The 68,567-nt window shown below is 35.5% G+C and overlaps 10 protein-coding genes and 1 long non-coding RNA gene across 16 annotated transcripts; 7 read left to right on the plus strand and 4 right to left on the minus strand.

The window, feature by feature from the left end:
- Nucleotides 1–4,450: 4,450 nt before the first annotated feature.
- On the minus strand, nt 4,451–8,123 carry LOC104771123 (sugar transport protein 13). Its single transcript, XM_010495595.3, has 4 exons — nt 7,630–8,123; nt 6,552–6,999; nt 5,586–5,877; nt 4,451–5,378 (listed from the first exon to the last, which is right to left on the minus strand). Exons 1-4 carry the CDS (start codon nt 7,760–7,762, stop codon nt 4,674–4,676), a joined length of 1,578 nt encoding a protein of 525 aa, XP_010493897.1. The 5' UTR covers nt 7,763–8,123; the 3' UTR covers nt 4,451–4,673.
- Nucleotides 8,124–9,780: 1,657 nt separating this feature from the next.
- Nucleotides 9,781–13,669, minus strand: LOC104771124 (T-complex protein 1 subunit gamma). The gene is made up of 13 exons (XM_010495596.3): nt 13,469–13,669; nt 13,307–13,368; nt 13,138–13,210; nt 12,786–12,853; nt 12,609–12,678; nt 12,421–12,489; nt 12,267–12,338; nt 12,077–12,150; nt 11,060–11,722; nt 10,857–10,982; nt 10,611–10,715; nt 10,433–10,507; nt 9,781–10,335 (listed from the first exon to the last, which is right to left on the minus strand). Exons 1-13 carry the CDS (start codon nt 13,491–13,493, stop codon nt 10,150–10,152), a joined length of 1,668 nt encoding a protein of 555 aa, XP_010493898.1. The 5' UTR covers nt 13,494–13,669; the 3' UTR covers nt 9,781–10,149.
- Nucleotides 13,670–14,105: 436 nt separating this feature from the next.
- LOC104771126 (phosphoglucan, water dikinase, chloroplastic) lies at nt 14,106–20,397 on the plus strand. Its single transcript, XM_087505463.1, has 19 exons — nt 14,106–14,746; nt 14,844–15,453; nt 15,560–15,646; nt 15,742–15,873; nt 15,974–16,099; nt 16,186–16,364; nt 16,450–16,534; nt 16,819–16,968; nt 17,042–17,094; nt 17,200–17,408; nt 17,518–17,636; nt 17,799–17,869; nt 18,025–18,142; nt 18,304–18,390; nt 18,476–18,562; nt 18,655–18,731; nt 18,844–19,042; nt 19,119–19,230; nt 19,325–20,397. The coding sequence occupies exons 1-19, from the start codon at nt 14,568–14,570 to the stop codon at nt 20,227–20,229; spliced, it is 3,585 nt and encodes a 1,194-aa protein (XP_087361589.1). The 5' UTR covers nt 14,106–14,567; the 3' UTR covers nt 20,230–20,397.
- A 1,050-nt stretch (nt 20,398–21,447) lies between these two features.
- On the plus strand, nt 21,448–22,755 carry LOC104771127 (two-component response regulator 24). Its single transcript, XM_010495600.2, has 2 exons — nt 21,448–21,741; nt 22,482–22,755. Exons 1-2 carry the CDS (start codon nt 21,517–21,519, stop codon nt 22,662–22,664), a joined length of 408 nt encoding a protein of 135 aa, XP_010493902.1. The 5' UTR covers nt 21,448–21,516; the 3' UTR covers nt 22,665–22,755.
- A 2,129-nt stretch (nt 22,756–24,884) lies between these two features.
- Nucleotides 24,885–28,238, minus strand: LOC104771128 (uncharacterized). The gene is made up of 2 exons (XR_764725.3): nt 26,465–28,238; nt 24,885–26,321 (listed from the first exon to the last, which is right to left on the minus strand). It is a non-coding gene; the product is annotated as an uncharacterized LOC104771128 (long non-coding RNA).
- Nucleotides 28,239–33,353: 5,115 nt separating this feature from the next.
- Nucleotides 33,354–36,418, plus strand: LOC104771129 (UMP-CMP kinase 3). Of its 4 annotated transcripts, none has more exons than XM_010495602.3 (9): nt 33,354–33,575; nt 34,329–34,426; nt 34,600–34,717; nt 34,888–35,044; nt 35,147–35,227; nt 35,320–35,427; nt 35,522–35,593; nt 35,875–35,932; nt 36,157–36,418. In XM_010495602.3, exons 2-8 carry the CDS (start codon nt 34,357–34,359, stop codon nt 35,884–35,886), a joined length of 618 nt encoding a protein of 205 aa, XP_010493904.1. In that variant the 5' UTR covers nt 33,354–33,575; nt 34,329–34,356; the 3' UTR covers nt 35,887–35,932; nt 36,157–36,418. The 4 variants fall into 4 exon arrangements, with proteins under 4 accessions (XP_010493904.1, XP_010493903.1, XP_087361352.1 ...); XM_087505226.1 differs by lacking the exon at nt 33,354–33,575 and adding an exon at nt 33,601–33,791; XM_010495601.3 differs by lacking the exons at nt 35,875–35,932; nt 36,157–36,418 and having other exon boundaries at nt 33,415–33,575; nt 35,522–35,779.
- A 3,203-nt stretch (nt 36,419–39,621) lies between these two features.
- On the plus strand, nt 39,622–40,049 carry LOC104772626 (uncharacterized). The gene has a single exon (XM_010497217.2). It carries the CDS (start codon nt 39,740–39,742, stop codon nt 39,992–39,994), a length of 255 nt encoding a protein of 84 aa, XP_010495519.1. The 5' UTR covers nt 39,622–39,739; the 3' UTR covers nt 39,995–40,049.
- A 3,596-nt stretch (nt 40,050–43,645) lies between these two features.
- On the plus strand, nt 43,646–44,114 carry LOC104771130 (uncharacterized). Its single transcript, XM_010495603.2, has one exon. The coding sequence runs from the start codon at nt 43,731–43,733 to the stop codon at nt 43,977–43,979; it is 249 nt and encodes an 82-aa protein (XP_010493905.2). The 5' UTR covers nt 43,646–43,730; the 3' UTR covers nt 43,980–44,114.
- Nucleotides 44,115–45,990: 1,876 nt separating this feature from the next.
- Nucleotides 45,991–46,467, plus strand: LOC104771131 (uncharacterized). Its single transcript, XM_010495605.2, has one exon. The coding sequence runs from the start codon at nt 46,081–46,083 to the stop codon at nt 46,327–46,329; it is 249 nt and encodes an 82-aa protein (XP_010493907.1). The 5' UTR covers nt 45,991–46,080; the 3' UTR covers nt 46,330–46,467.
- A 158-nt stretch (nt 46,468–46,625) lies between these two features.
- On the minus strand, nt 46,626–50,671 carry LOC104771132 (DEAD-box ATP-dependent RNA helicase 3, chloroplastic). 3 transcript variants are annotated; one of them, XM_087505464.1, is made up of 10 exons: nt 50,097–50,671; nt 49,653–49,789; nt 49,141–49,555; nt 48,937–49,035; nt 48,616–48,840; nt 48,156–48,533; nt 47,813–47,956; nt 47,632–47,727; nt 47,231–47,517; nt 46,626–47,150 (listed from the first exon to the last, which is right to left on the minus strand). In XM_087505464.1, the coding sequence occupies exons 1-10, from the start codon at nt 50,481–50,483 to the stop codon at nt 47,072–47,074; spliced, it is 2,247 nt and encodes a 748-aa protein (XP_087361590.1). In that variant the 5' UTR covers nt 50,484–50,671; the 3' UTR covers nt 46,626–47,071. The 3 variants fall into 3 exon arrangements, with proteins under 3 accessions (XP_087361590.1, XP_087361591.1, XP_087361592.1); XM_087505465.1 differs by having other exon boundaries at nt 46,626–47,147; nt 50,097–50,651; XM_087505466.1 differs by having other exon boundaries at nt 50,123–50,605.
- A 2,647-nt stretch (nt 50,672–53,318) lies between these two features.
- Nucleotides 53,319–54,518, plus strand: LOC104772627 (aspartate--tRNA ligase 2, cytoplasmic-like). Its single transcript, XM_087503531.1, has 5 exons — nt 53,319–53,710; nt 53,847–53,957; nt 54,045–54,098; nt 54,195–54,274; nt 54,388–54,518. Exons 2-5 carry the CDS (start codon nt 53,850–53,852, stop codon nt 54,497–54,499), a joined length of 354 nt encoding a protein of 117 aa, XP_087359657.1. The 5' UTR covers nt 53,319–53,710; nt 53,847–53,849; the 3' UTR covers nt 54,500–54,518.
- The last annotated feature ends 14,049 nt before the right edge of the window (nt 54,519–68,567 follow it).

Genomic DNA, 68,567 nt, shown 5'->3' on the forward strand with positions numbered 1-68,567 from the left:
TCTCTCTTCCTGATATTTTTCTTCCTTTTTTTTTTGTTTCAGACACTGTTTAATGTAACAAAGTAAAGTGTGAATTAATTAATACACATGCAACAGGTTCAAAAACAACACCAAAGTATCAACTCGTGTTAGGAAAATCATTGAAGGGAATTTCAAAGGAGCTTGGTATAGCTGGAGAAAAGTGCCGCAATACTATAGAGATGCTTGGTTTTCAACATTTAAGGTTTGATTTAGTTATGTATAAACTATTTTCAGAAATAAGTTTATATTCAATACATGTCTAATAATATATATATACATAGACAAGGTTTCAGTGGGATCCCACGATTGAGCATCTAGTTAAAGCCAACTTTGATGCACTTGCTGCTACTCGTCTCAAAGGAATGGTTAGTCTTGCAAAGTCTAAGGGAAAACAACCTGAGTGGATTCTGTTCAGTGGGATCCCACGATTGAGCATCTAGTTAAAGCCAACTTTGATGCACTTGCTGCTACTCGTTTCAAAGGAATGGTTAGTCTTGCAAAGTCCAAGGGAAAACAACCTGAGTGGATTCTGTCTACCCATTGGGAAAAAATGGTAGATTACTGGAAGACTCCAAAAGCCAAAGAAAAAAGCGAGAAAGCTCGTTCTTCACGATTATTTAGTCGTGATGGTTTAGGTCCACATTGTCACAGAGCGGGATCACGTTCTTATGCAAAAGTGAAAGATGTTTTGGTAATGTTTATATTTTTGGTAACGAATATGTTTACTTTTGTTTAAAATATTGATAAATTTTTAACTTTCTTTTGTGTTTTGTTCACAGGAAGCAAATAATGAAGACTCTTCCTTCATTTCTGTGATGAGAAAGACGCACCAAAAATCTGATGGGTCCTATGTTGATGAGAGAGCGCGACTAATTGCTGAAGCATATGATGAACATCTTCTAGAACGCTTGGCACAAATGGAGTCCTCTAATGGAGAGGTTTTGACAATGGATTCTCTGACCATCGAGGAGAAAAATGACATCTATGTTAAGGTAGCTTTCTACATAATATATATCTTTTGGTAGCTAGCTAATATATATAGTTACTGTTTTTTATAACTTCTATTATGTTTTATTTGATATGCTTGTATGACTTTTGATTGTTGGCATATGATGATGCGTGTGTTTATAAAAACCTACTATTATCACAATCTAGTATCTTATTTACAGAATGTATTTTTCCTTTCACTTGAATCTTTTTTTGTTTTCTTGGAGCTTTGAGAAAGTTTTGTGTGTGAATGATTTCTTATTAGCATACTTTGTGTTTTCTTTTGTAGATTGCTGGTATATCGAAACAAGGTCGTGTATTTGGACTTGGATCACTCCAAAGTGGGGTTTCTATGTCTTTGGATGGTTCAGCTGTGCCCCCTCAAGCTACTGAAGAAGTAGGAACATTAACGCTAAGAGTTCAAGAGCTGGAAATGGAATTGCAAAAGAGTCGTGAAGATAATGTGGTTATTCATAAACGACTCGATTCTGTGGAGAAACTGATTCAATCTTTTGCAGGTCCCAATGGATCAAATGCAGCAGCTCCATCTACTCCACAAACTTCCATGGGTGTTGGTTCGTTTCCTCATGCTACGTAGTTTGGTTTTACTTATGTTTGCTAATGCTACTTTGCTTATTTGCTTCCGTTTATGTTGTTAAGTTTTTGCTTCAGTTTATGTTGTTAAGTTTATTTGCTTCTGTTAATGTTTGTTTCTTTTTTATAACAATTTCATTTTGGATGTTTATTTGGTAATTTAATCATTTCTACTATTTATCAAATTATTTTAGTGGTTATTATATATATTAAATATTTATGCCAGTTTTAGTGGATAAATATATGATGAAAATATAATAAGAATAGAGACAAATTTTAGACACAAAATATGACGTTATAGCTTACAAACTTCGAGCAATATAATAGTCACACAATGTTTTGTTTTGGAGAAGATGTTTACAGTCAATAATTGTGACGATTAAGTAACAGTTTTTTAGTCATTGTTTATGGCGTTTTAATGACTATAGTTACATTGTAAAAAGTGACATATTTGAGACGTTATGATAGTTACAAAATATGACAGTGTTGAGACTATATTTTTAGTCGGTAAGTGTGACGATTAACCAACGATTTTGTAGTCATCACTTATGACTATTTAGTGACAACAGTGTTGTCGTAATGTGTGACATAATTGAGACGTTATGATAGTTAATAAATATGACGATTTTGAGACCCATTTTTTAGTCGGTAATTATAACGTTTTTGTTACTCTTACTTTTTGTCACTTATTGTTACAATATAGTTACTAGATATATTCGTCACAATGTTGTGACGCATCTGTTACAAAAAATAATTTGTGACGACTTTATTGCAACCGTTTAAAATTTGTCACAAAATCGTCACAAAATTTTTATTGTTACGAATTTGTTATTATTGAGATGAAATAGTTGGTATCAATAAGACCATTTTTTTGTAGTGAGAAGGTCACTCGAGAGAGGAGTCTCGGAAAAAATATATATATATATATATATATATATATATATATATATATATATATTAAAGATTGCTTAGTTTCCTTGTTTATTTTATTAGTGTTCGAATTATGATTTCACTTTCTAATAATTACTTGAAAAATTGGAAGACTATAAAAGAATTTAGAGAATTTGTTAGAATTTATATTTATAAAATTTAAGAAATAATAATGGAGAGAAGAAATGTTTTTTTTTTTTTTTAACGCAAGCTTCTCTTTTGTTGGTCTTACGTCGACCTTAAAATCAACCTAAACCTATATCCAATTACTATATATGGAACTATTGAAACCCATATAGGTATTGACATTATACTCATAAACTAGATTAAGATCCGTGATTGAGCACGGATTGAAATTTATTTTATTTTATTATATTTTTTATATAAAATATAGGTTCTGATTGGGAGAGACTTTTAAGACTTTAAAATTAATTTAAAGTTTTAAAAGCCAAAATTTTACCAATCATGCTTTTATTGCTTTATTATTTTTAAAAGTCTTAAAAGTCTAACTGCCCACTTTTTTAGTTTGTACGTACAAAATTTTTAAGTCACAAATGTGAAACTTTTTTGGCGGTAAAAAATAAATAATAATAAAACTGTAGTTATTTTTCTCTTTCTTATTATCCATGATGATTAAAACATTCATTTTCAATCTATGTATAATTTATCACAAATATATTATAGTTCATTAAAAATAGATTTTTTGTTTCTGTTATTTTGAGATCCATTTTTCATAATTATTTTTGCATCAAAAACTATTATAACACATAATCAATTATGTCATATCTTTATATTTTTTAATTTGTTGAAAATATTTATCTATTCATTTTTTATGAGTTTTTGTATTTTAATTTTAAAATTTTTATTTTTTAAATAAAATTCATTATGTTGCCACATAAATTTATTCATAATTTATATTTATGAAAAACATACAATAAAAACAACAGCCATTAAAGTTTTAACAGTTAAAGTTTCTACAGCAAAAATCTCTACAGTAAAGTCTCTACAATAAAGTCTTTACAGTCAAAGCATCTACAGCCACAAGTAACAGCCGTTACCAATCATGGCCATAATTTATGTTATTGTTTTTAAAATTTTTTTTGGATAAAACATTAATAAATCATATGCTAAATATGAAGGCTTAAAAAAACACATATATTGTAAGTGTTATATTGTTAATGATTCTAGATAAGTACCCGTGCTATAATACTAGTTAAATTTTATTTCATAGTCTATCTTGTAACCAACTACATAACTTGTAACCAATCAATATATCAATTTCGTAATCTATCTTTGGTTAACGTTGTGCTCTATCGATAAAATACGTGGAAAATAAATTTGTAATATTGTGTTTAAAGATTTTTGGAAACAACGTGATATATGACTACAATCTTCCAAAAATACAGTTTGGAATATCCATGATTTTATTTGTTACCATTAATATATCAATTATCAATTTGGTATATCCCTAGTATTTAGGTGTATATTAATATTAATATATGGATTAATCTATAACCTATCTATAACCTATTTGTAACCATTTATTAAAAATATAAAATCTACAAAAAATATGTTGTGTACTTCCCTTTTATTAAAAAGTAATTTAGAAATAATGGTATACTCAACAAAGCCAAAACAAGACAAATAATCTAGAAAAACCATTATCTCAAACTTTAAGTTGGAAAACTAATTTAAAGTTCTGAATAATAATATACGTACGGGACAAGTACAATAAAAATGTAGTGCAGTTATAATAGTAACGAAAATGTACTGTTGGAATCGCACCGTACCTTACGGTTCTGTTTCATACGAAATCAAACCTATTTGTCGTGCGGTAACGAAATGGCTAATGTGTTGACTACTATGCATAATAGTCCAATAAAACATCTGTTTGTGTAATATGAACAAGAGATCGAACTTGGACTATTAAATATACGTCTTCATTATCTCATAAAAAGAACAGAACACATGTCAGAAATGGTATACTCAACAAAGCCAAAACAAGACTTTACCTATTCACAAACATAGTTCAAAGTAACGAAATTTAGTACATTGTCTTTTCCTTTTCTCTATTTGGTGCGTTTACCAACCTCTTATGCACTCTCTTCTGCTTCTACTTTGGTTATGACTCTTAAACCAATTTAGAGCCGTGTTGAAGGATCAAAGCCGTTAGATTTACCATTATTCTTCTCACCACTCACAAACATTTGATCCTTCTCATCATCCATGAACCTAGCCCAAAACCAATGCTTCTTCCACACTCTCTCAGTCATCTCCTCGATCGGCACATTCTTAGTCTCAGGAAGTAGAAACATCACAAACACAGACATAATCAGAACCCACGCCGAAAAGAAGATGAATATCCCAAACTTGAAATGGCAAAGCATCGAGAGAAAAGCTTGAGCGATGATGAACGTGAAGAGCAAGTTGACGCAGACCGTCACACTTTGTCCCGCGGAACGTGTCTCTAGAGGGAATGTCTCACTCGGGATTAACCACCCGAGCGGTCCCCAAGACCACGCGAAAGCAGCCACGTAAGTGCAGATCATTACCACCACTAAAATTGCAAATCCTTTGGAGAGATTTGTAGAGTGGTCTGTGACTTTGATGCCGAGGATGATGGCGATAACGACTTGAGAGAAGAACATTTGAACTCCAGCTTCAAGAAGTAGAACCCGGCGACCGACTTTGTCAACGGAGTAGATTGAGACTAACGTGGAGAGGACGTTGACAGCTCCGGTAACCACAGCAGAGTAAAGAGAAGCGTCACTGCCAAACCCTAATGTGTTGAACAGAACAGGTGCGTAGAACATAATCGCGTTGATTCCAGTACATTGTTGAAATATCTGCAAATATTAGAAAAAAAAAAAAATAAACATCAAATGCAAATTCTACTTTTAAAACTTTTAAAATTGAACACAATGGAATCGAAATTATTGAAACTTGACAAACAATTTAGGGTTTCTTGATCCTAAATTAAGAGCTCTGACAAAATCACATCATTTTAAAGTCTCCAAATCGGATTTAACATGTAGAGAAGTGTTACTACTAACCTGTAAAGCGACGGCGATAATGAGCTGAGGACGATTTCTACATTGAAGAAGGTTTCTAAAAGGGTGTTTAACTTCTTTAGCAAGTCGACTAGCTTCAAGTAGATCAGCAAACTCTGGTTCGACATTGTCAGTACCTCGAATACGACGAAGTACAGCTTTACCTTCATCGAGACGACCTCTTTCTACTAAACTGTTCGGTGTCTCCGTCACCATCAAAGCTCCGACCGTTAGAAGAAGCGCGGGAATACCAGCCAAACCTAAGGATAACCTCCATCCCCATCCTCCTTTAATCCTGCAAACATTTCAAAATTCATTTAGCAATCTCATTTTTAACTCCATTACGGGCCTATGTGCCTATATGTAAGCCCATTAGCTACGTGACAGATCACCGTAAGCATTATAGTCAACGTGGAGAAAAAACAATTGTTAACGACGACTACGTTCAGTGTATAAGACGTAGGCATGTCATGTGGATAGAATTTGCTGAAATCACGGAAGACTTTTTTGATCTACTTATTATAAAAATAAAAAATTTGTCGAAATTTATAAAGTTAAAAGTGCTTTTTTTAATGATAATATTATGAAAAGGGTCTGAAATTTTGAAAAGGTTATAAATAAATTTAAACAAACACGGGAGACAGCCAAAAAGTTTGACAAAAAAAGATCAGTAAATTTGGATAACTTTAGAAAGTACATGAAACGAAATCTTCTTTTTTTTTTCTTTAACAACAAATTAAGGTTTGTGTGAAGTGAAAGAGACAAGTCATGTGGATATTTTTTCAATAGTGTCATGTTAAAGCAAAATTTCTAAAATTATGACCACCATATATTAATTTGGAATTTGGATTATGTATTTTTCGTTTGAAAAAATCTCAAACCCTAAGTTTAGTTTCCACTTTCCACACATTTTTTTTTTTCATATTATCAAATAAAAATGGAAAAAAGTATTAAGGAAGAGATATTTACTTGGCGGTTCCATAGTTGACAAGACTGGCAAAGAGAATACCAATAGTGACATTAAGCTGAAAGAGAATATTAAGACCACCACGGATCCTAGTAGGTGCAATCTCTGACAAGAACAAAGGGACGGCTTGATTAGCGAACCCAACTCCACAACCAAGCAATATCCGGCCTGCGATAAGCATGGCTAGGTCTTGAGCCCCGGCGTTGAGAGCCACACCGATGATGAAGAAAACACCGGCTATGAGCATAGTTAGCCTTCGTCCGAGCGTTCTCGTCGTGTATGAAGCGAAGAACGTAGCGGTTAGACCGGCTAAGTATAGAGATGATGTGAAAAGTTGTAGCCCTTGGTTGTCGTATTTGCAGTAGTTGTTTTGGTCGGCTCCAGCTTCTACTCGCCTGTGAACCACTGGAAAGAACTTTTTGAGAAAGTCTGGCATCGATGTCACTCCACCTGCATAGTCATATTGACGATGTAAAACCATTTAATTTTTTACCGCTTAAGCTAATTTTGAACTTAGAAGATACTCATAATATCAGAGTGCCCAAAATATTGTTTATTAATGTTGATGTGTCATAACCCATGTTCAAATCCAACATTGAGCATATGTGTTGTGTATGTGACAAAATAAAAAGGAATCAATTATGCCAAAGCAAAGAGAAAAACTAAAACCTATGACACTAATTTTGTCAATATACTAGTCAAACAAGGACGGTCTAGCTAGCTAGCTAGATCTTTAGTTGCCAAACTTTTGTTAGCTAAGATTTTAGATTATTTTCTTACTTCTGCTAATTAATTAACATTGAGCTAGTTAGTAAATTTTCATATTGATAAAGTTTTTTTCTTTCTAGTAGTCCTCCATATGTTAGGTGAAATGGTTCTACCAAAGAAGTTATTGGTGGTAGCTGAAAACACAAGCAAGTACTATTTAAAAATCATTACTTGAGAAAACTTGCACTAACAAAAACTTATGCATCCTTGAAATTTAAATCTTGTTCTACTTTTTGTATAATAGAAGATAAAAGGATTGTATTATACATATAGACAGAGAACTAATTAAGAGATGTTAATATATATTCTTACCGGAGACACCGACGTCGTAACCAAACATGAGGCCACCGGTAGCAGCCATGATGCAAGAGATGATGACTATAGGAGTTATCTTTGCCTCAAACTCCACTCCGTTCGCCGAAGTCGCAATTCCTCCTCCGGCCATCCTGAGGATCTCTTCAGAAAGCTAAAATCTAAAAGTTATTTTCTCTTAAAGAGTTAAAAAAGAAACACTTAGTTAATGAGACCATTGTGGTGTTACTTCATTATATAGAGAAGATGAGGCAATGAAGCACAAATAAAATTGTCTGAAGCCAATGAGATGCTTACACGTTTCTATTTATGTTCACATGCTTCTGAGTCATCAAGTCATTGGTCAACAAACGTTTCTTCTATCTCCTTCTGCTTTATGTGGCGTCTCCTTAGTCCTTAGTTGAATATACAATTTGCCTATCATCATAAGTCATAAGTCATAACGCTTCTCTTTCTTGTTATAATATTATCCTCGAATTTTATATTTTTTTGTTATGTTAAATTATAAGATTCTCCTCTCTTATTAGAGTGATTGTTACATTTCTTATATCACTGTCAATATGTTGTGAAAATCTTGCTACCGGCCTAAGCAAATATCTCGTATATACACCTTTTAGAATATGAACGATTCTGGCCGTTACCCTCGTGTGTTCATACAAATTAGCCGACGTCATGTAACGTGTATATCATCTTACTAATTGTATCCATTGCATTGTTTAAATTTTATGGACGTTATATGTATATATGGTGTGAAAGGGACCATATAATCGGATTCAGCATTCTATTTCAGAAAATTATCGAGATGAAAAGATATATTGTAAGAAGTAGACCGACACTACTCCAACCCACCAACCTCCCTAGTTAAGAATATGGATCCAAATCTTATAAAATATATATAATTTGTAACCATATTTGCTCACCACTACTCTATGCAATTATTGTTTACTCTTTCGAATGAGATTATTGGGACAAGATTTCTACAACTAGTCTAAGCCAAATTGTTTCTATTATTAATTTGTGTTGTGTTTACCCATGGCCATGGGTTTCTCATTTGCTGTCACGTTATTTGTGTATATCTACCAACTTGTCACTTTTTGCATAGTTCTTCATGGGTCCATATCTTTAAAAGCCAATAACTATACATGTTTTGGGTTTCTGATAAGACTAATAACCAAATATGCACAGCTATATGCAGCAACAACAACAACAACAACAACAACAACAAAAATCTAACCTTTAATTTAAATAATTCATATTGGTTTTCCCTTTTTTTTTAAGTATGATTATTTTATTTCCTTTGTGACATTTGGTAATTGGAGTTTTAAACTGATATCAGTATTAAAGTACAGCAACACATGCATGCAAATTCAAAATTGAATATTAGTTGTGTGTATAAATTTTATTGCTGAAATATCAAACCACGGAAACCATGGGTTTAATTAATTACGTAAACTATATCCACATGACATATATACAGGTGAAATTAATTACGTAACAAAAATCATATTTGGACCGAAAAGTGTGTGTGTGCGTTTACTTTTCAAACATCATTATCTTCTAAGAAGAGTTTGTAAGAGAGTTGGAGTCAACTATTCAAATTTGACAAACATCAAATGAAATAAACAACAAGTAATAAAACGTGACGATGAACAAATTAGGAAAAGAAAATTACGAAATGTTTTGCTTGTAAAGTGATCTCAGTACAGTGGCAAAAGGTAAATCCATTTGTAGAAAGCACCATCACACCCGAGATCAAGTATCGACTTCTACGAATGTAGGAATTTGGCTAATGAGCCGACCAATTGTGTGGCCCAATGATTACAAAAAAAAATGTCAAAAAATGAAGAAAAAACTGCTGCATAGCATACGTACATAGCTTCAAAGACAAAACGACATCAAAATTTAACTTTTGATTTTTTTGTAGACTCACAGAAACCCAAATTATCTGAACCAAAATCGTATAAACCGATCTCTACACGTAATTTGTTAAACTGAACAAACTAAAAGTGAATTTAAATCTGACAAAACAGAACTTAAGAACAGAAGTCTTCGTATGTATCTTTCCTTATTAACTGGTCTAGTCATAGCTCGAACCGAATCTCTCTATCAAATTTAACTGGTCCGTACGTAATACGCATGAAATGCAGTTAATGGTGTCCAAACAAAAACACATTTGACAATAGCGGTCAACTAAAACAATCCCGTCGAAGTATTTTTTAGATATTCCAACAAAAAACGACACAAACTAAACAAAAGTCTTAACTCCCAGAAATTTCATAAAGACAATAACAACTAGCCGCACTCTAAAAAAAACCCAACAAAGTGACTACGAAAATTCAAAAAAGCTAAGCATTCAGAAGATGACAAAAAGAAAAGAAAAAAACCCTCCACCATCAAAATCTTATCTCACCTAAGATATGGTAGCCAAAAAGTCGAGATTGAAGCCAGGAACCCGATGAAATAGTTAAAACAAGTGAGAACAAAGATTTGGGTTATTATGACTGAAGTGTTTCTCTTCTCTTAGTCGGGAAGAATTTGCTCGTTGTCTGCATCTCCTTCTGTCTCAATGGTAGGCTTTGAAGGTCCAGATCCAGTAGCTTGCTTCTTCTTGATACCACTCACTATATCATCGATCCTCAGAAGCATACACGCAGCTTCTATCGCCGTCTTGAATGTTTGCGCCTTCACATTGTATGAATCCCATATCTGTCAAAGTTTTTAAAAGGTTAGAATCACACTCTTGAGTTACATTAGTTTCTGTTAGTGAGAATCACACCAACGGTAATGGGGTTTAACACCCTACCTTGCACTCTTTCATATCAGCTATTAAACCAGAGTTCCCATCAATACCGGTCCACGCGTTTTCCCCATTTGCGTGCTGCACCAAAACCGACAATTGAAGCATTGAGAAAAGAGTCGGTATATATACTAAAAGAAATGGGAAAGAGAAAGCAGTCGGGGTTGGTAGTCCAGGACATTACCTTCCCTTGTAATGCAGTCATAGTACGGATCACGTTAACCCCACAGTTTTGAGCCAGGGTTCGTGGAATAGCCTCGAAAGCAATGGCAGCTGCTTCATATGGCCACTGTTTATATAAGATTCAGAAAAAAAAAAATAAGTGTGGGAAAAGCATACTTGGCTTCAAAGCTCGATATAGCTTTGCAACAAAAAAAAAAACACACACAATTTTCAGCACGGAAACAAAATGTAATAGAAGCAAGCCAACCTTCTCTATGCCTTCGATTGTTGCACTCTTCTGTTTTAATGTGGCAGAGACGGTTAATTCTGTGGCTCCTCCACCAGGAACGAGCTTTGGGTTTTTGATAATGTTTCTTGCAACAGACATGGCATCCTGTAGTAACAATGTGTCAGGCATAAAAGGTAATGATTGATTAAGACATACGGGTTTGTGAATAAACACCAACGAACCTGTAAATTTCTTTCCACTTCATTGATGAAATCTTTACTTGGTCCCCTTAAGAGTACAGTACACGCTTTGGGTTCTTTGCATTCAACAATGAAAGAAAAGAAATCATCTCCTATTTTCTTGACCTCAAACAAGCCAGCCCCTGTACCAATATCAGACTCCTGCAGTTCGTCGGGTCTGTTCACAATTACTGCTCCACAAGCCTTGGCGATTCTGTTATTGTCAGTTTTTCTCAACCTTCGGATTGCACTAACCCCAGCTTTACTGAAATAGTGACAGGCCAAGTCACTAAGACCCTTCTCTGTGATAACTAAATCAGGTTTGAACTTTAGTATCTGCACGCAAATGTTCTCGATGTATTCCTCTTCCAGCTTCAACAACACTTCCCAGTCTTCTTCTCTGACCAACTCAGCATTGGTTTGATTTTCACCTTTCTTGTACTCAAGGGGGCAGTCGAGAAGAATGATACGTGGGTTAACTATCTTTCTTTTCATTTTACCAGGAGCAACAACATCTTTGTTAAACATAACTCCTTTAAGAACCTCAGAGTCCTCAAACTGACCACCAGGAACCTTCTCAATTTTGATGTACTTTTTAATATCTACCTCCCTCAAACCTTGCCCAAGATCAACACCAACAGTAGTGGTGGCATCAATGGCCAAATCCTAAAAGAACACATAAAGTCATATTAAAACATGGGAGTATGGTATAGTTCTAGAGAAAACTATGTCAAGATGAATACTGAATGTCCAACAATATGTAAGACGTAAATGGTATTTGATGTAAAACTTCATCCTATAAATATTTTAACAAACAGGCGCCATAAGATGACTGGCTAAAGTAAGCAGTCATCAATTTAAAAAATTTCATCTATGGACAAGATTACAGATTACATTCCAAAAGTCACATTTAGATGTATCTATGCCTACTTTCCTAGACGTGTCCAATAAATAGTAAGGAGTATAAAAACCTCAGCAGGTAATGCAAAAGTCAGAGGCTACAGTAATTAAGCTACTTACAGCAATTAGATCTCCAAATTGGCTAGTGAACTTTGTCCCTATGCAGCTCTTGACTAATCCTAGCACTGAAGAACCTGCAAGTCGCACATTCTTCCATCAGTACAAAATTAAATGAAAAGCCAACATAAGAAAACCAAAGTAGCTGGAACTTGACGCCAAATGAACAAACACAAGGTAGAAATGGACTCACGGTCATTGATATCAATTGACATAGCAATTTTGTCAAGAACAGCAATAGAATCTTCGAGAGCCTTAATGTAAGCTGCAGAGAAGAATGCATTCACTAAGATGACAACGAGTTGAGTAACATAACAGCAACAAGCAAACTCATAGTGCTAGCATACCTCGGCATATGACTGTGGGATGGTAATTCTTTTCAATAAATGCTTCTGCAACGTGAAGCATTTCTCCAGCTGTTGAAGGGAAAAAAAAAACACAGAAATGCGGACTTTAAGAACCCATGCTTATGAACAGATCTTCATCCCTGATTTTCTTAATGCCACAATCAAAAAAAAAACACTGCAGCACCTACCTAGAACGATAACTGATGTTGTCCCATCACCAACTTCTTCATCTTGTGTACGGCTCAACTCAATCATTGACTAGAATCACCAGAGTAAATAAAGATGGATGAGTAAACAACTTTTACAGGAAAATAACAAGAAGAGTAGATAGAGAGAGAGAGAGAGAGGCCAGAAGTAAAAGAAACCTTAGCTGCAGGATGAGCAACATCTAGCTCACGAAGAATAGCATTTCCATCATTGGTAACAACAATCCCTGTCAAGATTTAAGAAGAAACAATAACGCCAAGGTTCAGAAAAAAATAAAACCCCCAACTCAAACAGAACTAACAGCACTATTTTTTTTAGGGTTTATATAAATCTAACACAAAAAGTGTACAATAACAACTTCAAATAATAAAAACTACATGAGAACAATAGTCCCAGAGCTAAAAACACTTAAACCTAATATGTTCCTTAGTGAGAGATCTACAACAAATACAGAGAATAGAAAAACCCTAAAAATGAGAATAAAAAATACAAGGTTAAAAAAAAAACTACCTCCACCAGCATCAAGAAGCATCTTCAACATAGAACGAGGACCCAGCGTCGTACGAATGATATCAGCCACAGCCTGTTAACAACAAAACTACAATGATCGGAACCAGAGACACAGTAGCGAGAGAAGGCAAGCATCACCAAGCTATATAGAAAGGGGGGATAAAATTACCTTGGAAGCTTGGATATTACCATGATGAACCTTTCTTCCAGATTCACGCTTTAACGAATCGCCTGAACCATTTTAAGGAGTTAAATCTCGTTACCAAAACTTAAACATCGAGTAAGAGGAAATGAGATCTGGAGGAAGAAAGAGAAATAGAGAGATGCTTACTGAGTACGAGGACCGGTGCTTGCATATTTGCGATCTGAGGTTTTCAGAGTGAAGAGAAGCTTAAAGAGAGAGAGAGAGAGAGAGAGAGAGAGAGAGAGAAAGAGACGGCGAGTGAGTTGCGATTTCAAAGAGCGGCAACTGGGGAAGAAGACTACTCTGATTCCTTCTTTCTCTCCTTCTCTGTTTTCTTTTTCCTTTTCCTTATTAGGTTGAAAAGCCCAATATTTAAAGCCCATTCATATATCTGTTGAAGCCCATAAGCCTTTTTCTTTTTTCATTTGATTTGATCATCAAAACTTTTAATCACACACACTTACCTGTGAGTAGTAATGACTGATGATGCAAGAAAAAATGAAGCGAAATTGAGATAAAACGTTATTTAAAGGTTTAGTGTGATTTACTTTTTTATTACTATTGGTTATGGTTTTTTTCGAATATGACAAAGACATGTTTTTAAATTTCATAGTGTTAGTTTGGTTGTGCATTTTTTCCTAGTACTACTTTGGTATCACTGAGTTTGACTCATGTATGAGATCCGACATTAACATTAACCATAGATAGTTAATCAAAATGTATGGAAACCCCCTACACGCATCAATTTGATCTCATTTATGATAGCGATATTGTTAGTTAGTATGAAGCGTAAGTTCGAACCATTTCCGATAAGATTGTCAATCTTATGCTTCCTTTCTAACTTCAAGAGAAAAATAAATGCTCTAATCTAGTAGTACTAAAATTTTCTAATTAGAGAACGTATCGTATTCCTAGGACAATTTATTTTATGGTGATCTATCTTTACGTACTTTTTACGGAAAGAATGGTTTAAGACTCACGAGTCGAGAGAGTTTTGTTCTTTCCCTTTCTTTTTTATTCATTGGTTAAATAAATAAAAATATTACGTATATTTTTCTCATAGAAGATATTTTTTATATTTTGTACATGTGTCTGTTTGGCAATTTCTTCGATACGAAAAAAGCGAAAACTCTCTATAATTGATTTGATTTTTTTTTTGGTTAATAATGGCTTTTGAATCCTTTGATATACTTTGAAGACTGAACACAAAAACCAAAAATCTCTTATCACCACCACACCACCTTCAATGGAGAGCATTGGAAGCCACCATTGTTGCAGCTCTCCGTTCACCTTCATCACTAGAAACTCATCAACACTTCCAAAACTCGTTAACTTCACTCGCAGAGTTCATCTCACCCACCAATCTCACCGACTCAGAAACTCCTCTTCTCGTCTCACTTGCACTGCTTCTTCTTCCTCCACCATGTATCACTCCTTCTTTCACTTTTTTTTTTTTTTTTTGTTTTATAATCGAAATTGGATGATTTAAGTTTTTAAAAATCGGATTTTGATTTGAACCCAGAGAGGAACAACGGAAGAAGAAAGATGGGTCTGGAACGAAGGTGAAGTTGAATGTGAGGTTAGATCATCAAGTTAACTTTGGTGAACATGTGGCTATGTTTGGATCAGCTAAAGAGATTGGTTCATGGAAAAAGAAATCGCCTTTGAATTGGACTGACAAGGGATGGGTTTGTCAGCTTGAGCTTGACGGTGGTCAAGTTTTAGAGTATAAGTTCGTCATTGTTAAGAATGATGGGTCACTCTCTTGGGAATCTGGTGATAACCGTGTCCTTAAGCTTCCAAATTCTGGGAATTTCTCAGTTGTTTGTCATTGGGATGCTACAAGAGAAACCCTTGATTTGCCTCAGGAGGTTGGTAATGATGGTGGTGGTGGTGGGGACGAGAGGGATAATCATGAGGTTAGTGATGAGAGAGTAGTGGGAAGTGAAAATGGTGCGCAGCTTCAGAAAAGTACATTGGGTGGGCAGTGGCAAGGTAAAGATGCGTCCTTTATGCGTTCTAATGACCATGGTAACAGAGAGGTTGGAAGGAATTGGGATACTACTGGTCTTGAAGGCACAGCTCTTAAGATGGTTGAAGGTGATCGTAACTCTAGGAATTGGTGGAGAAAGGTATCAATTTTTTTGGACTTTTGGTTTCCTCTTAATTGTCTACCTTTGAAGCTGGCAAAGAATGAAACATATCTTATTGTGAAATGTGTTTATGTGTGTGTTCAAGCTTGAAATGGTACGCGAGGTTATAGTTGGGAGTGTTGAGAGGGAGGAACGATTGAAGGCGCTCATATACTCTGCAATTTATTTGAAGGTTCCTCTCTTTTCTTTTTATAGCCTAAGTTATCTTCTCTTATGTGTTTGGGATTTACCTTTTTAGTTTGTTTGTTTGTCTGGCTTGTTATGCAGTGGATAAACACAGGTCAGATTCCTTGCTTTGAAGATGGAGGGCATCACCGTCCAAACCGGCATGCCGAGATTTCCAGGCTTATATTCCGGGAGTTGGAGCACATTTGCAGTAAGAAAGATGCTACGGCTGAGGTGACACATTTATTTGCTTTCACAGCCTCCCCTCTCAAAAGTTTTGTAGCTGGTGTGTCCATAGTAGTTTCTCTAAGTTGGATATGATTTTATATGGTAGGAAGTGCTTGTTGCTCGAAAAATCCATCCGTGTTTGCCTTCTTTCAAAGCAGAGTTTACTGCAGCTGTCCCTCTAACTCGAATTAGGGACATAGCCCATCGCAATGATATTCCTCATGATCTCAAGGTAATAATAATACACTTTCTAGTTTTTTTCTTTTCTCATTAGATCAGCTACTGTCAAAGTATTCATATAACCCATCTTTGTTCCAGCAAGAAATCAAGCATACCATACAAAATAAGCTTCACCGGAATGCGGGTCCAGAAGATCTAATTGCAACAGAGGCGATGCTTCAAAGAATTACCGAGACCCCAGGAAAATACAGTGGAGATTTTGTTGAGCAATTCAAAATATTCCATAATGAGCTTAAGGATTTCTTTAATGCTGGAAGGTACTATATTTCTGAAACCAAACCTATTCTTTCATTTGACTATGATGGTACTGTATAGTTCAATAGCTCTTGTATCTTGTTGCAGCCTCACTGAACAACTTGATTCTATGAAAATTTCTATGGATGATAGAGGTCTTTCTGCTCTCAATTTGTTTTTTGAATGTAAAAAGGTAAGCTCACACATGTCTCTTTTCTTGATTTGGTGCAAAATTTTGGGTTTTCTTGCATGATTTTCTGAAGTGGTATGCCCTAGACACAACAAATGTTAAATTAATAATTATTATCCAGCGTAAGGATGTAGTTTGTAATTGATAATCACCCCGTCCTTGGTTGCATGTTGTTATGTGTCCATAACAATCAAATCATTTGATAAATTGTGCATGTTATACACATTCATTGTAAACTTTGTTACTGTGATCTCTTCATAGTCTGACTGCGAAATTCATATTTTCAGCGCCTTGACACATCAGGAGAATCAAACAATGTTTTAGAGTTGATTAAAACCATGCATTCTCTGGCTTCTCTAAGAGAATCAATTATAAAGGAACTTAATAGCGGTTTGCGTAATGATGCTCCTGATACTGCCATTGCAATGCGCCAAAAGGTGAACTGTTTTAAACAACCCAGCAGAATCATGTTGCAATTAATTTACTTATATAGTTTGCTCGTGTCATTAGTGGCGCCTTTGTGAGATCGGCCTCGAAGACTACTTTTTTGTTCTACTAAGCAGGTGTGCATAAGATTCTGATTGCTTTTTATAGCTTAATTTCGTTCGGAAGTTATTAAAAATCCTGCTTTGATTCTCCGTCGTATGTGTCTTCAATGATTTGAGTAGATTCCTCAATGCGCTTGAAACTATGGGAGGAGCTGATCAACTGGCAAAAGATGTGGCATCAAGAAAGGTTGCCTCGTGGAATGATCCACTAGATGCTTTGGTGTTGGGTGTTCACCAAGTAGGTCTCTCTGGTTGGAAGCAAGAAGAATGTTTAGCCATTGGAAATGAACTCCTTGCTTGGCGAGAGAGAGACCTACTTGAAAAAGAAGGTATTCCTTCTCTGACTTTATGTCAACTCGTTCTGTCTCGTTCTGTTTTACCTTGACGTGTGAGGCTAGTATTATAAGCTGAAATGCTGTTTATTTTTTTTCCACGAAGGGGGAGAGGATGGAAAAACCATTTGGGCCATGAGGCTGAAAGCAACACTTGATCGAGCACGCAGATTAACAGCAGAATATTCTGATTTACTTCTTCAAATATTTCCTCCTAATGTAGAGGTACACATCGTTCCATGCCTTACATTTTGAAGTTAGTGATGCAACTTCTATTATAGTTCAAATTCGTTTGGCCACATTCGTTTCTTTCACCAGGAAAAGGATATGCGAGACTAAATTATCACTCCTCTGCTAATCTAATTAAATCGTTCTTTATCATTTCAGATTTTAGGAAGAGCTCTAGGAATTCCAGAGAATAGTGTCAAGACCTATACAGAAGCCGAGATTCGTGCTGGGTAAGTTAGGCTTTTACTTCCTAGTACTTAGTTTAAGCTGTACAAGCAATCTGATGAAAACATTTGAGATTGTTTTCAGAATCTTTTCTTGCTTATTTTACTCATAGTCCTCTCTCTGTAATTTACTCTGACCGTACATGTGTTGTGCTTCACAGCATAATTTTTCAGATCTCAAAGCTCTGCACTGTTCTTCTAAAAGCTGTAAGAAACTCACTTGGTTCTGAGGGCTGGGACGTCGTTGTACCTGGATCAACTTCTGGGACATTAGTTCAGGTGCGTGGAGAACGCAAATTACTACTCTGTGATATATTTTCGTTTGCTATTATTGCATCATTTACTTGGCTGAGAATTTTCAACTTTGCTATGCCTTACGCTTTGTAACTTTGATGAGAATTCGTATTTGTAAATATTTTTTCTGGCTCTTATGACTGCAGGTCGAAAGCATTGTTCCAGGATCATTGCCAGCAACTTCTGGTGGTCCTATTATTCTCTTGGTCAACAAAGCTGATGGCGATGAAGAGGTTTTTGACATACACTCTTCCTTACCATGTTTCATATTTCATAACATCATGTACTAAAGATTACTTATATAACTTGCTTTGACAGGTAAGTGCTGCTAATGGGAACATAGCCGGAGTCATGCTCCTGCAGGAACTGCCTCACTTGTCTCACCTTGGCGTTAGAGCGCGGCAGGCACTAACCTTTTTACCCCCATTTTTCCTCCCTGAATATCTACTAAAGAAGTGCATTGTTGAAAACTCCTCATTTCGCATAATTTTTCGCAGGAGAAAATTGTCTTCGTGACATGTGACGACGATGACAAGGTCGCTGATATACGACGACTTGTGGGAAAATTCGTGAGGTACCCTTTTTCCGATGTTATCATCATCATCACATATTAATATTCAATCTCCCGTTAAGCAAGAAAACTCATGTCTCTTCTTTATTGTTTTTTTCAAATATAAAACTTACAGGTTGGAAGCATCTCCAAGCCATGTGAACCTGATACTTTCAACTGAGGATAGGAGTCGCATTTCCAAATCCAGTGCGAACAAAAAAACGGATAAGAATAGCTTATCTAAGAAAAAGACGGATAAGAAAAGCTTATCTACTGATGATAAAGAGTCAGCACCTGTTTCCTCATCTTCCGATAGCCTCCTTTACTCATCCAAGGTGAAATATTGATATCTCTGTGAGTCCGTGCACTTGACATTCAGATTGCTTACTGATAGAAAACTTTCATCCATAGGATATCCCTAGTGGAGGAATCATAGCACTTGCTGATGCAGATGTACCAACCTCTGGTTCAAAATCTGCTGCATGTGGTCTTCTTGCATCTTTAGCAGAAGCCTCTACTAGTGGTAAGGTTTTATTAATGTGTAAGGGGACGAAATTGCTGGAACCAAATCATATGTCTTTCTAAACTACTTTGTTTGGTTTCTTATGAATGAGCAGTGCACAGCGAACATGGAGTTCCAGCATCATTTAAGGTTCCAACTGGAGTTGTCATACCTTTTGGATCTATGGAATTAGCTTTAAAGCAAAGTAATTCGGAAGAAAAGTTTGGGTCTTTGTTAGAAAAGTTAGAAACCGCCAGACCTGAGGGCGGTGAGCTTGACACCATATGCGATCAGATCCATGAAGTGATGAAGTCATTGCAAGTGCCTAAAGAAACAATCAACAGCATAAGCAAAGCGTTTCCCAAAGACGCTCGTCTCATTGTTCGTTCAAGCGCTAACGTCGAGGACTTAGCTGGAATGTCAGCTGCAGGACTCTATGAATCAATCCCCAACGTGAGTCCCTCAGATCCTTTGGTGTTTTCAGGTTCGGTTTGCCAAGTTTGGGCTTCTCTCTACACAAGAAGAGCTGTTCTAAGCCGTAGAGCTGCTGGTGTCACTCAAAAAGAAGCTTCAATGGCGGTTCTTGTTCAAGAAATGCTTTCGCCGGACCTATCTTTTGTTTTGCACACGGTCAGTCCAGCTGATCCAGACAGTAACCTTGTAGAAGCCGAGATTGCTCCTGGTTTAGGTGAGACTTTAGCTTCAGGGACAAGAGGAACACCATGGAGAGTCGCTTCGGGTAAACTCGATGGGATTGTGCAAACCTTAGCTTTCGCAAACTTCAGCGAAGAGCTTATTGTGTCAGGAACAGGTCCTGCTGATGGTAAGTACGCTCGCTTGACCGTCGACTATAGCAAGAAACGGTTAACCGTTGACTCAGTGTTTAGACAGCAACTTGGTCAGCGACTTGGTTCGGTTGGTTTCTTCTTGGAAAGAAACTTTGGCTGTGCACAAGACGTTGAAGGTTGTTTGGTTGGTGAAGATGTTTACATTGTTCAGTCAAGGCCACAACCTCTGTAGAGTCTTTTATCTTTCTATAAAGCTAATAAAACAAAAAAAATGTCAGAAATGTAAGATCTGCATTTGCTTCATTATCAGATGTGAAGGTATGTTTAATAATGATATAATTTTTTTTATGGCTTTTTTGTCAAGCTAATAATGATATACTCCCTCTGTTGTTTTCATAAATAGTGTGTTTTCGAGATTTTGTTTGTTTCATAATATAAAATGTTTTCAACTTTTTAGGCAACTTTTATATTAATTTTATATTTTTTATGCAGTCTTGTTTATCATTTTGGTTAAAAAATTTTAAAATAGACAATTCTTTTTTTTTTTGTCAAACAAAGTAGACAATTCTTATTATGTGTTTTTAAGTGAAACATCTTATATTTTGAGAGTATGATTTTAGTAAAGTTTTTTTTGGTAATTATCAATTCTAATGAATCGTTTGGTTTGAAGATTAACCGAATGATGTGAATAGATTATGGTTTGGTTCGGTTTTAATGCACATCTCTGGATCAGTTTTAATTAAAATAAAATTTCAAACCAAATATAATAGGTAATCTTCTTTATAATATATACTTAGAGATATCTTTGGACAAAAATAATATGTACAAGATTTTTTGTCATATCACAGTGTCACTTTTGGTTTACAAAATAAATTTCAAATCTGATGGGATCCGGTGCATTAGTGATGGTATGATCGCATCCATGAATTTCAAATCTTAGACGTAAATATTGATAAATCTTAGAATATTCAAAAACAAAAGATGACAGAATTTTCTTTTCTCCTAATAGTAAATTACAGTTGATTCAACAAATCAACTGACAAAACTGAATTACATAATGTAATATTTCTTGCTAAATATAATCAGTTTTATAGTAATAAATGATAAATATGATTATTTGCTTTATTCATGTCTTGTTTCTCACATCGTGTTTTTTGGCTAATTAATATCTCAAGAATACGACATTGATTGAACTAAATCTTAAACCCTCAATCTCAAAGCTAATCTCGTGAAAATATAAAACCCTCTAAAGTAAGCAACGGCTAAGATTCATTACTGAAAATAGAAAAGTAAATAAAACCACTAGATCTCCTACGAATCCAAAAACACAATCTAACTGATACTGTTTTTATGTTCCATAAAATTGTTGATTCTTTGCCAATGTTCTTTTCTCCATTATATATTAGATTGTATATATATATGAGTTTTCACCAAACATAAAATTCTACTAGAAATTTTCATATTTTTTGTTTTGCACAAAGAAACGAGAAGAAGAAGAATTAAAAAAAAAATAAAAAGGATGACGAGAGAAGAGCTTCCAAATTTGGCAGAGTCGAAGTTAACAGCTTTGGTCGTAGATGACAATTTCGTAAACCAAAGCATACATCAAAAACTTTTGGCTCGTTTAGGGATTCAAAACGATGTCGTTTGTAACGGGAAAGAAGCTGTTGACGCTCATTGTTCCGGTAGAAACTATGATCTTATTCTTATGGATATGGACATGCCCATCATGAATGGTATTCAGGTAACTACTTATTTGTGATTCTTTACTCTTTAAACTTGATACTATTAAAGTTTAAGAAACGATTTGGACTCTAATATATGGTTATATTAACTCTGTTAGCTATAAGAAAAAAAATCATCAAGAGAGCAATATTTTTTCTTTTGATATGTTACAACATTAATAAGAAATATTAGATCATTAACTTAGGTTAATTTGTTTTTTCATCTTATTTTTTATTTGAGAATTCTTCCATCTTAAACTTTTTGTAGTTTTGTTGGTCATGAGCAAATTTTTGTTTAAGGTATATTAGATTTGTCAGAATATTTTGTTTAGAGGTTGTAGACCATAATTTCTATGTATATTTTTTTGTCAAAAATGAAATATGCTAAAAACCGGGTAGGAATATTATTTTGTAGAACCTATAAAACATACATGAAAAAATTATATATGGTCCGTCTAACCGATGAAGTTGGGTTTAATGCTTCTCTTATTATTTAAAGAGTATTACGAGAACCAAAGATCAAGCAAGATCCAGAGATCTAGCAAGATCAAACGGAAAATCACATCTTGACCGTTCGATCTTGCTCGATCAATTTTTTTATTTTTCTAATAAATAGGCATGATATAGAAGAAAAAAATAGTTTCTAAAAAATAAGATATTGATGAGTAGTTTCATGCTACCATTATTTTTAAGGAATTATATACAAAAAAAGTTGATTGGATTCTTTTCTTTTTTTTGTTGATTGAATATTGATATATAGGCGACAAAGAGACTAAGGGAGATGGGGATAGAGAGCAAGATAGCAGGAGTAACGACTAGAGCTAACGAAGGAGAGAAGAAAGAGTTTATGGAAGCTGGCCTTAATGACTTTCAAGAGAAACCTCTTACTATCTCTAAGCTTCTCTCTATTCTTCATAAACTTGATTTTTATGTCCAAACCTAACTAATCTCCATATTAATTCTCAATTGTAGTAGTATTACTTTTAAAAATATTAATCACTACTCTTATTCTATAACATTATTAATTTCTTGTATTTTAATACCTCAAAAAAAACACCTCAAATCTATATACTTATTTAAGCAATCCTTTAAACAAATAACCCTATTCCATGTAAAATATTAAACAAAATGCCACTGTATTTTAATACAAAATATAATAACAGAATTTTAATATTAATTTGTTGTAACCTGAAAATGATTATCCAAAAAATAGTAATTATTAATTTATTAGATTACAAGAAATAATTTATAAAATAATTTCGAAATTATTTAATAAAATAATAATAAAATTATTTCGAAATTATGTAATAAAGTAATAAAAAATATTATTTTGAAATTATGTAATAAAATAATTAAACAGATTCTATTTATTGTTTCAGAAATCTTAGGAAACAATAACAAACTATTTAGAAAATTATTAAACTTAAATTTATTTATAAAACTAAGATTAAATATTTACATATCTAAATCATTTAATAATAACAAATATATATTAAAAATAGGATACAACATTGTTTATATTTTTAAAATATATTTATATACTTATTTAAGCTATGTTGTTAAAAATTTAACCAGTTCTGATGTGACATATTACGAAAATGTTATTATATTTTAATTATTCTAATAACTAAAAAAAGAAAAATTTAGATTTGTTTACAAAATAATAAAACTCTATTTATTGTTTCATAAATCTTAGAAAATAATAACAAACTATTTAATTGGCTAAAACTTAATTGTTTATACACAATATTCACTATATAAAGAATATTAAGTGTATAATATTGATAATGTTAAATCATGGCAGTATGTAAAAATAGTTTTATACACTTAGTATAAAATAAATAATAATATCAATATCCACATGTTATTTGTTTAAAGGGTTGCTTAAATAAGTATATAGATTAAAAAATAACTATATTTTTATACACTTAGTATTAACAAATAACAATATCAATATCCACAGGTTATTTGTTTAAAGGGTTGCTTAAATAAGTATATAAATTAAAAAATAACTATATTTTTATAAGAATAAAAAACAAAACCTGATAAATATCTAAAAAAAATTTTGGGATTTATTTTAAATATATATATATATATATATATACTTATAAAAATATAGTTATTTTTTAATCTATATACTTATTTAATATTATACATATTCACTATATAAACAATATTAAGTGTATAATATTGATAATATACATAACCTAATTGTAATTTTCACCTATAAAATTAATATACAACATGTTATACCAGTAACTTCAATTTGTAAATTTGGTATATTAAGATCTCTAAACACGATCACATCAATTTGTAATACCAAATCACTGGTCAAGACATGTTTTGTTGGATTTTTTTAGCTTTACCGAATGTATAATTAACGAATTTGATATTGCACCAAACCAAAATAGTAGTACCAACTATGGGTCAAAATCAGAGTATGACCTTAAGTAAATTAAATATATGATTTTATAAAATGTATAGAATTAATAAATTTTCTACTATTATTTTGTAACAAACAAATCTAAATTTACATAAATATTTCCTCACGCTGGTAATATTATTCTACAAAATATTAACGTGTATTTATGAGTCGGGTAATAAAACGAGTAATGAGACGGGTAACGAAACGGTCAAAAATTAAATTAATATCCGATACTCGATCATTATTCATGGATAATATAATTATTATACCCTTCACTCGACCCTAAAGATGCGGGTACCTTTTTCGGGACGGATACAAACGAAAAAACGGGTTCAATACGGGTATCGGTAGTAATTTCCAGGCCTACCTATTAGTAGTTTAATATGAATCAAAATTCACTATATAGTACTATATTATATAACATGTAAATGAATAATACAACATAAACATAATATTAACAAATAACAAAATAAAAAAAAATTCCCGCGCTATCAGCGCGGGTTATTATCTAGTTAATAGTAATGCCAATACCAATTCGATTATTAATACTACTAATTGTTAGTATGATTCAGAATTAGGTCAGGTTCATAAAAGTATAGATTACTCCATTAGCCAATCGAATGCTTTGTATCGAAACGTAAAACGCTTCATGCGATTGGGAAATCAGCGATATGTGTCTCGCACTGTCACGTGAATAAAGCAAAGGTTTGGTTAAATCTGAAGCATCATCTTAGCTTATTAAAAACAGAAACGAATTCATCAAATATATTAATATCGTTGAGTCATTCATTATTGCTATTACACGCAAGGCCCATGTGTTAGAATTATTGGCGTTTAGGCCTAGATCTGACATTATATGTTTTAAGGATTTTTCTTGACATGACTCTACATGATGGTGTCCGCTAGGAGGGGAGATATACCCACATTAATGTAGTAGCTCTATGGTATGTTGCTTCTTGTTGCTTGGCAATTAATACTGCCTTGCTGAATTCTCGACTTCCATTGCCACTTTCAAAGAACCTCTATTCTCAGATCATGCATCTTGCTGTATTAGATTCCAAGATAAAAGACCGAGGATAATCAGGCCCTTCAGGTTTAACCACCACTTATTGCAACATGATAATTTCCTTCAGATCGTGCGAGAGTGTTGGAATTCTACCCCAGTGGCAGGTTCTCTAATGTACCAGATAACCCAAAAGATTAAAAAACTCAAAGGTAAGCTTAGAGAGCTCAATAGAGAAGCTTACTCAGGGATAGAAAACAGAGTGAGAGGTGCTTTTGCGGATCTCAAGGCAGCACAAGCTACGTTGTTTACCTCCCCCTCTTCAGAGACGGCAGCTGAAGAACGTCAGGCATATCTTACATGGCAGAAACTGTCTGCAGCCGAAGCAACATTCCTGCATCAAAAATCTGGTCTCAAGTAGATCTCTGATGGTGACGAGAATACAAGTTTTTTCCACAAAAATGTGGTCATAAAAAACGCCTTCAATGGAATCAAGAGACTGCGTCTTGGAGATGGAACAGTCATTACAGAAAAAACTGCTATCAAGGAAGCTTGCGTCGAATACTATGAGTCCCTCTTTGGTTCCTCGCGTAGTACCCCTTGCCTCAAGGCTTGTATCCAGTCCATTCACCCCTTTAGGTGCTCAGAGGCTCAGCGAACAAGCTTAAACAGAGGATTCACCGCCCAAGAAATCAAGGCTGAATTCTTTGCCCTCCCACGAGATAAAGTTCCTGGACCTGATGGATATACGGGTGAGTTCTTTAGGCATAGTTGGGATATCATTGGCTCAGAAGTAACTCTTGCAGTTCAGAGCTTCTTTATTCACGGCAAGATGGAACCTAGTTGGAATTCCACAACTGTTTCAATGATCCCCAAGACTACAACTGCTGAAACAGTCACTGAATACCGGCCCATCTCTTGTTTGAATGCTATCTATAAGATTATTTCAAAGCTCCTGGCTAGACGACTTCAGAACCTGTTACCAGAGATGATTCAAGAGAACTAGACCGCCTTCATAAAGGACCATCAAATAGTGGAAAATGTCCTCCTTGCATCCGAGTTAGTGCAAGGGTACAACAACTCTGGGATCTCTAAAAGAGGAATGCTCAAAATTGACCTCCAGAAAGCTTTTGATTCAATTGAATGGAGCTTCATCCTAGACATCTTGGTTGCTACAAATTTCCCAAGCAAGTATATTCAATGGATCAGTCAGTGTATAAAAACCTCTCGGTTTTCTATATCTGTCAATGGAGAGTTATGTGGCTATTTTAAAGGTAAAAAGGGTCTAAGATAAGGAGATCCGCTCTCCCCTTACCTTTTTGTGATTGGGATGGATATATTCTCCAGGCTTCTCGACTTGAGATACCAAGCTGACCAAATCGGATATCACCCTAAGGCGTCAAACCCCCCTGTGACTCATATGATCTTTGCTGATGATGTAATGGTGTTCTTTGATGGAGAACACTCTTCCCTGCAAGCTATCGTAAATCTGTTAGGGTATTTCTCGAATATCTCTGGGTTGATCCTTAATAGAAACAAAACAGAACTTTTCTTTGTTGGCTCTTCTGTGGCTGATCAGAACAGATGTAACTCTTCCTTTGGTTTTTCCATGGGCTGCCTACCGGTGAAATATCTAGGTTTCCCGCTGCTGCCAAACCGCTCACTCGTTCTGATTGTGAACCATTAATCCAAAGAATCAGGAGAAAGCTCCAGACCTGGCAAAACAGACATCTCTCCAATACAGGGCGTCTGCAACTCTTAACTTCAGTGATCCAGAACATTATAGCTTATTGGTGTGCAGCCTTTATCCTACCGGCTAAGTGTATAAAGGACCATGAGAAGCTCTGTAGAAGGTTCCTATGGTCGGGTGCAAGTGAAATCCAAAAGCAAGCCGAAGTTAGTTGGAGACAAGTTTGTACTCCGAAAGAAGGAGGACTTGGTCTAAAAGATCTGAAAGCGTGGAATAAGGGATTTGGTCTCAAACTCATTTGGAAACTTTTCTCTGCTTCGGGGTCTTTGTGGGTTGCATGGTGTAGAAAGAATAAGATGAGCCGGAAATGTTTTTGGAGACTTCCTGCTTCGAGTAAGGGATCCTCGATGTGGAAACAACTTCTCAAGCTGAGAGAAACTGCCAAATCTTTCCTGTCTTGTCAAATTGGTGATGGTAGAAATTGCTCCTTCTGGTTTGATAAGTGGACTCCTTTTGGAGATCTATTTACTTACCTGGGAACCGATGGACACCAAAGAATAGGCTTACCACTAGACTCCACAGTGGCTAAGGCGTATACAAGGAACAGGAGTATATTCCGGCGACGAGCTCGTAGCCAGAATATGGAACTCCTCTTTACCCACCTCACCAACACTCAACTCGTAGAAAATACACAAGATACTTACCTGTGGGCTAGACCGAATGCTGATCCGCATACTCGATTTAGCTTCTCTGAGACATGGGAGCTCCTCAAGCCTCCACACCAAGAAGTGCCCTGGCATAATCAAGTTTGGTTCTCTGGCGCTGTTCCCAAGCATTCTTTTGTTATGTGGCTCTGCTGCTTTGACAGACTTCCAACTTTGTCACGACTAAGAACCTAGGGAACGGTAGAAGACGACTCTTGCTTCCTCTGTGAAATTTACTTCGAGACAAGGGATCATCTTTTCTTGCGATGCCCTTACTCTTATGATCTTTGGAGATGGTGCCTTCAAAAGCTTAAATTACCATTCATGGGTTTCAATTCCTGGGATTGCTTCCTCTTATGGCTATGATCCGCTAACAACGACCCAAATCTGACAATGCTGAAGCTCGTGGTAGCTCAGGCGGTGATTTACACAATTTGGCATGAAAGAAACACTCGCATCTTTACAGGTATACGCACTCAAGTAGAAGCCCTCTTTCCTCAGCTCGATAAAAGAATCCGCAACATCTGCTTGGCCAGGAGACAGTTACCGAAGTTCCAAGACTTTAATGCTCTAGTTTCGCTCCCTTTACCCCTAATCTTCTCTTTTTTTACTTATATCTCTTTTGGTTCTTGTACCATGTTTGTTCACCCCGAATTCGATGTTGTTTTAGGCATTAGCCAAAACTCTATATGTATGAAGTTCTGAGATTAATACCATCAGAAATTTTATGGAAAAAAATGTTGCTTCTTGTTGGGTTTGAACTTCAATGACTACCAAGTTTTGGCCTTCCAACAATTCTCCCTTCAAACCAGTGACCACCAAATTTTTAGTCTCTTCTCTTAAAAAAACTCTGTTGTTATCTAGGCAGTAGACACCGACATTGAGAACGAATCAGCAAACCCGCATATATATATTATTTTTTTGACTCACTTCCGAGAAAATCTCATACTAATTGGTGTTACTAAACTATATGTTAGATTATTATTTTCTAATCTCTCGATGTGGGAGTCTCCAACACTTCTCTATTTAATAATATTGTAAAAGCAAACCAAGTGATAATTCATTAGAGTTTTTGGGGTCGAGGACGTCTTTATGTGAGTCTGATCGTGTGGACCACTTCATTTCATTTCTTGTAAAGAATCTAACCTTCTCCATGTGTCATCATCTCAAGTGAGGAAAATCGTACTCAACAGAAAAATAAGTGTTTTATAAAAACCCTATAATGTTTAAATACCCATCCAGTTTGTTAAACATTTTATCTCAGCCTAAACTCGCGGCCAAAATTACCATTTAACTGGCTATTGCATTTCTATCCATTTCAATATCCATTAGAATACACTAAATGATTCTAAACATTTTTTAGATAACATCTTATTATATAACTAGATTAAGACCCATGCTACAGCACGGGTTGAAATTCATATTATTTATATTATAATTTTATATAAAATATAATTTATGTAATTATTTTTAAAAGTTTTTTTTGGATAAACCATTATGCAATAAAATCATATGCTAAATATGAAGGCTTGAAAAAAACATATATTTTGTAAGTTTTATATTGTTAATGATTCTAGATAAGTACCCGTGCTATAACACTGGTTAAATTTTATTTTGTAGTCTATTTTGTAACCCACTATTTAACTTGTAACCAATCAATCTATCAGTTTTGTAATCTATCTTCGGTTAACGTTGTGGTCTATCAATAAAATCTGTGAAAAATAAATTTGTAATACTGTATTTAAAGATTTTTGGAAACAACGTGATATAGGACTAAAATCTTCCAAAAATACAGTTTGGAATATCCATGATTTTACTTGCTACCACTAATATATCAATTATCAATTTGGAATATCCCTAATATTTAGGTGTAACCATTAATATTAATATATGGATTAATCTATAACCTATCTATAACCTATTTGTAACCATTTATTAAAAATATAAAGTCTACAAAAACTATGTTGTGTACTTCCGTTTTATTAAAAAGAGGAAGCTTGATGACAAAATTACTAATTAACAAGATCTTGACACATGTCAATTATATCATTCAGATGTTTACACATGTCAATTCTAAAATTGTTAAATTTTAAAAAAATAAAAGCGTAAAAATTCAAAACCTACCATAAAAAGAAAAGATCATTATAAGGAAATTATATATATATATATATAATATGCTTACGGATTACTTTTATATAAGATAAAAAAATATGATTGTGAAAATTATACAACTAACTACTGTGTCTAGAAAAATGTAAATACTCACCTTTACATAAAGAAAGAGATTGTTGAAGTAAAAGATTTAAAAGAAAGATAGATCGTTTCATATTTTTTTCACCAATCAAATAATTTATTTAAAACGACTGCTATTGTAACATATAAGATAGGAGTATGTAAGATTAACGTATGCGTTTTTGTAACTATAAAAATGTTAAAGAGACATATAATAGGTTATTTAATATGTTCATGAAGACAATTTGTTAATAGTAGTAAAGAATAATGAGTATATTTTTAACAGTAAAATGTATTTTTGTATACAAATACACTTCAAGTGGTAATGTAGATAGTAGATTTGTAAATGGATATACATTAGTGTATTATAGCAAAAAAAACAACTATTTTCTATAACTAAAAGTTTATCTCTTTACTTTTATACATTGTGTTTACTTACGAAAAGAATTAAATAAATATATATTTTTTATTAATTTTAATTTAATTTTAATAAATTTGAATTCATCTACAACTATTTTCTTAACTAAAATATTTGTTTACTATTTTTTTTTATGCAAACAATAAATTAAAGAAAATTCCTTGGTTAGTTGCTCAAGAACGGACAAGAGAACGGAGGGAAGGGGTTTACAAAAGAAACTTCAGAGATAAGAGAAAGCGAAGAACGGACAAGACAATTGATGTTCATATATTTTACCATGTTTTCCCTTAGTTTATTCACATCTTTTGCATCTTTTGCTAGCCATTTTCATCATTATTGTGTAGCTTTAGGCCAAATCATGCATTAGAGTTTAGTTGCATTGCATTTGCATCTTTTCATGCATAAACAGGTGATTTTGAAGCTTAAGGGGCATGGATGCAATGCTGAGGAGATGTGAAGCAATCATGAGGAGGAAAGCAAGAGAGTTAAGGCTGAAGAACCAAGCTCCGGAGTCCAGCTCGACCAAGCACTCGACCGAGTGGGTAGATGGACTCGACCGAGTGGAGTGTGCACGAGAGAAGCCAGCTCGACCATGGACTCGACCGAGCACTGGTCGAGTTGACCGAGCCGTTGACTACTTTGACTTTTTCTATTTTTAGGGCTTCCACCTCCTCACCTATATAAGGCCTTGTACCTGCAGCCACCAAAGAGTCCAACTTTTTAGATATTCCCTAAACCTAGTTTTTACCTTTTTTAGCTTTATTCCTTTTGCATTTTTATTTTTAAGATCTTGTACTTCCTTAAGAGAGAAGACTAGATTCTTATATTTTGTTGGTTCTATAACTTTCAAGATATTGAGAATTTGAGTTTCATCCTTTCATCAATATTGAAGATCTTTGTTTAATCTTTCTAATAATGCAAGTTTCAATATTTTCTGGGTTTTTGACTTTGTTCATCATGTATTGTTGTGAGTAGTTTGCTTAGGATCTTGGGGATGGGTTAGGATGGATTGATCTTGTGGTTGTGTGATTTGGTCAAGCTTGATTGTTGTAGATCTCTTCTAGGGTAGATGATCTTAATGCTGATTCTATATCTGAGAGGGTAGAGTCTGATTTCAAGCTTCTTAGCATCACACCAATGTTTAGGAAGCATAGATAAGGCTAGATCTAGAGCTTACCATTAGGCTTGCTAAGAGATTAGAAGTCTTGTTTGGTTTGAGATATATTGCTTAATGCCTGCTTGTGTAGATTCTTTACTGTGTGAGAACAAGTCTAGAATTGCATAGGTTTGATTGTTTCTTGACCATGAGAGTGGGAGAAACTTGTCTTAGATTTATATGTCTAGAGGTTAGCTCAAAGTTTGCTTGAGGTTTGTTGACCAAGTTAGATAACCACAATGATTAGTTCATCCCATGAATCCATCCTCAGGACCCTCTTTGTTTATTGAATTTACAGTCTTAATCCTGTTGCTTGCTTGTAGTTTGTTTTGGTTTAGCATTACTCTGTTTTTATTGCATTGCTCTGTTTTTCCGAATTTGTCTAGCTCGACCACTCACTCGACCTACACTCGGTCGAGTGCTGCTCGAGTTCATCCCCAGAACTTTGTGTTTCATGATTTGTGATTGCCTTGTTTCATTCCTGTTTCATTCTAGTTGCATTTCTGTTGCATTTACTTAGTGTCCTGTTCATTACTAGTCTCTCATTAGTTCATTAGTAGAAGTTTCTATTTCTATCCCTGCATCATTACTGTTATAATCACCCTGTTTCATTTGCATTTAGTTCTTAGTTCTTGTAGTTTACTTTCTGCATTTTACATTTTCATCTTAGGATTGTTAGTGACAAACAATCTTTACATTTGTCTTAACTTAGATTCATATGCATATCTTAACTGTTCACAAACACTCATTTAGGATTGATACCTCTTGTACTGCAATAGCATAAGGGGAATTGAAACACCCATCCATCATTCCATTCATATCTCACCATTGCATCATCATCATCATTCACCACCAATAAAAGATGAGTTTCAACAATTCACCTTCGAATTTGACGCACGCGGGATCCAAGAGATGGAGAATAGTTGGAAGGACTCCAGCGAGTTGAACTCATCGAGCACGTTGGAGAAGGACGGCCAATCTTTAGTGAGTAACTCAACACAATCAGTCTCGAAATGTTGACAAGCGATCCATGCAGCATGTATCCGCTCCATGGCCCAGTACAACGCTTCTAACTCCGAATGCAGGGGGAGGGGCTCCATCTTAGAGACTTGGCCCCCAACAACAATGTTCGCTCCTCACCAACGCAACCCACCAGTCCAACCCTGAATGCACATTGGTTGCTTTCCAAGAACCATCAATCTGACAACGAGGTGAAGAAATCTGGACATCCGAAGACGGAGATGGAGCTGACATGACCGCCATAAAAGAGAGTGCCTATTCCCAGGCTAACTTATCGCCCAAAGCCTAAGAAATTATATCATTCACCTCGATCTCTAACCTTGAAAACCCTTTTTACTTATGGTCTTCCGGCTTGCCCATAAAATTTATGGTAATTGAAGAAGTTGATCAGGATCACCCTGTTGAGAGGCATCCCTCCATAAAACAAAATTCAAATTCCAGTACACCGACTTATATAAAAAACCCTTTGACGAGACATGAGTCGGAGATAAATCCCAAACTTCACAAGAGCGAAGGCATTCAAAGAAAACATGATTAATGGTCTCAACCATAGAATCACACTTTTACACCAAATATCACATTAGACACTTCGGTGTATCTATTGATTTTTATAGATAGTTTTTACTTACTAAAAATATTTATTTTAAATTATTTATTAAATTTAGTTTTATTTTAAAAACTCTAAACCCGCACATCGGACAGATTCTAATCTAGTAGATTATAAGATTATACTAACTAGTTTTAAGAAAAATAACCAGAAGTATTGAACCGCAACAACAACAAAAATATCGAACCGAAAACCAAATATTTTGGATGTTAAGCTCAAAACTGAAAGAACCAAACCGAAATATTTTGGGTACAAGAAAAGAAAATACCAGTTTTTTTAGACTGAATAATTGAAATTTGTAATACACACTTATAAGAGAATTAAACAATAGTAGTACTATACTATAAAAACTTGATTTAAATTGAAAAGTAACAGACATCTGGACTGGACAATAATTATAAAACTCCTTTAAAAAGTAACAACACAAGATTAAAAAACGATTAAAAAGGAATGTACAAATATATACTATATCAAATACCTATATTGTATGTAGAGCTTTGTGTGCATATTTATATATTGGCTTCCTCCTTCATCTCTCTCTCTCTCTCACTTTTTTTCTCAGCGTCTCACCAAATTCTCCGTGTTTCCTTTCTCTTCAGGTTCAATTTTTATCCTCAGATCTTTCTTCTCAATGCATTTTGCTTTTGTCTTAAAATTACCTGTGAATGTAAATACAAAACTAAAAAAAAAAAAAAAAAAAAAAACATGGGTTCGTTCGTGTCTTTGATTTCATGTCATTATCTCAAATGTTTGGTCTTTACATTTCGTCTAATCTCTAATTAGATCTTATAGATTCGTTCTCCAGCTAACTCTGTGTAATTGGTCTTGTTCCCAATTTTTTGTTTCCTTTGTTTTCATTGTTCTTCAATCGGATCTGATCTGCATGTTTTAGCATTTTAGATCTGCCGATTACATCACCTGATTTTGGATTTCTCTAGATTTAATCACGAGGGTCGATTTGAATCACGTTTTTAAACAACCAAATTTGATAAAGAACACTTTTTTTTATGGTTGAATTGTTCTAAAGTTTTCGTTTTTTTTTTGTTGTTCTCCTTATGTCGGATCTGATGTTCTTTTGTTGATCTCTATACGTCAGCATTGAGTCTGTGCTTACATCACTTTGATCATTCACATGTACAAAAGCAATTACTTTTTTAAAAAAGTTAGATTTTTGTTCACATTGGATCTTGCGTTTAGATCTGTGCTTAGGGAATGGTTAAATTTTGAAAATTGTAGAATAAGATCCTGTTCTTGTGCTCGTTTTACATCTTTATAGTTAAATTGTAGTCAATAAGTTAAAGCCAGATACTCCATTGCCTTATCTAATTGGTCAATTGATTCTTTCTTCACAGGTAATATATAAACGAATTGCTTAGTACCATGGGATCCATTGTTGATGGTGCAAATGGAACCGCAAGTGGGAAGAAACCCACTGTTATTTTTGTCCTTGGTATGTTCAGGGTCTTTCATATGTTACTTCTCGATCATCATGTTACTGGTTTTGTTTATGTGATATTGTCAATAGATTGCATTGTCCTTGTATAATCCTTGAGATGTTCCCTTAGGTCGAGTTATTGTAAATATCTTCTTAGTTTATTTATTTCTTGGATGTTTTTTCAATAGGTGGTCCTGGAAGTGGAAAAGGTACCCAGTGTGCCTATATTGTCGAACATTATGGTTACACACATCTGAGTGCTGGAGACCTTCTTAGGGCTGAAATTAAATCAGGTTCTGAGAATGGGTATGCCCTAAAACTTTCTGGCTTTGTCTATATTTATACATCAGCACTACTGTTCTGTGAACAGTTTGTTTTTTTCAACTAAAGATAATGAAGAGTCACCTTTGCTTTCATTGTCCTTGTGGAGGTTCTTTGCTATTGTGTTGAATGATGCTGTTCAATGGTTTATGCAGGACTATGATCCAGAATATGATTAAAGAAGGGAAGATTGTACCTTCTGAGGTTACAATCAAGCTTTTACAGAAAGCAATTCAGGAAAACGGGAATGATAAATTCCTCATTGATGGTTTCCCTCGCAATGAGGTAAACCGTGCAGCATTTGAGAAAGTTGTAAGTACTTTAAGATTTCTTATTGAACATTTTTTTTTCTGTTTCTTTATAGATATGCACACACCATTGCTTAAATACATGTCTTTTGATGATTTTTTATAGACTGAGATTGAACCAAAGTTTGTCTTGTTCTTCGATTGTCCTGAGGAAGAGATGGAGAAGCGCCTGTTAGGCCGCAACCAGGTTAATATGATATGAAAGCCCTGTCACTTTGTTCTGTTTAGGCTCTTGTTTCATATATTGATTGATTGTTGCATCCATTTCTGTTGTTAAAGGGGCGAGAGGATGACAATATTGAGACTATAAGGAAGCGCTTTAAGGTGTTTCTTGAATCTAGCTTACCAGTGATTCAGTACTACGAAGCTAAGGGGAAAGTTAGGAAGGTGAGATATTAAGATACTTTTTCGTCTTTGACTGCAGTAAGGTTCAGCTGAGTTCTAAGTTGTAACAAAGTGTTTTTGTACTAATTACCTTCAGATTAATGCCGCAAAGCCCATTGAAGCTGTATTTGAGGAGGTGAAGACAATTTTTTCTCCTGAAGCTGAGAAGGTAAAACTCAATAGTTGTTCTATTCTCTAAGTAGTGAGAAAGGAAGTACAAAATTCCTGTGAATCACCTGTAATAGAGGCGTGTAACTGATGTCATAACATGTCTGAATCATGGATTTATGATTGTTATGTAAGATAAGGAATAATGCATTTGGATAAACTTTAATCCAAGTTTTTTTTTTTGTTTTTTGCAATTCCATTCTAAAATTGCTTGGCACGGTAATATTGCTATAACTTTTGTAGATTCTCAAGTCTAATGATTCTGTGAACGTTTTTATTTAGGTTGAAGCCTAGGCAGCAACATCGTAAAGAGATACCGAAAACCCTATAAATTGATCAGGTATGTATGCATCAGTCAATGTTGATCACTTTTTTTGATATATATGTTCAAACCCAACTCATGTTTTTGACCTATAAAAGCGAAAGGTAACTTAAGAATCTGGAATAAAGTGTGTGGAAGCTGATGCTTGTTACACACATTTTGACTTATTATATATGGTATCTGGTTCTGTAAAGGACAAAAGTATGATTATTAATGTCTGTTTATGTTTAACATTTTTGCAGGAAGCTAAGCTTTTGCATCTTTCACACCAGGAAGTCTCTCTGCTTGGCCGTATTATTTTTTCCTTATTAACCATATGATTACTGTTATTATTATTATTATATACACCTTTTTACCTATTATATAATTTTTGTTTTGTTTCAAATTTTTGTATTTGATTGGATTTTTGGTTGGGAATTTTGTCTGCCAATCCGTGATTGGCTTCTTGTAATTTCATACAATTGAATTCATGCCATTTTATAATATATATATATACTAGATAAATATTTGCCCGATGTTATTTTCAATTAGGCTGTTGCATCACTCTGATTTGATTTGATTAATAAAATTAAGAGCTTTTAGCTTTTGTCTTCGGCAGATCTAGAGATATATCAACGAATTCTGGAAGACAGTGATCTTAGCTTATGTTACTTCAGTTGGTATCAGAGCCGAATTGGTTTTTTGATTACTATGATGCTTGGGTGTTTCTATCTTACGGATGTAAATTGAAAACGTAAGACGATAAGCGGATGGTGATCTAGATCTAGTGTCTAGTGCTACAAAGCTTAATCGAGATCTAATATGAATGTTCATAACCATGTATTTGATGTATATAGAGCTGAATATTATAAATTCAAATCTATGAAATTAGATAATGAAGAAATACAGTTAAAAAATAGATCGATGATTTTGGTAGGAGAAGTATAACTGTTTAGGACCAACTAAGAGCAATTCGAGTTGCATAACAAGTTAACAACCACATATATCTTTTGGTAACATTTGCTAGTCTTTTGTATCAAATTTGAAGATTCAAAGAAAAAGAAGAGAAAAGGCTAATAAAAATCTGAAATCAAGAATCCATGAAACCAAGTATTACAAGAGAGAAAGGGATAAAAGAAGAAGAAGACTAATACCTGCAGGGACAGGACCAACGATATGTTTGTCGTGGGTCAACTACAATCCACGTTCCTTCATCGGATACTTGAGTTCAGCCAAAAAAATTATTGGTGCAATATAGATCAATGATTTTTTTTTTGTTTTGTTAAACATATACATCAGTGACAGTATGATACTGCATAACTGACTAAAGAACGTGGACTGTGGCTGAACTACGACAAATACATTGTTGGTGAAAAACATATTGTTGGTTTACTGTTTTATATGTACTAAGAAATTTTCTATCACATCTATATATATATATATTAGTAATGAACATGCATGAACATATTAGATTTCTTAATTTGGTAAGAGATTTTCTCTGGTCTCCTTTTCTTCTATTGTCTTAAACTTATTTGTACAAATATTTTTTCATGATATATATAGTTAGTATCATATCTTTAGTATATATATAAACATGGAAGTTAACGATTTTCTCTTGTTTATTTTCCTTCTATTGCTTTAAACTTTTTTGTAAAAATATATATTAGTTATGAACATGTATATACATACACATGCATGAACATATTGGTTTTTATTTTATTTTATTTGAGTAAGAGATTTTCTCACCTTTTTTTTTTTTTTTTTTTTTTGAGTAAGAGATTTTCTCACCTTTCATTTCTGAGAAAGAGATTTTCTCACCTTTCATTTCTTCTATATTTTTATATACTTATTTAAGCAATGTTGTTAGAAGTTTAACCCTACTATCATGTGGCATATTACAAAAAATGCCATTGCATTTTATTTAATTTAAACTAACCAAACAAAGCTTATATTTTTGAAACATAATATAAGAAAACAATAATTTTGAAATTATTTAACAGATTCCCAAAAATTATAGGAAACAACAACAAATTATTTAGAATAATTATAAAACTTATTTTTATTTATAAAACTAAGACTACATATATATGCATCACTAAATCATTTAATAATAACATATATATATATATATATATATATATTAAAACTAAGATACTACATTTTTCTATTTTAAAAATATAAAATTATATTTAATTTATTAAATATTTTTTTGCACTGCACATCAACGCTCTGAAATCTTATTAAAATCTAATAAATCACAAATGTTATATTTTATTCAATATAGTATATACATCTTATAAAAAAAATCAAGAAGTGAAATCGAGATTTTTAAACACAACTATTTCAATACGGGTTTTGTTTTATTTTTTGGATTTTACAAAACTTATATGATTCACGGATTTGAACAATGTATCATGTACCGAAAACGGGTTGAAATCAGAATATAAAACTAAGGAAATTAAATGTAAAAAATGATAAAATGTATAGTAGATCAAGTAAAACTTCTGCTATTATTTTATAACTAACAAATTACAGTAAAATTTAAGCAAACATTTCCAGTGCTGTACAACACGGATAACTATATATATATATATATATATATATATATTTATTTATTTATTTATTTATTAATACATCTTTATGATATTATATCCAAAAAATTGGTGCAACATACATATAAATCAATAATATTAAATTTCTATATTTAAAGAATAATTCTTATATATATTATGTTACTTTACCAATTCTTTTTTTTGAGGTAAATTATTCATACATTATATAAGCATGTTTCAGTTGGAATTAAATAATTAATAATAATTCTACTGAAAATCAGATAGAAATAGTACAACGTAAAAAAATACCGAGCACATAAAAATCCGTTAACATTTGTAACCTAAGAGAACCTCCAACGGTAGGTTTTTAGTGTGTTTCAAAATATTAAAATATTAAAAAAATAAAGCAACGTGAGAGAGAAATTAGAAGTTGTATCTAAATTTCTAATTTTAGAACCTTATTACAGCACTTCAATAATTTCAATATTTTTTTCCAAAATTTAATTCAATAATTTAACTATATAAAACCTATTAATATTTAACTTCTTGGAATTCAAAAATTAGAACTTCACCATTGGTGATGGTCTGAGTACATCCAAATTTAGATTAGAACTTCATGTTGGTGATGGTCTTAGTACATCCAAATTTAGGAGGTTCAACCATGGATTTAATAGAGTTTGAAATTTAAACAAAAATTATCTATTTTCAAATCTTTATCAAAATCATTAGATATTGGATCTTTGATTTACAAAGACCAGTTAAAAATCTTGGTAATTCATTTAGTAATTTATTCTTGGTTTTTGAAATTCATATCATATATCAAATGGATTTGAGTGGATTTGAAAATAAAGAGTAGAAGATTCAATTATGGGGTGTAAACATGTTATTTGGAAATATATGATTTCAGAATAAATAAGAATTTCCAAGTTTTATCTGGATTTACAAATCAATGATTGAATAAATCCCATATTTTATAAAACCTTAAAATACAAAATTGCATATAATTCAAATTTTATCTAACCATATTTAATCAATGATTAGTCCCCAAAAATCTAATCACTTTGTCTTCTTCCGTAAAACAAGCAAATCAATAATAATCATAGTCAATTTTCATATATTTCCATTTACACGATGGTTACCAAATTCCTTTTGTTTTTGGCCAACTATTACCAAATTTTGTTTAAGTCAATTTAAACAGAAATCACAGATGATGTCCTATATAAAGAGGCAAAGACTGAATAATATATAAACAACTTCCTCTCTATACAAAGAGGCCAACTATTATAATTCGAAAATGGCGAAAAGCATGTTTAAGATGATGATGATGCTGGTATTGATAATGATAGGATGTGGCTTCCAAGCATGCAATGGAATGAATGTGGATGGAAGCAAGCTAACACCGGCAGATTCAAGCTTTGTCTGCTTCAGAAATTGTTCCATAAGTTGTGGCATCCACAACGAACCATGTTACGAAGATTGTTTAACGAAATGCAATCTCCCACAATGGGATTTTAGATCAACACCATCATCGCCTCCCCCTACCATATAATAATCTTTCTGTTTTTTTTCTGTATTATTCTTAAAATCAAATTATCATTGATTTCTATTTTTAATTTGTGTTTTTTACTTTTTACGGATTACATTATGACTTTACGATGAAAAAAATTTAATTATATGTGAGGAGGTATTTGTGCGACAAGCCTGTATAAACTTTTCTTTCATAACATTTTCCTCAAAAGTTATGACTTTTCTTTCATAATATATGTTGCGCCCCAAAAATAAAGTTCTTCATCTGGAAAGCTTTGCGAAATGCAATACCAACAGGGAAAAACTTACATGCCAGAAGTATCAACCCGGAGGTAAAGTGTCCTCACTGCGGGGAGGAGAAATCTGAATTGCACCTCTTCTTTCACTGCCCCGTTGCTGTAAAGGTATGGGATCTGACCCCCTAAATCTCCTATAGCCCCCTTGCAGATAGCATCATTCCAAGCAGGAATTGATATACTGAATAAGTCGATCTGCCTCCCACCGGTGGGAATCTCTCAAGGCCCCCTCTTTCCGTGGATCATATGGGCACTGTGGACAAACCGTAATAAGAAAACTTTCGAGCAAAAAGAGATGAAGAGCGAGAAGATCCTTGTTCAAGCTATAAATCATGCAAAAGAGTGGATCGAGAACCAAACTTCCAAGCAGAAGACGGTATCATTACCTCGAGCTAGACTGAACCAGGATCGAGATCCCGATGCAATCCAGTGTTTCTCATATGCAGCTTGGCGAGAGGACACAAAGCATGCGGGGTTAGGATGGATCTTCGGTGAGCATCTCTCATCCCCAGAAAAACTTTTCAAATCCACGGCGGTTAATGTCAGTTCTCCTTTGGTAGCCGAAGCGTTAGTGCTGAGAGCTGCCATCAACTAAGCCCTCGACCTTGGTTACCAGAATGTTATCTTTGCTTCAGTTTCACAACAGTTGATCAAAGCAATCATTGGCGAGCTTCCATCGAAGGAGCTCCATGGGATTCTCTTCGACATCCTACATCTATCTCTTCGTTTTCCCTTCTGTAATTTTAAGTTTGTTAAAAGAGAAGAAAACTCTAAAGCAGATCTGTTAGCTAAAGAGGCCTTAGAGCATCTCCACTGGTAATTACTCAGTGGGTTACTCATGGATTTGGGCCCCAAAAAAACAATTAAAAACCATTTTTGGGTCTAGTTAGCCGAGAATCGTTACTGTGGGAAGGATTCAGATAAATCCTTTTGGAACGCTATGTGGCGCCTGGTGAATTGTGGGTGAGTAAATATAAAAGCGTTTTTTTTATTTTTTTCCTCATTTTTTTTCCTTTCTTCCCCCGACTTCTCTCTCTTCTCTCTCGAATGTAACGGCTGATGAAGATGCGATTCTTCTGTAATCAGAAAAATCAATGGATTGACGTCGAATCCATTGATTTTTCCGGCTTAAATTGGTTGGTTGTTGGTGACCCGGAGGCGATGGTTTCCAGATCGGCGGAACCGTTAGAATTGACGGTTGGGTTCTCACGAGAAACGACGGCGGAGTTCTTGTGGTGGGATGACGACGGTGGAGGTTACTTCTGGTGGCCCACAGCGAACGGCGAGGTCCACTGGCTAACGAGTCGGAGAGAGACGGTTCGTGTTCTTATCTCCGATTTATTGCATGTTTTGTTGATTCATATCGGGTGGTCTTTAATTGGTAGGGTTTCAGATTAATTCGAATGATTGTTTGAATGGTGATTGTTTTCTATCGGTTTGACTGATTAGGCGTAGAACATGAGATTAGTTTGATGTTCAATTGATTTTGAGCTTTGTGTGGATGGTTAACTGGTTTCGGTTATAATGATTGATTGTCTGATTGCTTTTTTATGAGATTAGATATGTTTGTCCTTTTTGTTATAGCTTGTAGAGTGAACCAGTTTGTTGTTCTTATTAGGAGTAGAATGTATTTTGGTTTATGTTTTGTATAAGTTCTTGTGTGATTAATATTGACCCTTTTGTATTGTTTTGTGCGAGGTTAAATGGTGAAGAGTGGTATCCATGAAGTGGATACAGCGGTTGGATTCTCTTAACCATCCAAGGTATGGTACTCTAGCTTTGATATGTTGTTGTTAGATTATGTTTGAGTTTGTGTGTTGGCATGTGCTTTATTGATGTTCTTGAAGTGTTATGTTTGTAATTGTGTTATAGATTGTGTTGTTGTCTTATTTGCATCAAGTGTTTCAGATTCAGTTTGTGATTAAAATTTGCTCAAGGGTTATTGTCTTGTTGTATGGAGTGGTTAGAGTTTGCTTTTATGGTACATGTTTTGCCACATGTTATTGTTTTGTTTGCTCAAGTGTTTGAGTTTGCGGTTGTGATTAAAATGTGTTCAAGTGCAGTTGTTTTTTTTTTATCAAGTGTTGCGGTTGTGTTTAAAAAGTTTCAACAAAGCAAATGATGGTCTTTGAATATAGTTTTGACTTTAAACATCAGCTTTTTGAATACTTTTAGCCATTGAGATTTACTGAGAAAGTGTATCTCTTACCAAATGTCTACTCAAAGTGTATCTCTTACTATAGAATTATCCGGTGGTGTTTCAATAAATTGAAGTATATTTTGTGTCCTTTAAGTTATACTTATTTACAAATTTAATCCTTAAAAAATTGCACATACAAACAGAATCAATTAGATTTCTAAAATGTCTCTACAAATTTGGTTTATAATTTAAAACAATTTATATATTAAGAAATTTATTACATTTAATAACATATGCCAAAAATATCTATACAATATTTTCTTTGTTTAAAAACTTTAATATTCAGTAATAACTATATTGTTTCATATGAACAATTAAAACTTTAATGATTATTAATATGCTTATAAAAAAGAGAATTTGTTAAAAATACCATTTTTGATATACCCCTTTTCAAAACTATCCTTTTTGCCCATTTTTATTTTTGCCCTTCTTTAATTTTTAATGATCATTTTACCCTTAGATGAAAAATATTTTAATCAATAAAAAGAAAAAGAAAAATTTCCCGCCAAAAAAAACTCCGACATATTTTCCCGCCAAAAAATTTTCGAAAAAACCAAAAAAAATTTTGTCAAAAAGGATTTTAAAAAAATTTTCGACAAAACAAATTTTTCCGCCAAAATTTTTCCCCCCAAAGAAAATTTACAAGGTTTTTAAAAGGTTTTATAAGGTTTCTACCTTATAAAAGTCTTATAAACACCTTGTAAAAGCTTTTACAAGATTTTTTAAAGAGTTTTAAAAGGTTTTTTAAACACCTTGTTATATATATAATCTTAGGGGTGTATTCAATCTTGTATACTTGTATAAAAGATTTAAAAAAATATTTACCCAAGTCAACTACTTTAATGATTAAAACATTTCAATAATCGAGATCTCATACATTACATTTTTTATTTTACATATTTGGTGAATCATATATTACATATTTTCCAGTCACTAGATAACATAAGAAAAAAAAAAGAATAAAACAGCAAGAAAATAATTTAAACAATAATTATCAAATTCTAATTAAGGCAAATCAAACAGAAAATAAATAACACAAAAATCTATTTCAGTCAAAACAACAAAAAATAGCATATGTTTTTCTTTTGTCAAAGAAAAAAAACAGCATATGTACTATATATAGTAGACAAAAAAATGAATATAAATACCCCATTCCTCCCGATAGCTAAACGCACACTCCAATCTTGTATCCATCAAATAAACAATAAACATCATCCATACATAGAAGATAGAACAAAAAGAAACTCTTACGTAAGAGAAAAATGGCAGGAACTGTGGGTAAGATGATGATGGTGATGGCGTTGGTAATGATGGCATGTTGTCTACAAGCATGCAATGGGATGAAGGTTGATGAAACCATGCCAGCGGCAGCGATGGCTTCAAAACTCGAGTGCTTCAAAACATGTTCCATAAGTTGTGGCAAACAAAACAAACCATGTTACCAAGATTGTTTGACGAAATGTGGTGTACCTCAATTTCCTTCTAAACCATCATCCCCTTCAAGCGCTTAATCTATTCCCCAATTTTTTGTAACTTTCGGTTTATACGAAACTGTGTGTCTTTCGATTAACTGGAAGTTCTATCTTATATTTTGATGATTGTAATGAAAAAAAATAAATTAATATAATACATTAAAGCTTTAATTATATGTGATATTTGTGTTACAAGCCTGTTTAAGTTTCTTTCATATTTAGATCAAGACAGTAAAAGACAGAAATGGTATGGTGGACCAAAATTAGATAACGAGATGGTAGACAGATACGGTTTTGGACAGACACATGGCTTGCTGGTACGCCGATGGTAGAGGATATAACCAGTGAGCTGCCGACTGGGTTTGAAATTGTCACGGCTCGGGAGCTTTGGAAGGATTGCTCGGGTTGGGACCTTGCTCGAATACCCCCGTATGTGTCAGAGAATAAAATCCTGGAACTTGGTGCTTTCGTTCTTGATAGTTTTACGGAGGTGAAGGACAGGTTGTCGTGGAAAGCAAATGCAGAGGGAAAGATTACAGTAAAATCTGCCTATACTTTGTTGATACGGGATGGCATTATGAAGCAGGATATGGCGTGTTTCTTTCAACGTATCTGGAAGGTAGTTGCGCCTGAAAGGGTGAAAACTTTTTTGTGGTTAGTGGTGCATCAAGTAATTATGACTTATGTTGAGCGAAGACGAAGACACTTGTCGAATTCTGATGTTTGTCAAGTATGCAAAGGTGGACTAGAGTCTATCACCCATGTGCTTCGGAATTATCCTGCTATGGCAGGACTGTGGGCTTGCATTATACCGCCTTCAATGCGACACACGTTCTTTACTACGTCTTTGCTAGAGTGGGTCTATGGAAACTTGGACAGTCGAATTGTTGCATCTGATGGAGCCTGGGCTACAACTTTTGATATGATGGTATGGTGGGCCTGGAAATGACGGTGCTGCAATGCTTTTGGGGGTAATCAGACATGTCGAGATAGGGTCCGTTTCATTAAGGATCTGGCTAGTGAGGTAAGCGTGGCTAATTTGAGGAGGCTTGCATAGGTTCCTCGGGGATCTCGGGTGGAGAGAGAGATAGGTTGGGAACCACCGGTACAAGGTTGGTATAAGATGAACACTGATGGAGCTGCAAAGGGTAATCCGGGACTGGCTACAGCTGGTGGTGTATTGAGAGATAGTACCGGGGGGTTGGTGTGCTGGTTTTTCTGTGAATATTGGGAGGTGTTCTGCCGTTTTAGCGGAACTGTGGGGGGGTTTATTATGGATTCAGGCCCGGCTTAGAGGCAGTGCAGACGGTGCAAAAGCACCATGTCCCCAGATTTTTGTGATTTTTTCTTTAAGGTTTAGGATCCTAAAGTTTGAATTATTGCAAATATAACTCTAGTTTTCTGGAAAAAGGTTAAATTGAGCACAAGGTCCCAAAAATAATTGAGCCGGCCCTGTATGGATTGTACACGGCTTGGGAGAAACGGGTTATGTGGTTGGAGTTAGAAGTTGACACCTAGATGGTGGTGGGTTTTTTAAAACAAGGGATAGTTGATTCTCATCCTTTGTTATTCCTCGTACGGTTGTGCCATGGCTTCATTACAAGGGACTGGATAGTCCGTATTACTCACGTGTATAAGAAAGCTAATCGCCTGGCGGATGGATTAGCGAACTATGCGTCTTCTTTACCTCTTGGTTTTCATGTTTTTACTGTGGCTCCATATGTTCTTGAGCCTGTTTTGCGAGATGATGCTCATGGTGTTAAAAGCCATCGACAAACTCGTGTGTAATTTGCGTTTTATTTTTCTTAATAAAATCTAGGGGTTAATCCCCTGGTCATTCACCAAAAAAGAAAAAGAATTTAAACAATAAGTATCAAATTCTAATTAAGGCAAATTAAACAGAAAATAAATAACACAAAAATCTATTTCAGTTAAAACAACAAAAAATAGCATATGTTTTTTTTTTGTCAAAGAAAAAAAACAGCATGTGTACTATATATAGTAGACAAAAAATGAATATAAATACCCCATTCCTCCCGATAGCTAAACGCACACACCAATCTCGTATCCATCAAATAAACAATAAACATCATCCATACATAGAAGATAGAACAAAAAGAAACTCTTACGTAAGAGAAAAATGGCAGGAACTGTGGGTAAGATGATGATGGTGATGGCTTTGGTAATGATGGCATGTTGTCTACAGGCATGCAATGGGATGAAGGTTGATGAAACCATGCCAGCGGCAGCGATGGCTTCAAAACTCGAGTGCTTCAAAACATGTTCCATAAGTTGTGGCAAACAAAACAAACCATGTTACCAAGATTGTTTGACTAAATGTGGTCTACCTCAATTTCCTTCCAAACCATCATCCCCTTCGAGCGCTTAATCTATTCCCCATTTTTTTGTAATTTTCGGTTTATACGAAACTGTGTGTCTTTCGATTTACCGGAAGTTCTATCTTATATTTTGATGATTGTAATGAAAAAAAAAAAAAAATCATATAATACATTAAAACTTTAAATTATGTGATATTTGTGTTACAAGCCTGTTTAAGTTTCTTTCGAATTTAGATCAAGACAATAAAAGACAGAAATTGGTATGGTGGACCAAAATTAGATACCGTGCGTCATTTGGTTAATGAAGATGACAACGATTCTATTATGATGACATGTAAGTTACTTATGTCGAAACACATGTGATAACTGATAACGATATAACAACAGAAACGTACAAAAAAGAAAATAAAAATAGTAGTTTAAATGGAATTGAGTGACTGACTAATAAACACTTAAATCATACAAAACTCAGAAACATAGGAGACTGATCATTATGACTATTTTTTTATAATAATAACCTAACATAAAAGATCCATCAGCTTTCCATTGTTTCTCAAGCAATCTCTGAAAATGCTAATTTGAGGAAAACCTTCTCCTTCACTTTTGCTTTTTGCTTCTCTCTTTTTATTTTCTGCTCTACCTTGTCCGAAGCATATATCCTCCTCCATGATTGCTTCTCTACCGTCTGAAACATACGGATGAAGCAAGCACAGAAAGATTCGCATTAAGAACACCAAAAAGAACAAGGATCCATCTCTCTGTCAAGAGCAGAAACCATTTGCTAAGATAACTCTAAAACCCTCTCTTGTCAGGACAATCTGTTGCCCTGTGCCCTGATTTCCCACAAATGAAGCAAGACCCTCCAAAACTTCTGTTTACAGACCATCAATCAATCAGTTGAATCGGGAAAGTGTGAAGACTTTAAACACAGATATGTTTTAAAAAACTCACCTCTCTCGGGAAGGAGCTCTGCCGCTTGATGAACTTCTGCCACTGATCAACCAATCATCAGAACTTCCTCTGGAACTATTACCACCACGGGACCAGCTGCTTCCTCCGCCACTGCTCCTTCTACTTCCTCTGTCATCATCACCTCCCCAACTATCACGGCCTCTTGATGATCCTCCTCTCCCGCCTCTTGACCCTCTACCTCCTCCTCCTCCTCTAGGCATCCTGTCTCTGCTAGAGAACCGTCCATAGTTATCACTAGATGGTCCATCATCTTGCAGTGGAGGCAACTATAATCAAAACCCAAGATGCAGAGTGTTAGTCAAAGAGGGTCTTGTTTATGAGTATGGTTGTATCTAAAGAGTGAAAAAACAGCAGAAAATAAGAGAAGGCCGGATCAATACCTTTGTTATCAGGGATAAACTGTTTCCTTCTGGCACTTCTTTCTCTAGGAGCGCTTTTGCGATTTCCTCTGGTAGATCAAAAACAGCTCCTTGGACCTGATTTATAGCAGAATCAGAAAATTTCAAAAGAGGATAGTTTTGAAAATACTGCTAGTATAACGACCATTTCAAATTTACTGACCCTCTCATCTGCGATCAAGAAGATCTTCCCAACTTCATCTGCAGCTGATCTGTAAACATCAGAAAGAAAACCAGTGACAGACCTCGCAGAGAAGAAACCTCTAGAGTTCGCTGGATCTCGTATCAACTGCAAAGTCACCCATCCCTGCAGTACAAAAATGAATTTCAGTTCATGATTGTCCGATTATCAAACCAAACTAAAGGACTTCAACCCATTCAAGTGACAATGAAGAGTTGTTATATAGTGGATGTTGAAGCTTATAGGACTCTCAAGAAGCACCCTAAGAAAGTCAGTGCCCTCTCATTTGTTTTTTTGAATCTTAAAGCATGATTAAGAATTAAACCTTCTCATGACTGAGGAGAGATCTCGATGAAGGTGGCTGAGAGAAACCACTAAGGTGAGCTAGAGCTGCAGCTAAAGCATCTGTTCCTTTTTCCTCAAATAGTTTTTGAGCAGTTGCCGAGAAAAACTTGATAGAGTCAGGGTGAACACCATTTAGAGTGGCCACCACTTGGTCTGCTGAAGATTCCAACAAGTCTCCAACGGTTGGTGGGCTAATAAATTCAAAATGGCAGCCTACGTCACGCTCCAGAGACCTCACTGTTCTCTTTTGGCTGCTGGTGTGCATGAGAATGGCTGAGCCTTCTTTCCCTGCACGCCCAGTACGACCAGAACGGTGCACAAAAGTCTCTGGGTCATTAGGAAGTTCATAGTGGATAACCTGTAGAAGGAAATGTCAGAACAAACAAACAGACATGCCATAAAAGAGGATAAACTATTTACAAAAACTTCATAAAACTTACCAGATCTACATTTGGGATGTCAAGTCCACGAGATGCAACATCAGTGGCAACTAGAACTGTGAATTTTCCTTGGCGAAAACCATTGAGTGTTCTCTCTCTTTGATGTTGAGATATATCTCCATGAAGTGCTTCGGAAGCTATACTGTTTGATAATGCTAGAGAGACTTCGTCTGCATCTCTTTTTGTTTGGGTAAATACAATGGTCTTACCACCCTTTGCGTAAACCTTCAAATTAAGAAAACAGAAATAATTAATGAGCTACAGACACCAACCAATCATCAACCATGTTTAGAAAACACCAAATTATCAGCTGAGACTTACTGTTATAAGGTCGCTTAGAATAGTGCGTTTTGATGTAGATGTGGTTGCGATTGCATAAAGTTTGATCCCCTCTGCGAGCTTCTCATCTTTGTCTCCAACCTACCAATCCAATAAAACAAACAAGAAGACAGTATTAATTAAGCATCCGAATCTACCTTAAAAAGTTGAGAAGCAACAAAGAGACCAGCTAAAGAAAGCTTGTACCAGATCGATATTCAAGGGATTGTCAAGGTACTTCCTCGCCAACTTCTTGACCCAAGTAGGCATAGTTGCTGAGAAAAGCATGCTTTGTCGCTTCGATGGAAGATTCTCAAGAATCGATTCCACAGCCTCCTCAAACCCAACAGCAAGCATCTGATCAGCTTCATCAAGTACCAAATACTCAACTTCTCCCAACTTTAGACTCCTTCCTTCAATCAAGTCAATGATCCTTCCAGGAGTTCCAACAACAACATCAACACCACGAGTCAGAGCACTCTGCTGAATGGTGTAAGAAACCCCACCATATACACAAACAGTGCTCAAATAAGGTGCAGACTCCTTAATCTCCTTCTCCACTTGCTTCGCCAGCTCACGGGTCGGTGCAAGGACAAGGAACTTAGGAAGACGACCAGACCTCCTACTCAATAACAACAAAAAAAACTAAACCTTTAGCAAAATCAAATGGATAGGTCAATGAAAACAAAGGGTATACCCAAAGTAAAATAAACAAAGACCTGAAAGCAGTGTAGTCTCCAGCTTGTTCAGTGAGTCGTTTAATGATAGGGATACCAAAAGCTAGAGTCTTCCCAGTTCCTGTCTTTGCACGAGCTATAATATCACGTCCTTCCAGAGCAGGTACCAACACAGCTCTCTTCATAAACATATACCAAAAGACATCATGTCAATAGAGACTCAAACATATCTAAGCTCATACTTCTTAATCAAAAGACATATTATCCATAAAGGAACCATTTTTTCTCAGAATTTTGAAATTGGAAATGAGATATAATGGAAACCTAAGCTACCTTATCCACAAAGGAACCATTTTTATAGAATTTTGAAATTGGAAATGAAACCTAAGACAATCTTATCCAAAGGAGAGAAAGAGAGAGAGAGAGAGAGAGAGAGAGAGAGAGAGAGAGAGAGAGAGAGAGAGAGAGAGAGAGAGAGAACAAAACCTGAATGGGGAAGAGGTGAGTGATACCACGCTTCTCAAGAGACTCTTCAAGACGCTGAGGCAAACTAAGTTTAGAGATAGCGAGTTCTTCACCATCATCGGCTTCAACGTTGTTGTCACCGTCAAGGTCGAATTCGTCGTCATGGTCAGAAAGACCAAGACTTTTGAAAGCTTCTTCACTGAGAACAGAGTTAGGGGTGGCGACAGCAGAAGGAACAAGAAGAGAAGAGGAGTGGATAAGACGAGTTCTACGAACAAGAGATAAGGGAGTGAAGAAAGGCTTATCCAGAGATAGAGATAAGCAATTAGACCTCTTTTTGGAATTGGGTTTGGAGATTTCAAGGTGAGGGACTTGGTAAAGCGATGGAACTCCTACCGTCGACGCCATTTTTTTTTGGAGATAGTAGCTCGACGGAGAGGAGAGGAGAGGAGAGGAGACGGGAGGAAGGAGATAAGGTGAGAGAGAGTGGTGTTGAGGTTTTTGAAAGGCTTTGTAACCTTCCACGCTTTTGCTTCTCTCTGCTCTTTGCCCTATCTTTATTTATTTCTACCACTCAAGTTGGTGTTAAAAATATCAGATTTCATGGGCTTTTGTTTGGGCTGGTTTTATGTATTTTTAGGTCCATTATGGCTATTATATTTCTGGCCTTGTTTGGATATAGATATATTCTTTCTGTTTTCGTCCACAACTTTTGGATATTATTTAGTAAGTTAGTAGGTTTGATCTCATCCTAGTTTTGTTTTTCTACATCTCTTGCTTTTAAATAGTGTTTACATGGTCGTTAAGCAATGTATACACTTAACAACCTTTTACCAAAAAAAGAAGAAGAAGTTACTTACCAAACAAACAATGTTTAGGAACAATCAAAATACAATAATATATGAATTACACATCGGCTCTGTTCGTTTCGTCGTCACAGGCGGTAGCGGCAGCGGCAGCGACAACGTCAAACATTACCGCAGGTTGTTGTTCGTTTCGTCGCTGCTATCTCTGCCGCACATATTCTATTCGTTTTGTTATTGCTGCCACAAAAGGTGAGAGCACAACAGTAAAACTATTGATTATGCTTGTTAATACCCTAGTTATGTATCTACAACATTTGGAACCAAGAAGGAGAGAGAGAGAGAAAAAAATGGGTACTAACTTGAGATCGAGACTTGATCAAATCTGACTTGTCTTTGAACCTATAAACCAAAGCAACCATAAATTTGATAGCCTTTCATCTGAAGAATTCTAGTGTTAAACTAAGAATTCAAACAAACAAAAAAAAATTTTGCATTTCTCAATTTTTGACGTATCATACTAGCTAGTGTATCAAAAGCCAAACAAAAAACAACTGCAAAAGCTACTAATTTCTTCTTTCAATGGTGCTTCTGTAAAAGCCATAAACAAAAATCTTCAAGTATCGATTGATTTCAGTGGTTTTAGGAGATAATTGGTGGTTGAACGGTGAAAGTGAACTAAATCATGCTAACCCATTGAATCTTAACCCTTATCATGCTAACCCACTAAATCAAAATCCTAACAATTTGGAATTAAGTCGTGTAGTGAAGCAAAAAACCAATATACATGGAGAGGGAGTTAGAGAGAGACAAAGAAACTTATAGATTGGGAGAGAGATATGGAGACTGGAGAGAGATAGAGCAGATCGGAGCTTTTTCATAAAAAAGGAGCTCACGCCGAGCTTCGCCGTGAAGAGAGATAGAGAAGGAGCTTCGCCGTGAAGAGAGATTGAGAAGAACAACGAGTTGTGGCGAAGAAGATGAAGTTTTAGGGTTAGGTTTATTTGTGATTTCTCAAAAATAATAAGGGTATGTTTATCATTTATAACATATAACGCCACTATTCAATCACAGACGCTGAATTTAACCAACGTTTAATTTTTTTTGCCGCAACACGCGGTGTTTTAACGCAGATATCTGCGGCAACACAATGAACAACGATAAATTTGTCTACCACAGCCGCAAGTAATTGCGTCAACCAAACGAACAGCTCCATTATATTTTTTCGTCTATACGTTTTATTTACTATTATTTTCCTCTTCAAATTCATTGTCACGTAATATTATCTTTTATTTTCTTTTATCATCTATACAGTGAACCTTTAAAATATGTTTTGGAATGCTTTCGTAGATGATTTTAATATAATAGTTTGTGTTAGCATGAACTTCCAAAAAACTACATTTTCACCGACTTGATAAAACTGAATCAAATTTCAGTAATTATTGTATTTCATTTTTTTATTTGATGAATCCAACACGGCAACACCGTAAATTCATCTCTCTCTACCTCGTGACATGAATAGTGTAATATTTTTCAAATATTAATGTGAAAATTTGGAACGGTATAAGACATTTGCATCACAACCGTATCATACAAATATCATCACCTACGACCATGATAATACCTATGTAAGGAGAAATTTCTTTTTGATTATAATGAATCAACATAATGAATGAAAAAATTAATTGACTAAAAACCTTTGCGCAAGAACAATAATTTTGAACATTTTACCTACATCTTCATGGATTGTGAATTCCTGATATGTTAAAAAAGACTCTTTATGAACTTTGCAAACCACACTTTCCATCAAATGTTGAGTTTTTGCTAAATGATAATGATTGCAAACTGCTCAAAGTTCCCACCATGGATTATGTCAATGATTTACCAAATTAAAAGAAAAAGTTGTTTTGCTACTTTCTAAGAGTCGAATCTGAGATCTCATACACTCTATCTAACCAAGATAAATACCACTAGATTACTAGACTAAACACATTTTTAAAAAATGAGGTCAAAAATTGTAGTATATAAAATCCATTGTCACAAACCCATGCTTATGAGCTTGGCTTTTAGGCCGACCATCACAAATAGTGTTTCAACTGATCATCACATGCATGATCGACATTAGTTCTATTGATATTGTGCAGCATAATAAAATGAACACATATTTATTCTATCATTATGGTGCAAATGAATTTTGTCCAAAAAAAAAAAAATGCAAAAGAAAAATCAACAATACTCAAGTAATAAATCTTTCTATATCAATATAATAAAAACACAACGTGTTGCTTTCCTTGCTTGACAAATACAATAAAAACACAATGTGTTGCTTTCCTTGCTTGACACATCAGCTTCTGTATTAAAGCAGGTGTTGACACTTCAGCAAAAATCAACAACCTATCAAATTATAACAATTAATACAGGTCAGCTTTTTTTTTTAATTACGTGGACAAAGAAATTAACTAGAACGGCGAAGAAACAGAGGTCAAGGAGCAGCAAGGACGAGACGAGAGGGTTTTCATTCGACTTCTGGAGATAGGATCTTGCTGCCTGCTGGGTACATCAATCGCCAAGCGAAAATACCAGAGCCTATTTATCCTAATTTGCGATGGATGAGATTCAATCGTTATCCTTCACGGAGGTGGTTCCGCGGCGGTGGTCTCTCAAGAGCAACGGCGTCGTCCTTGCTGATTCTTCTTATTTCCATTCGCCCGTTGTCATCTCCACTGTATAAGAGAGGCTGCTAAGACCATACCGAGACGACACCGAGAAGTTATACTCGAAGACTATGAAGCTAGCATCAAAGAACTTATATCCAAAGTTGATACCAACAATGTAAGTCGCACAATCTGAGTATCTGACATAATCCATCATGGGATCATCTCATTCGATAGTTGTGCTCTTATAGATATATATAATTTTTTCTCAATTTCAGTTATCTTATACGCTACTATCACTGCTTTTTCTGCAGTTAATGGACCAGATGGACCACTTATTTCTGCCTACATTCACTAGGATAAATGAGATGTTCTCTAAGGAACTGGAAACTGTTAGAAAGCAAAACCCATGTGAACCTTTGAAGGTAACAACAATATGTGCAATTTAAAGAATATTTAGAAACTGAGTTGTTATATTTTATTGAATTCTGATAACTGGCACTAAAATGCAGTTTCTTGAAAAAACATTGAGGTTAACGTTTGAAGAAGGGATTCTAATACTCAAGGTATGATCATTGACTTTATTTTGCATATGAACCTACTTGAAAGGAGTTATGCGAATGGACTATCAATAAAATTTGGTAATCGTAATGTGTTGACAGGAAGCTGGTGTGGAGATTGATCCTTTTGGAGATTTAAGTGCAGAATCTGAGAGAAAACTTGGCCAGCTCATTCGGGAAAAGTAATTGATCCACCACTTTTTTATATCTATATTCTTAATTCACAAAGATGTGATGCTTAAATTTTGTATATCGCAATTGCAAACTTGCTCTAACACTCTTGTTTTCAATATAGGTACAACACAGACTTTTACATATTGTATCGCTTTCCTCTGGCAGTTAGGCCATTCTACACAATGCCCTGTGAATGGCAGTTAGGCCATTCTAGAATGCATCGAAGTTGGTAAAATAGATTTTTTTTAAAACATATAACCCACAAAAAGTCACTTATTCAATAAAAAATGCAAACAAAGTCAATGTTATCAAAACCTGCATGCTAATGATTCATTTAACAAGTTGATCAACAAGTAAAATCTAAAACCAAATACCAGATAACATTTATCATTTCATTTATAACTTATAAAATCTTAAAATAGATTACCAATTAAATTTAAATAATACAGTTAAGCATTTCATGTCCAGTAAAAAAAATCCTTCTATGTTCCACATCACATTTATCATTAGTCAATAGTATTGATTTGTGATATTAACAAGTTATGATTAGTTAAGTTATTCATTTTTTTTTTTTTTTTTGTCAACGTTTGGTTTCTAAATTTGAGAACAAACCATACAATTGCTTTTCGACCAAAAAGAAAAAAAAAACATACAATTGCTTAATTTACACTTCATTCTAAGAATGAGAATGAGCTACGTTAATCTCTCAAGCCTGTGTAGAGGATAAACATCAGTTATTGGATTCTTGGAGCAGCATACATAAACTTTACGTATCATCAAACAAAAATTATCATATGTCTATCTTATTGCATGCATTTACTACGAATATAGATGTGATTTCTTCTACGGGTCACCAATTATAAAATTAAATTTATTTGATTTGAAATGTAAACGCATAACAAATACTACGAAGTTACAAACCATTGTAATTTTTTTGGTACATTTCTATATTTTATCATTGTGTAAATTATAATTTTTATGATTAATATAATTTCAAAAAATTAAAAATCATATATTTAACATCAAATATATTAAAACATCCCGCGGCATCGCGCGGGTCTAAGCTAGTATTAAATAAAACTATCTCACTAAATCTTAAAAATTCAAATAAACATTGGGTTGATAAAAATATTAATTTACAACCGTTTAAATGATTGTATATAAGGCCATTATCGAATTTACATAGTAAATTGTTTGAAACATAATTAATATTATATAAATTTTAACTTGACAACATTTTTTTCTATATCATGTTTTTTATCAAGTTTATAGGCATTTAAAAACTATATATTGCATTTTATTATATTAAAAACGTATTACTCTAATTGTTTCGTAGACATATATACCTAGTAGAGACGTAGAAGAGGTATTGAACTTGTATTTCAGAGGATTTAGTGGGATTTTAATATTTTGGAATTTTGAAAGATTTGAATGAGAGTTTAGAAGATTTGAATAGTTTTTAGAGTTTTTCTATATAAAAAAAATAAGAAAAACAATGTGATTCTGTGAGATTTTACTAATAAATTTTAGGTGATTTTAGAATATTTTACAATCCAAAAAAAGGAAATTTGTTTCCAATGATCTCTCAAGTCATCCTCGTTCCTAGCAAAAAATTCACATGATGACGTCTCTCATGGCCCGATTATTATTAGAGCGTTCTCCATCGGCCTTCGGGGTCAACCCATAATTTTTGTTTAAAAGATGAAACGAATCACAGCTACTGAAAACATATATCTAGGGAAATCAATCGTTTAAAGATGATGAAACACAAAAAAAAAAAGAGATCGGAGTGAAATGAGATGTATAAACTCGGCCACGTACATCGGTATCTATCTTATTGTTTGTCCAACTTACAAAATATCATATATATATAATCATCACATGCACTACAAAGATAGCCAATCAAAAAAATTGAACGTACGTGTTTGATGATCATCACAAGGATAAGAGAAAAAGAAAATTTGGCCATTTGGGTGCGTATTAATTTTTTATGTTTGTTGATTATTGTGTATTGTGTTTAAGATCTTGAGCCTTATTTTAATGGTGCAGCGGGTGGATTAGCAGCATCTTTAGAAGAAGTCTTATAAAAAAGGGGAAGAGGAAGAAGATCTTTGAATTCTTTCAAAATTCTGTCTCAAAGGGTGTTATTCTCTGGACCACATTTTTCAACTAAAAAAAAACACAATTGTCTTTCAGAATCATTCAAAGTAGCAATTCTAAAAAGTTTATGATATTTTGAATAACAATAGATTTTTTTTTGTCAAAACAATAGATTTTAAGTGAAATTTATAAATCATTGATTGAATAACAAGAGATTGTGAATTATTTTATATGATTCTATTTAAATATTAAGTTAAATAACATAGAATTTCACTAGATTTTTTAAAAAATTATCAATTGAATAACAAGTGATTTTAAGAATACTCCAAAATCCTCTAAAATACTAAATTCAATACTCCCTCGTATAGTCAATATAATACACCCAAAAAAATCCAACTAAAATGGTAGAATTCAACATATTTATTTATCTATACTATTAAAGCAGAAGTACTCCCTAGAGTAAAAATGGACCATGACTTGGTTTTGGTAGTTTTTTCATTAAAAATGATTAGAGAATCACAAAATTTAATCTAATTAACCTATAGTTTCGATTTTAATAAATGACGAAAATGCCCTCGGTCGATCACTTTAAAAAAAACGGGTCGGGACACGGATCCTTAAAAAAACCGAGAATAGAAGGAAAATAACCAGCGGATCTGTTTGTACTCGAGAATAATATTTTTCGGATCCAGTCTATTATTTCATTCAAGAATAGTTAATTAAGATCCCAAACAAACCCATTCCTTATAGGCAAACACCCTGATTTCATAAATTTTAATACCGAAAAATTTGAATATTTACTTAATTACCGAAACATATCATAACAAATTTCCTTTTAAAATCTTATAAAACGAATATTCATGTTACCAGATTTTGTTTAATTCCTTGATTTCCGAGGTTACGATTATGAACTAATCTTTTACGATCAAATTTTCAAAGGAATATTCGTTTAAAAGGAAAAACGAATCAAGCAAGTAAATATATTTTGCGTATATTCATGATGTCAAATCTTAACTCATAAGTGATAACCTAAATCAAAGAATTTCACTATAAATATATTGAGAACTTTCTATTGGATTATTATACTAAAATAATACATTTTTACTTCGTTACACCAAATGATGGCTTTACGCCTTTACCTCTTTCTTACACTCCTTTGAAAGATCTAAAACCATACAAAAACGCTTGGCGTATTCAAGTCAAAATTCTCCACAGTTGGAAAATGAATACCGCTAAACTTGGTGAATCACTCGAACTAATTCTGGCTGACGAAACAGTATGTATTTTAAATATCAATTTATTATTCTTTTGCTAATAGATTAATATCAATTCATTCTAAGAGTATTTTTTTGTTTTATATAGGGTGACAAAATGTAACATCCGCGAACCAATTTTTGTAAATTTGGTGTGGGTGTCGATCGACACCCTTGGTGGCATCGATCGACACCATGTTTTTCCGGTTTGGTCGGGTTTGATTTAATTGTCGATTGGTTCGGTTTGGTTCAATTAAAATCCCTAAATCGTGTGTAAAAGGGGAAAACGACCCTAGGTCGTGTTATTTTGTTGGTAGTCGCCGCTTTTGAGAGAAAGAGAAAGAGAGAAAAGAGAGAAAACGTTTCTGTGACTTTCTGGGTTTGTTCTTGGGGTTTTTGGAGAGATCTGAGGCTGTAGGAGGGTTAGCTGTTGCTGGAAACGAAGGGGGAGCTTCTGGAGGTGTTGTGTTCCACGTTTCTCAATCCAATCTTCCTGTTCTTGAGGTGAGTGCTTGACCATGGTTGATCTAAGCATGAGATCTCTCTTGTTTGTGTGTTTTCTTTGCTGTTTGTGTTGTTTTGTTGCTTGGGTTCGTTGTTTTTGTGATTCCCAGTGATTTCTGAGGTAATTGGGTGAGTTTGAGACGGATTCGAGATGATTGGGAAGGAGAGTTCGATGTTCGGTTTCGCGCAGATCGTGTCTGCAGAGGAGGCATCGATCGACACTAGGAAGCATCGGTCGACACCATTTGGAGTGGCATCGGTCGACACTGTTTAGCATCGGTCGACACCATTGTTTGTAGCATCGATCGACACCGTGAGGCATCGGTCGACACTGGTCTCAGTCGAGACTTGATTCCCTGGTTTGATGTATTGTTGTGTGTTGTTTGTTTTGCTTAAACTTGAGGGTCTCATATGCTTGTGTGTATAACCCAGTAGATGGGAGGACGGCCTCACTAAGTATTTATGATAATACTTACGCATCTCAATTGTTGTTTGTGGTGTGCAGGTATGTGACGTGGAATCATGGCCATGAGGAGGAGGATGAACTAGGGTCTCGTTTGTGTGTTGTTGGTCTTTGTTATATTGTTTAGGATGGAACCTTGGATAGAGATATGTTAGGTTGCTGGATAGAATGGATAGAAGTGTTATTGTATTGGTTTTGTATTATTGATATGTTTCCGCTGTGCATGTAATTGGATGTTGGTTTATTATTGGTTGGTTACCGTGTGTGGGTTGGTTTGTTTAATTAAGTAGTATGGGATACTTAATTATATCTTGTATTTAATTATTAAAAAGAAAAAAAAAAGGGGTCGGGTTGTTTCATTTTGGTATCAGAGCCTTTACGGTTCTAGGATGGTTAAATGGATGGTTAGAGCGGTTAGGAATTTAATTGGGTGAATTATTTTCCTTTTGCTTGATGCATGATGTTGTGTGATGGAATTGATTATGAGTAGTTAGTCAATTTGTTTGCGGTATGGAGTCCTAGTATCATCCTCTTCGAGCCTTCAATGAGATTCCACGGTAAGATGTGTACTCTATGTGCGGTTTTTGAATTGTGTGCTTAGCCTTCTGTTCTGGGTAGTGCAGATGGCTAGAGAGGGTGCTGTTGGTCGCGGTCGTGGTCGTGGGCGTGGTCGTGGTCGTGGTCGGGGACGAGGTCAGGTTCCTGAGGCCAGTGTGAGTGTAGCCCAGAGCATGGCCAGTGAGGAGGTGGCGGAGTCACATGTTCATCCTAGTGTGTCTGGAGACCAGGCTGGTTTGGGTGACGGCAGGGCGGATGGGCCCGGTGTCGGTCACGGTGTTGCCCCGGGTATGGGGGTTGCAGCGGGAGGTGCTCCAGGCAGGGAGGATGTCTTGATGGAGTTGCTTGCTCAGGTTTTGCAGCGACTTCCAGCAGTTGTGCCGCCAGTGGTTGGTGGGCAGGATCCAGTAGTGCCGCCAGTGGTTGGTGGGCAGGGTCCAGTAGTGCCGCCAGTGGGTGGTGGGCAGGGTTCAGTGGTGCAGCCTGTGGCGGGTTTGCAGGCAGGTGTGCAGCCGGGGGCCGAGGTAGTGGATGCACAGTATGTGCGGATGATGGAGCAGCTGCGGCATGTGGGAGCCGGGTATTTCTCAGGAAGTACCGATCCGAGTGTAGCGGATGAGTGGAGAGAGCGGATGGAGGATATTTTCCTTTCGCTTAGGTGTCCCGACCGGTACAGGGTGGATCTGGCAGTGTTTTACTTGTCAGGAGATGCTCGTGTGTGGTGGAGGTCGGTGACAGCACGGAGGGTGCAGCGGGGTATGTCTTGGGGAGATTTTGTGGGGGAGTTTAACTCCAAGTATTTTCCTCAGGAGGCTCTTGATCGTATGGAGGCACGGTTCTTGGGTTTGACTCAGGGGGACCGTACAGTGCGGGAACTGGATGCAGAGTTCATTCGGCTTGTGGGGTATGCAGGCCGGGCTTGGGAGCCAGAGTCGGCTCAGGTGCGGAGGTTCTTGCTGGCTTTGCGAGATGATTTGAGGACACGGTGCAGAGTGAGGAGCTATGCCACGAGGGCGGAGCTGGTTGAGGTTGCAGCTGGGATAGAGGATGACTTGAGGTCACAGTTAGTGGTGGTCAGTCCAGCGGTTCGTTCAGAGGAGACATTGGAGCAGAGCATTCCAAACAAGGATAGGCAGTTGGAGCAAAGGCGTAAAAGGAAGCGGGAAGAGACGACAGTGGCGAACCAAGGTGGCCAGAGAGGTTATGGGAGCGGGAGCATGGATCACGTGTCGGCAAGCGGGGCCAGGGGAGGTGATTCGCAGGAGTACCATCGAGTGTGTTATCATTGCGGGGAGGAAGGGCATATCAGGCCTTTCTGTCCTAAGAGGAGGCAGATGATGGAGGTTGCAGCGCAGCCGAAGGGAGGACCGGATGTCCATTCCGGCGCTTAGTTTTAGCTTATGTATTCTTTCTTTCATTATGTATTTTCATTTGGAGTTGTAAACGATTATTGCATTTGAGGTTCTAATAAAAGTTGGAGTTCTTTGGTTTTGGGATTTGTGAAAAATCACTGGAAAGGAAATAGCACGGGAGTCTATAAATGGAAAGTTTCCATAAATAGAAGATTGCTATAAATGGAAAGTTTCTAAAAATAGAAGTTTCCAGAAATGGAAAGTGTTGAGGTAGATCTAGTCGGGAGATACTCGTTGACATCGGACTTATTTGCTCAGGATAGTGTGAGCCCAACTCATGTGATACCGATAGCTCAATGGACTTTGTGGCCAGAGAGTGGGAGTGGTATGTTTGCTTCGGATGACGATCCGTGAGCGCGCTTTAGGGTGACGACCTTAGAGCGAGATTTTGAGACTCCCTGGATACCGTAGCTGTGAGCCGTGGCTCGGCAGTGAGCCGGTATGTCTCGAGGGTTGCGACCCGAGAGCGGGGGGAGTGGGCATGTGAGACTCCCTGGATACCGTAGCTGTGAGCCGTGGCTCGGCAGTGAGCCGGTATGTCTCGAGGGTTGCGACCCGAGAGCGGGGGGAGTGGGCGTGTGAGACTCCCTGGATACCGTAGCTGTAGGCTGTGGCCTGGCAGTGAGCCGGTATGACTCGAAGGTTGCGACCTGAGAGCGGGGGGAGTGTGTGTGTGAGTGACTTCCTGGATGCCGTAGCTTAAGGCGGTTGGCCTGATAGCGAGCCGGCATGATTCGTTGGTTGCGACCACGGACGGAGGAAGCACTGAGTTGTGAGCAAATAGTGTCTTTGATGTGAGTATATTGACTAGAGGGAGACCTCGTGGTTCAGTCGGAGGTGTGCGGGCTGTTGCGACAGTGCACGGGAAACCTTGGCTGACGGTATTTAGTCTGGTCGGGGACGTGCGGGCCGTGTTGACGGTGGCACGGAGGTCTTTGACAATTGGACGGTTTTGCGGGATTCGAGGACGAATCCTTATTGGTGGGGGAGAATTGTAACATCCGCGAACCAAGTTTTGTAAATTTGGTGTGGGTGTCGATCGACACCCTTGGTGGCATCGATCGACACCATGTTTTTCCGGTTTGGTCGGATTTGATTTAATTGTCGATTGGTTCGGTTTGGTTCAATTAAAATCCCTAAATCGTGTGTAAAAGGGGAAAACGACCCTAGGTCGTGTTATTTTGTTGGTAGTCGCCGCTTTTGAGAGAAAGAGAAAGAGAGAAAAGAGAGAAAACGTTTCTGTGACTTTCTGGGTTTGTTCTTGGGGTTTTTGGAGAGATCTGAGGCTGTAGGAGGGTTAGCTGTTGCTGGAAACGAAGGGGGAGCTTCTGGAGGTGTTGTTTTCCACGTTTCTCAATCCAATCTTCCTGTTCTTGAGGTGAGTGCTTGACCATGGTTGATCTAAGCATGAGATCTCTCTTGTTTGTGTTTTTTCTTTGCTGTTTGTGTTGTTTTGTTGCTTGGGTTCGTTGTTTTTGTGATTCCCAGTGATTTCTGAGGTAATTGGGTGAGTTTGAGACGGATTCGAGATGATTGGGAAGGAGAGTTCGATGTTCGGTTTCGCGCAGATCGTGGCTGCAGAGGAGGCATCGATCGACACTAGGAAGCATCGGTCGACACCATTTGGAGTGGCATCGGTCGACACTGTTTAGCATCGGTCGACACCATTGTTTGTAGCATCGATCGACACCGTGAGGCATCGGTCGACACTGGTCTCAGTCGAGACTTGATTCCCTGGTTTGATGTATTGTTGTGTGTTGTTTGTTTTGCTTAAACTTGAGGGTCTCATATGCTTGTGTGTATAACCCAGTAGATGGGAGGACGGCCTCACTAAGTATTTATGATAATACTTACGCATCTCAATTGTTGTTTGTGGTGTGCAGGTATGTGACGTGGAATCATGGCGATGAGGAGGAGGATGAACTAGGGTCTCGTTTGTGTGTTGTTGGTCTTTGTTATATTGTTTAGGATGGAACCTTGGATAGAGATATGTTAGGTTGCTGGATAGAATGGATAGAAGTGTTATTGTATTGGTTTTGTATTATTGATATGTTTCCGCTGTGCATGTAATTGGATGTTGGTTTATTATTGGTTGGTTACCGTGTGTGGGTTGGTTTGTTTAATTAAGTAGTATGGGATACTTAATTATATCTTGTATTTAATTATTAAAAAGAAAACAAAAAAAGGGTCGGGTTGTTTCACAAAATAGGAGCTTTTGTTAGAAAGGATCATATCAATAAGTTTGAATCTAAATTGAAGCCTGGATCTTGGAAAGTTATATCAACTTTTGGTTTGAATCTCTGTAGAGCCTACTTGCGTCCTTCTCTTATAAAGTATAAGATCAGTACCAGATATGGTACCACAATTTTTCCTTCTGAAAATGTATCTGATGATCATTACTTATCATTCACATCGTTTGATAGTATACTTGCTGGAAATCTTGACAAAAATCTCCTGCTAGGTAATTTCATAATACATATATTTTGTTACTAATATAGAAGGATGATTTTATTAATAGTTGTATTATTTATATTTACAGACGTTATTGGTCAAGTAGTCAGTTCTGGAGGTTTAGAAGAAATCACAAGTCGTAACAACATTACCAGGAAGAAAATTGAGTTTGAGATAAGAGACACTGAGTAATATTATAAATCTAAATATACATTTTTAGATTTTCTTTGTTCATAACAAAAAAAATATATATATATTTTCATGTTTATACGTTATACTATTTAAAATCTAAGAGATATAGATTTTCATGCTTATACGTTATACTATTTTAATATAATCTATGTTTGTTACAATTCTTATTTAGGGATAAACGATTATCATGTACTCTATGGGAAACCTATGCTGAAGCTTTAGATCGTGCTATCAATGATTCAAGTGATGGAATGGTTATGTGTTTCCTACGCTTTGTTAAACAAAATAGCTATAAAGGTAACAGTACGCATAATATTTATACATTTAATTTGTAGGGCACATAATATTTACCAAAAGCTATTTTTATAAAACATTTAACTACTGTATCATATTTATATTTTATTTCAGAAAACGATACATTGAGAATGCTTTCGATTCTTCTATCTTGATGATCAATCCTCAGTTACCAGAGATGGAGGCTTTTCAGAACATGTAAATTCAAATAGCGTTAAAATTATTAATCAACAATATGTTTCATTATGATTTACTATTCCTCTTTTTCATTTTAGTCTTCCTGCGGATCAATTGGCTTTAACAATTACCAATTCTGGTGGAAAGAGAGTTTATAACCCGTCTCTCTCCAAGAGTGGTCTTGACTTTCCTTTGCAAATGATCGCTGTCGTACTTGCTGAAACAGAGGTATTTTACATTTATTAATAGTCTAACAATATATTAACATAATCTGTTTTGGAAAATGTATGAGTTATAAGCTTAAGGATGTAATATTATTTTGATAGGTAGGAAAATGTAGAATCGCATGTACTATTTCAGCAATCGATACAGATTGGGGTTGGTTCTACATTAGCTATCGAAAGTGTAATAAGAAGGTTGATAAAGAGGACACTAGGAAATGGAATGGTACTTAATCCCTAAATTCTTGGTATATTATAATTTCGTTTGATTAATATATATGCTACTAACTCTATATTTATTCTAATTTGGTCTACAGGGAAAATACAAGACACGGTTGAATGGGTTAATGAAGGAATATAGTATTTTCATGACTATATGAGTCATTTTTACTGTTACTATTATTTTTTTTATTTTTTTATTGTTTACTTTGGATATTAAACATTCATAAAACACAAATTATTATTATTGATAGAATCTTAGAACACAAACCAACAAAACTATAGTCCAATATTGCTTTGTGCATAATCGATTACGAACCTACGATCCGATATTGTCGAATATATACCCTCTTACATAGCTACTATTCAATATACTCTTTGTCTGTCTGATTTTGTAAGCAGCTATATTATGCAAAGTATGAGATTATATAAAGCGACTGAATTAGTTTATTACCGATTACGTTTTTATTTTAACTTCGAAAATAAGATAGATAACCTAACTTAGACAAGAAAAAGGTTAAAAAATATTTAACCTCGTGCTGTAGCACGGGTTATCCCCTAGTTTATTTATTTATTGCTAAGGCAGACCAAAAGCTAATGTAAAATTTATTATCCTTTGCCGACAAAATATATAACATAGTTTATAATGTTACTTAATAATTTATCAACTGTTATGAATAGAGAGTTTAGGGATAAAGCTCTTGTGATTCTTATTGATTATTCCCAAGGTTACATACATATATATAGTAGGGTTACAAGTCTTAGCTTAAACCGACCTAAGTACTAATGGGCTGAGTAAGGCTTCGGCTAATGGGCCGAAGCTGTATGGACTGAGTAAAGCCTATGAACCGAGACTCCATAGCTGATAGATGGGCCGGTCTAGTGAGTCCACTAAGTGTTTCACAACACTCCCCCTTGGACGAATGACCGTGCCTATGTTGGATGGGATCGCTGCAATGTGCTTAGGGGATGCTGCCTCATTAAAACCTTACAGGAAAACCCATTGGGACAAAACCTTGGTGAAGGAAAAAGAGTACAGCACACATTGCTCCCCCTGTTCCAAACATCACTCAAAGTCCCTAAGTCTCCGCATTCCAATCTGGTGCGCGAGCTTCTTGAAAGTTGTTGTCGGTAACGATTTGGTGAAGAGATCGGCTGAGTTGTCACTTGACTGAACTTGCACTATCTGAACTTCTCCGGCCTTTTGTTGTTCATGTGTAGAGAAGACTTTGGTAATATGTGCTTCGTCCGATCTCTCTTGATGTAACCTTCCTTGTGCGATGCAGGCTGTGTCATCTTCATAAATTACGGTTGCTTCTTTGCTGTCTTTGACGATACTGCAATCCGTCCTGATATGTTGAGTCTTCAATCTCAACCATACATACTTAAACTTTCTTTGCTATAACCTGCATCAGCTAAAACCAACTAAAACCTTCCTTGTTATAGTTAGTATAATATAAACCCAAATTTAAAGTTCCCTGTAGGTAACAAATTCTTAAATTTCACTCTAGTGCCTTTGGGTTAGTCAAGAACAAATTCTTGCTAGGAGGTTCACGGCAAAACCTATGTTTGGTCTAGTGTGGCTAGCCAAGATATTAACTCTCCTATAGCACTGAGCTATGGCATTTTAGGGCTGAGAACTTCCTCATTGTCTTTCCTTGGACAAATGGATCTTTATCCAAATCAGTGCTCCTAACAACCATTGGGCTAGTCAATGGGTGAGCTTAGTCCTTACTAAAACTCTTGAGTACCTTTCTGTATATGCCATCTAGTGCACAAGGATACCATTGTTTCTGTACTCAAGCTGCAATCCCAAACAGAATTTTGTCTTGCCTAGGTCTTTCATCTCAAACTCCTTCTTGAGATATTCTATAGTTTGGGTGATTTCCCCAGAGGTTCCAAGGATGTTTAAATGATCCACATAGACTGCTATTATCACAAATCCTTTGTTTGCAAACTTCTTAATAAATATACATGGACTGATGGGATCATGACTATAGCCTTTCTTTGCCAAAATTCGCTAAGTCTATTATACCACATTTGACCACTCTCTTTCAGTCCATAAAGCGATTTGTCTAGCCTTATGCAGTACTGTTCTCGAGAACCACTCTTATAATCGAGCTCTATACCCTCTGGTAATCTTTCATTTTCCAGTGGACCATGTAAGTATGTGGTTTTAACATCCATTAACCACAAATTACAGCCAGACTTATTAGATATCTAAAAGTCGTTGCATCCATCACAAGGGAGTAAGTCTCCTCATAATCTACTCTTGGTCTTTGAGAGAATCCTTGTGCTTCAAGCCGTGCCTTATCTCACGCTTTTATTACTCTCATTTCTCTTTCTTACAAAGACCAACTTATGTCCAACTGGCTTTATATCAAGTGTTGTCCTTAAGGTCGGACCAAAACACACTACTCTTCTTCTAAGAGTTAAGCTCCACGTCAATAGCCTTTTCCAATCTTTGCTTTGAGCATACTCTAATATAGACGTGGGCTCTAGATCCTCATTTATCTCAAGTGCTACCTTGCATGCAATTATTTCATTGATGTCGACATCATCTTTGCGGTTCCATTTTATTCTAGACATGATATAACTTATTGAGATCTCATTATTATCAATACCTTCAGGTCCTTGAGGTTCAGCGTCCCAAACCTCAATTTGGTACCTTAGGATTTGCCGCGGCCATGTCTATATTTTCTGTAATTCCCTTAACCTCGGTCTATTTTTGCACCTTTAGATTTCCGAGGGTTCTTATCTTTGGAACCTACTGGTCTACCTCGTTTCAAACAGGTTCTAGACTCTGTAGCAACTTGATTATTGTGTTCCTTCTGAACATCAATACGTACTGGTGCATTACAAGCTGGTATGTACGATTTTCTTACTCTCTTTGGGTCAAAAGGAATCTGGCAATTTATTAGCTAGCTTTCGCATATATATAATTCTTTGGACCTCTGCATCTCATGCTAGAGTCCGAGGATCTTGCCAATTTAAGGATGTTTGATTCCATAATATTTTCCTTGACCAGCTTGTCTTTCTCTGCATTTCTCTCCACCCAACATAGGGAATTCGGATTCAGCAAACTGACAATCCATGTATCTGGCCACAAATAAATCACCCATAGTTGGCTCAAGATACTTAACAATGGTGGGAGAATCATATCAACATATATTCCCATCCTCCTTTGAGGTCCCATCTTTATTCTCTTGTGATGATGCATTCGATACATAAACGGCACACCCGAATGTCTTTAGATGGGATATGTCTGGCTCATGACCCGTTAGTAATTGAGAATATTTATTCTCACTAGATGGCCTGATGCGTATAAGCTCTACTGCATGTAATATTGTGTGTCCCCAAGCCGACACAAGAAACTTCGACCTCATGAGTAATGGTCGAGCAATACGTTTAATGAGGGATTCATCTAATCCACTCTCTGTATGTTCATGTTCCACAGGGTGGTCCACACTTCCCCCCATGGACCTACCATTATTATTAAACGCTTGGGTTATATGCTCACCAGCACTGTCTAGACTTATAGTCTTAAGTGGATAATCTCTTTATTTACTGGTGATGGCCTTATAATGAGTTTCCCTTGTGTACATGCTACACACGTGAGATTCTGAGGGATAACTCTTCTCTCTTATAGAGTGTGCCAATCGGCTTACGCATCATGTTAGGACCCGGATGGCCAATCCAGTCATGCCATAAAGTGAATTATTGAACATCTTGTTCATTTATCATTCTGTGCTTTGCCAATTTAGCCTCTATCATGTTAATCTTAGCATGGTATAAACCAGTGGCTAGTGCAGGTATAGTCTCTAGGGCCTTCTTTTGTCCTTTTACATTTTCTGTAATGTATAGGAATTCTCTAGTCCCTTCACCCTTGGTTTCCACATGATAACCATTTAATCTTATATCTTTAAAGCTCAACAAGTTTCTCTTGGAGCTGGGTGAATATAAGGCATCACTCAATTCAATGTGTGTTCCCTTAGGCAACAACACGTGAGCCTGGCCGTAGCCTTCACTTAGGCTTGCTATACCCGCTTATCTTTGCTAATATTGGTATTCTTAAAGTTGTGTGGCTTAATCCACTATCCACCATACTTATTTTCTTGTCCTTAGCCATTTCCAATAATGGACAAGAATTTAAACCACAATAATGATCCAGTAAACATAGAAATTAAACCAAAGCTATATTTAGGCAACCAGAAATCTCATAATTTAATTGGTCATCATTCTCATGGCCAAATTTCCTTTACCATCGAGATGCACCAAAATTAGTTTCTGGATTCTTTTCAAATTCTCTTGATAGAGATTAATTAGATGTTTAGGAGTCATGCATGTCTTTATCCAATGGTTCTCCATACCATATCTATGACAAGTGGACTTGGTCTTATGTTGCGGTTTGTCATGACCTGCGGCCTTTCCCCCCCCCCCCCCCCCCCCCCGACCAC

Source organism: Camelina sativa, chromosome 20 (assembly GCF_030686135.1).
Source record: "Camelina sativa cultivar CO46 ecotype springtype chromosome 20, ASM3068613v1".
In the NCBI taxonomy this organism is placed as follows: Eukaryota; Viridiplantae; Streptophyta; class Magnoliopsida; order Brassicales; family Brassicaceae; genus Camelina; species Camelina sativa.

What these genes read in the sequence shown, in the direction of transcription:
- LOC104771123 (XM_010495595.3), bottom strand. Translation starts at nt 7,762, where the DNA reads ATGGCCGGAGGAGGAATTGCGACTTCGGCGAACGGAGTGGAGTTTGAG. An exon ending in TTACGACGTCGGTGTCTCCG is followed by an intron (nt 7,000 to 7,629) that starts GTAAGAATATAT and finishes ATGACTATGCAG; the next exon opens with GTGGAGTGACATCGATGCCA. An exon ending in TTATCGCCGTCGCTTTACAG is followed by an intron (nt 5,379 to 5,585) that starts GTTAGTAGTAAC and finishes TAATATTTGCAG; the next exon opens with ATATTTCAACAATGTACTGG.
- LOC104771124 (XM_010495596.3), bottom strand. Translation starts at nt 13,493, where the DNA reads ATGCAAGCACCGGTCCTCGTACTCA. An exon ending in AGCACCGGTCCTCGTACTCA is followed by an intron (nt 13,369 to 13,468) that starts GTAAGCATCTCT and finishes AAAATGGTTCAG; the next exon opens with GCGATTCGTTAAAGCGTGAA. An exon ending in GTAATATCCAAGCTTCCAAG is followed by an intron (nt 13,211 to 13,306) that starts GTAATTTTATCC and finishes TGTTGTTAACAG; the next exon opens with GCTGTGGCTGATATCATTCG.
- LOC104771126 (XM_087505463.1), top strand. Translation starts at nt 14,568, where the DNA reads ATGGAGAGCATTGGAAGCCACCATTGTTGCAGCTCTCCGTTCACCTTC. An exon ending in TTTTTTGTTCTACTAAGCAG is followed by an intron (nt 17,095 to 17,199) that starts GTGTGCATAAGA and finishes TGATTTGAGTAG; the next exon opens with ATTCCTCAATGCGCTTGAAA. An exon ending in GAAGCCGAGATTCGTGCTGG is followed by an intron (nt 17,870 to 18,024) that starts GTAAGTTAGGCT and finishes TGTGCTTCACAG; the next exon opens with CATAATTTTTCAGATCTCAA.
- LOC104771127 (XM_010495600.2), top strand. Translation starts at nt 21,517, where the DNA reads ATGACGAGAGAAGAGCTTCCAAATTTGGCAGAGTCGAAGTTAACAGCT. An exon ending in CCATCATGAATGGTATTCAG is followed by an intron (nt 21,742 to 22,481) that starts GTAACTACTTAT and finishes ATTGATATATAG; the next exon opens with GCGACAAAGAGACTAAGGGA.
- LOC104771129 (XM_010495601.3), top strand. Translation starts at nt 34,357, where the DNA reads ATGGGATCCATTGTTGATGGTGCAAATGGAACCGCAAGTGGGAAGAAA. An exon ending in AAATCAGGTTCTGAGAATGG is followed by an intron (nt 34,718 to 34,887) that starts GTATGCCCTAAA and finishes TGGTTTATGCAG; the next exon opens with GACTATGATCCAGAATATGA. An exon ending in CTAAGGGGAAAGTTAGGAAG is followed by an intron (nt 35,428 to 35,521) that starts GTGAGATATTAA and finishes AATTACCTTCAG; the next exon opens with ATTAATGCCGCAAAGCCCAT.
- LOC104772626 (XM_010497217.2), top strand. Translation starts at nt 39,740, where the DNA reads ATGGCGAAAAGCATGTTTAAGATGATGATGATGCTGGTATTGATAATG.
- LOC104771130 (XM_010495603.2), top strand. Translation starts at nt 43,731, where the DNA reads ATGGCAGGAACTGTGGGTAAGATGATGATGGTGATGGCGTTGGTAATG.
- LOC104771131 (XM_010495605.2), top strand. Translation starts at nt 46,081, where the DNA reads ATGGCAGGAACTGTGGGTAAGATGATGATGGTGATGGCTTTGGTAATG.
- LOC104771132 (XM_087505464.1), bottom strand. Translation starts at nt 50,483, where the DNA reads ATGGCGTCGACGGTAGGAGTTCCATCGCTTTACCAAGTCCCTCACCTT. An exon ending in ATCCCTTGAATATCGATCTG is followed by an intron (nt 49,036 to 49,140) that starts GTACAAGCTTTC and finishes TTGGATTGGTAG; the next exon opens with GTTGGAGACAAAGATGAGAA. An exon ending in TCTTGATCGCAGATGAGAGG is followed by an intron (nt 47,728 to 47,812) that starts GTCAGTAAATTT and finishes GCTATAAATCAG; the next exon opens with GTCCAAGGAGCTGTTTTTGA.
- LOC104772627 (XM_087503531.1), top strand. Translation starts at nt 53,850, where the DNA reads ATGGACCAGATGGACCACTTATTTCTGCCTACATTCACTAGGATAAAT. An exon ending in AAGGGATTCTAATACTCAAG is followed by an intron (nt 54,099 to 54,194) that starts GTATGATCATTG and finishes ATGTGTTGACAG; the next exon opens with GAAGCTGGTGTGGAGATTGA. An exon ending in GGCCAGCTCATTCGGGAAAA is followed by an intron (nt 54,275 to 54,387) that starts GTAATTGATCCA and finishes TTTTCAATATAG; the next exon opens with GTACAACACAGACTTTTACA.